The sequence below is a fragment of the Lissotriton vulgaris genome, chromosome 1_1, assembly GCF_964263255.1.
Source record: "Lissotriton vulgaris chromosome 1_1, aLisVul1.2, whole genome shotgun sequence".
In the NCBI taxonomy this organism is placed as follows: Eukaryota; Metazoa; Chordata; class Amphibia; order Caudata; family Salamandridae; genus Lissotriton; species Lissotriton vulgaris.
The window spans coordinates 947,846,347-947,918,435 of NC_141685.1; positions in this window are offsets into that span (position 1 = coordinate 947,846,347).

Here is a 72,089-nt window from a genome sequence, read left to right on the forward strand (position 1 = left end):
GCATCCAACTTCTCAAGAGAGTTTATTGTCCAAACAGACGCTTCAGAGCATGGTGTGGGGCTGTTCTGTCACAGATGAATGAGGAGGGCCTAGATCAACCTGTAGCCTTCATCAGTAGAAGGTTACTTCCACGGGAACAGAGGTGGAGTACTATTGAGCATGAGGCATTTGCTGTGGTCTGGGCACTGAAGAAGCTAAGACCATACCTGTTTGGGACTCACTTCCGGGTTCTGACAGACCACAGGCCCCTGAGATGGTTGATGCAGATGAGGGGTAAGAATCCAAAGCTGTTGAGCTGGTCCATCTCCCTACAGGGTATGGACTTTACGGTGGAACACCGCCCTAGTACAGAACACACCAACGCTGATGGTCTGTCCAGATTTCTCCGCCGTAGTGAGGAGAACTCCCAGGAGTTAGGGTAGTTCTCCCCACTTTTCTGCTGGAGGGGACATGTGTTAGACCTGGCACCATTGGCATGGGTCTCCTTTCCATTTTTGCTGTTGCCTCATGTATTTTTGCTGGTGTTGTATGCTTTGGGCACTGTGCCACTGCTATCCAGTGCCACAGTGCAAGTGCTGCCTATTGTAAATTGATGTATTAATCAGTGGTTCCATGTTTGGCTATTTGGTTTACTTATCAGACCCTAGTTTAGTGCACTCAGTGGGCCCAGGGCGTGTTATCCAAATGCTGCTGGTGGGCCTGCAGCATTGGTTGTGCCACCTGTAGGAGAGTAGGGTCTGCTTCCTATGGTCACCCTCACTTTTTGCTTTGCTTTACTGGTTTTCGACTTAGGTATGGCTGTGGGCCTGCTAATCAGACCCACAGCACAGATGCAATCTCTCTAAATTCACACCATGTACTCTAGGTACATCCACAATTGGGCATTGGTTCACCTTGTCAGCCCCTGTAGAAGTGTACTATGGGTACTCAGGGCATAGGTGTAACCAAGGCCTACCAGGGGTTGCAGCATGTATTATGCCACCCCTGGCTGGCCACTCAAATATACACAACTGGCTGATCACTCAGCTGGGGTAAGGTCGTTTAACCACCCCTTGCTTAGGTGTAGTATTCCTATACCTACTTACATATAGACACATAGTAATCTATAAGTCACTCCTATGGCAGGACTTAACAATCCTGGAGGCAGAGTGCTTGGTTATGTGTGAGATGGTGCTCTAGCATGAGCTAAGCCTGTCTGCAGCTTTCGGAACCATGTCCTTATAGCTGTTCTAATATATTGCCATACCATATATATTTTTAAGTGCATTATAATCCTCGCGGTTGAATGCTAACTTTGGTTTGGCTTTATCCAAACATGTTGTGTAAGGTGTCATAAGCTTTGGAATACTACCACCTCGCCAATTCTGGCGACGGGGGTAGCATTCCACCCTTCTAGAGGGAGAAGACCTGTTGAAACTACTGTACCTGGTTAAAGTTAACCAGAGCCCCAGCATCACGAAATGGATACTGCTGCTACAGACACAAGTCTGGCCTCCTGCTGCTGGGAGTCCTTCCAGTCATGGAGGTTTGGACAACAGGTTTCCTGCTTGGGGAGGTGCGAGCACCACCCCAGACAGAAGGATGTGTATTGGGACAGGGAGGGATGAAACAGAAACAGACACAGACACGGCCTGGAGCACACTAGGTGCTCCATGCATACTCCAGTTCAAACTGGTTGCTGGGGCACTCCAGCCCCAGCTCTGGCATGAAACTAGACAAAGGAAAGGGGGTGTAACCACCCCCTTCCTGGTCCCACCCATAAGACGTACCTAGTGAGTAAACCAGCCCCCTTGTTGTATAAAGGTAGGAGCTGACCTTGGAGACTTTAGATTAATCCTGGAATCGACTTGAGACGAAACTCTGGACCCTTCGACATTCACCTGAGCTGAAGACTGAAGAATCTCCCTTGTGGCCAAGGAGTAGCCACCCTGGGCAACCAGGCACCATCCAGCAACTCATCGGCTTGCTTTGTCCCCGTTCCCGCCGGAACCTGAGCACAGAGCCTGACAAGACCTCGACTCCCGGACCTCTCTGACCCCACTGCATGACTACAGCACAGCTGAGCCCCGTGGAAGGCGTCAGAACCCGTGGAACCAGGCAACTTGGATAGTCTTCAACTTGCTAACAGCGCAGCTCCTGAGGAATCCTCGAAGCTGTGCACTGGGGACTGAGACACCCTGACACGGAGCTCCACCTGCACCGAAGACCAGCCCTCCACACTCCACGAGATCTGCGTGGGGCCCTTCTGCTTGTGTTCTGCTAGACGCGTTGTCCGGTTGCTGGCCCGTTGGCTAGTAGCCCTGTGGCGACGATCCTCTTGAAAATCCATCGCTGGTCTGGTTGCTCCAGACTGGCCCTTGCTTGCCTGCAAAGGTGAAGTACCTCAGACCCTCCTGGTCTGCACCAGAAGCCTTTTGTGTATCCTGCGTGGGTTGCCTTTGCTTAGGCTTGTTGGCTCCGATCTTGAAGCCGACCCCTCTATCTGCGAGAACCTTCGTGGGACAGCTTCTCTCCAGCACCTGGTTGTCCTCGACGCCTCCTGGTCCACGTGGCTGTAACGACAAGCTTCATGACAGTTCCTGATTGCTCCTCGACGACGTTTGGTTACTTCCTGGTTCCACCCGGTCACTGGCTAGTGACCTAGACTCTGTCCCCTCTGCTTTCAGGTCTTCTTCAACTCCGATCCACCCTTGGATCCACCCGGACATCTACCTCCTGGTCGCCTGCAGCATCTTCTTCCAAGGCTCCATAGGAATCAACGAGAAAACCTGACACACTTTGGCACCTATGCACCCGCAGCCCATGGGTGAGGTAACGCGAGTACTTTGGTGCTCCTGTAGGGATTGACTATCCTAGTGTCCAGTTTTGTTAGTTGTATCTTCCTAGTTAGACCGGAAGTGTCCTAAATCTCTATTTACTTACCTTTTAAATACCCATTGACTTTCTATTGACTCTCGCGTGAGTGTACTGACACTGCACGCGCCGCCTGTGGGCCTCCTACTCCTACCCTAAGGGTCAGGCAGTGTAGCCCCAGCGATTCCCTAGGCCTTCTCCTTTCCCAAGTCGTGGTTCTTATACCACTAACTTAGTATATGGTTTTATGCGCCCCTAGGGCCTAACTGTAAATTGTGCTATTTAAAGTATTTCTAAGTGTAACTTGTTATGTGCTTTTGCCTCTGACCTCATAAAGAGTTCAGAGGAGTGTGTTAGTAAATAAATACATATATATTTTATATATATCCTGTGTGGTGTCCTTTCATTTGGTATTCAAGGGGTTACAAATGGTAAAACAGCTGGCTTTACACGCCCTCAAGAGTCTTTTAGCCTAAGACTGTTCTGTCCACGCTACCTCTAGGATAGCTGGTCTATAAGGTTGACTTTACAACCATCACCATAAGGGTTGTTTGGTCTGGTGCAAGGTGTTCACTAGAATAGTGAACTAGAATAGTGAACATCATATACCAGGCCAAATTCTCACATTGGTGTGCAGCGGTTGGGATTAGAGCTTGCTGTTGTTTTACCACTTGTAATCTTGAGATATGATTTGAAATATCACATAGGTACCTGTAGGTACATATAAAAACAAGTCTTAGTATACTTAAGTTCTACTGAACTTAGCTGTTGTAGAGCCTGGGCCTAGCACACCCTGACTACAACTCCTAGACAGGTTCTGTAGGAAAACACATAGTGTAGGTAGGTGCAACACCCCACCTCACTAGAAAACATGTCTCAGACAGTGAACCCCAGTGGTTCTCTGCCTGCAGAAGTAGATCCCCCGAGGACTGCTTCGAGATATGAAGCCTTAGCCTTCCAAGAATTTAGACAATTGTGTACTTCTAGAATGCTAAAACAGGGTTCAAACCCTACCCTCAGGTTCCTGGTTGAGCTATTAGAACAGTATGATGCTCAACAGCCACCTAGGACAGGTGACACAGGCAGTGCAGATGAAGTCCTTCCCTCCTCAGATGACAATGCTGATACTCCAGTACCAGAAGAGGAAGAAGAAGAGGGCAAAGAAGGAGATGATTCTGATCTTGAGGCAAACAGTCAGATCCTAGTCAGAAGACTTAGTCAGGCTAACTTAAGCATGCATGGGAATCAGTATGGGCAGCCCTCATACAGACCCCCAAGTGGGCTTAACCAGAGGCAGAGAAGAGGAAGATCCCACTCCAGGGAATCTCTCATCTCTCATGCTTCAAGCAGCTCGCATGGCCTTGCTCAGAGAGGGATGACTTCCCCTCAGAGAATGGAACATGAGGCAAAGATGAGAGAAGCTGCTCTTAGGATTGAAAGACAGGAACTTGAGGTTGCCCTGGCCATAGAGAAGCTTGCTCGTGCTAGAGAGCATAGAGAGAGTGGGTTAGAACCCACAGGTGGCAGCAATATCCCTAAGGATAAAGATAGGTCCGATGAGAATAGAAACCTAAGCAAGATTGTGCCCCCCTACAAAGAAGAGGATGGCATCCACAAGTGGATAACTGCTTTGGAGAGGGCCTGCAAAGTACAGCAGGTACCCCAAAGTCAGTGGGCAGCAATCTTATGGCTCATCTTATCAGAAAAAGGTAGAGACAAGCTCCTCACAGTTAGTGATGGGGATGCTAACAACTACTCTGTCCTGAAGAGTGATCTGATTGATAGGTTTGGCCTAACCACTGAACAATATAGGTTGTTTTTCAGAGATACCCAGAAGACACAGACTCAGGACTGGACTGATTTTGTTGATTGTGCCACTAAGGCTCTGGAAGGTTGGTTATTGGAAAGTGAAGTTAAGGACTATACAGGATTGTATAATTTGATCATGAGAGAGCAAATACTTAACAATTGTCATAACCAGGTATTGCATCAGTACCTGATTGACTCTGATCTGACCTCTCCCCAAGAATTGGGAAAGAAGGCAGACAAATGGGTCAGAACCAGGATTAAGCAGAAAAAACAGAACCAGGGGGGTGATCAGAAAAAGGCAGACCAGAAGGGTAATGAGCAGAAACCAAAAGACCAGAAGTCTTCACCAGGCCCCCAAAAGGCACAGGGGTAGGGTGGCTCCAAAAAGAACAAACAGAAACGAGAAGGCAAAAGAAGCATGGTGTGGTTACTGTAAATCAGTCTCTCACTGGTTTAGTGAGTGCACCAAAAAGGGCACAGCATCAACCACCATTGCCCCTAAGGCAACTGTTCCCCCTAGTCCAGCTGTTAGTGGTGGTTCCCAGCGAAAGGGTGTAGTAGGGTTGACCCTGGGAACTGAGATGGACTCTGGCCTAGTCAGAGTACCAACACAGGCTGTTCTTGTCTGTGATGGGGACATAGCAATGTACTCTACTGTAAGTCCCAGTAATCTGAGCAAGTACAGGCAGACACCTTTTATTAATGAAAAGATGGCTCAGGCCTACAGGGACACATGTGCCAGTGTCACCATGGTGACACCTAACTTTGTGGACCCTGACCAGATCATACTAGGTGAGAAGTACCTAGTGACCAATGCTAGCAATGCCACTACTTCCTATAGTGTGGCAGTTGTGAACTTCTCCTGGGGAGGGGTAACTGGCCTCAAGAAAGTTGTTGTGAGTTCAGACCTTCCAGTAGAGTGTCTGAAGGGAAATGATCTTGAAACCTCAGTTTGGTCTAAGGTGGAATATAGGACCCATGCAGAAATGCTGGGAATATCAGCACATGTCTTGCTGTGACCAGGTCACAGGCATAAAAGTGCTTACCTGAACAGGTGCTGGATCTTGGAACAACAGACCAGACACCAACCAAGAGAAAGAGCAAGAGGGTTAAGGCTGTGCCTTCCCCCCTGCCTCAGGTTGAGGATCAGCCCTCTCAGGAGGATGATTCTGAGATCCAAGAAGGAACTGTCTTAGAAGAGCTTGAACCTGATCAGGTTGAGTTTCTTGGTACAGGGGGACCTTCCAGGGCAGATCTGAGGCAGGCACAATTAGATTGTTCCTCTCCTGAACCCCTCAGACAGCAAGCTGCTGCTGAGGCTGCTGGGAATGCTCAAGGTACCCATAAAGTGTATTGGGATGATGGGCTCCTTTATTCAGAGGCTAGAGACCCCAAGCCTGGTGCTTCCAGGAGGCTGGTAATACCTCTGCAATGTAGGGGCTTCCTTCTTACCTTGGCCCATGTTATTCCCTTAGCAGGACACCTGGGCCAGAACAAGACTTGGGACAGGCTTGTCCCTCACTTTCACTGTCCCCACATGTCAGAAGATACCAATGAGTTTTGTCGCTCCTGTGTTACCTGCCAAGCCAGTGGCAAATCAGATGGCACAACAAAGGCCCCCCTCATACCACTACCTGTGGGGGGGGGTACCCTTTGAAAGAGTGGGGATAGACATTGTAGGGCCAATGGACCCCCAAACAGCATCTGGGCACAGATTTATACTGGTGGTAGTGGATCATGCCACCAGGTATCCAGAGGCTATTCCCCTGAGGACCACAACAGCTCCTGTTGTGGCAAGGGCCCTATTTGGAGTTTTCTCCAGAGTGGGGTTTCCAAAGGAGGTTGTTTCAGACAGAGGTGCAAAGTTCATGTCAGGATATTTGACTGCAATGTGGAAGGAGTGTGGTGTCAACTATAAGTTCACCACCCCCTATCACCCACAGTGCAATGGGCTTGTGGAGAGATTCAACAAGACCCTCAAAGGGATGATAAAAAGATTACCAGAAAAGCTGAGGCGAAGATGGGACATCCTTTTACCCTGCCTTCTGTTTGCTTACAGAGAGGTCCCACAAAAGGGGGTTGGCTACAGCCCTTTTGAGCTTTTGTTTGGGCATCCTGTAAGGGGGGCCCAATGTGTCTTGTGAAGGAAGGATGGGAGTTACCTCTCAAAAAGCCTAAGCATGACATAGTGGACGATGTACTTGGTCTCCGCTCCAGGATGGCTGAATACATGGAGAAGGCTTCCAAAAACCTTGAGGCCAGCCAGGAACTCCAGAAAGCTTGGCATGACCAAAAGGCTGTGCTGACTGTGTCCAGCCAGGACAGAAAGTGTGGGTGTTGGAGCCAGTGGCCCCAGCAGCACTCCAGGACAAATGGTCTGGACCCCACACAATAGTTGAACAAAAGGGAAAAGTCACCTACTTGGTGGACCTTGGGACTCCCAGAAGCCCCCACAGGGTGCTTCATGTCAACAGACGTAAAGCATTTGTCGACAGGGCAGACATGGGCTTGCTCATGGCTACAGATGAGGGGCAGGAGGAAGAGAGTGACCCTCTCCCAGACCTGCTTACTCAAAACCCTGATGATGGCTCAGTGGATGGTGTGGTCTTTTCAGACAGCCTCTCTGACCATCAGCAACAGGATTGTAGACAAGTTCTGCAGTCCTTCAGACATTTGTTTTCTCTGACCCCAAGTCAGACAAGCTGGTGCACCCATGAGGTGAACACTGGTGACAGTCTGCCTGTCAAGAGCAAGATCTACAGGCAACCTGACCATGTCAGGGACTGCATAAGGACAGAGGTCCAAAAGATGTTGGAGCTGGGAGTCATTGAGCCCTCAGAGAGCTCTTGGGCTAGTCCTGTGGTCTTGGTACCAAAACCTCACACCCAAGATGGTAAGAGAGAAATTAGGAACAACAGTTCCTGATCGCCGAGGAACAACAGTTCCTGATTGCTCCTCGGCGACGTCTGGTTCCTTCCTGGTTCCACCCGGTCACTGGCTAGTGACCTAGACTCTGTCCCCTCTGCTTTCAGGTCTTCTTCAACTCCGATCCACCCTTGTATCCACCCGAACATCTTCCTCCTGGTCGCCTGCAGCATCTTCTTCCAAGGCTCCATAGGAATCAACGAGAAAACTCGACACACTTTGACACCTATGCACCCGCAGCCCATGGGTGAGGTAACGCGAGTACTTCGGTGCTCCTGTAGGGATTGACTATCCTAGTGTCCAGTTTTGTTAGTTGTATCTTCCTAGTTAGACCGGAAGGGTCTTAAATCTCCATTTATTTACCTTTTAAATACCCATTGACTTTCCATTGACTCTCGTGTGAGTGTACTGACACTGCACGCGCCGCCTGTGGGCCTCCTACTCCTACCCTAAGGGTTAGATAGTGTAGCCCCAGCGATGCCCTAGGCCTTCTCCTTTCCCAAGTCGTGGTTCTTATACCACCACTTACTTAGTATATGGTTTTACGCGCCCCTAGGGCCTAACTGTAAATTGTGCTATTTAAAGTATTTCTAAGTGTAACTTGTTATGTGCTTTTGCCTCTGACCTCATAAAGAGTTCAGAGGAGTGTGTTAGCAAATAAACACATAAATATTTTATATATATCCTGTGTGGTGTCCTTTCATTTGGTATTCAAGGGGTTACATATGGTAAAACAGCTGGCTTTACACGCACTCAAGAGTCTTTTAGCCTAAGACTGTTCTGTCCACGCTACCTCTAGGATAGCTGGTCTATAAGGTTGACTTTACAACCATCACCATAAGGGTTGTTTGGACTGGTGCAAAGTGTTCACTAGAATAGTGAACATCATATACCAGGCCAACTTCTCACCCCACCCACTGAAGCAGCCTTGTAAAATGTGTTTAAGGTCTGCCATTGCAGAACCTGCATGAAGTCTGGTACTGTCATGCTGACTGGGCAAGTGCACCCACTTTCTAGTCCCTAAACCTTCCCCTTTCTTCATATCAGTCACCCCTATGGTAGGCCCAAGGGCAGGGTGCATCGTAAGTATAAGGTAGGACAAGCTCTGATGTGTGTGGCATGCCCTAATAGTGAATTACAGCCATTTTCGTTTTTCACTATTGCAAGGCTACCTGTTCTCCATAGGCCAGAATGGGCTGTTAGAGTTATTACATTTTATAATCCTAACTGTCTCAGAGAACATGGTAGAAATTCTAGTTTAGTATGCCTAAACTCAGAATAATAAAATACACCTTTTAGTAAAGTCTATTTTAATATTCTGTGTTTGTAAATACCATTTTAAGAAAGTAGGTATTGGCTTGTCTAACCATTCAAACCTGCCTCTGCTAATGTGTATTCCTATGTCTGGTTTTGCGAGTGACAGGCCTGGGGAAATTCCAGTGGACAGGCTGAGTCACCCAGTGGTGAATAGAGAGATCTGCATCTAGATGGGAGGGAGGAGTTGCACCTGAACCTTGAATAGGGCTGTGCCTGCCTTCCACAATGCTGGCTCCACCCCCTGGGGAGCGGCTGATGTCTCTGCCCTGCACACTGAAAGAAGAGAAGGAGTCCTGTAAACAAAGTGCTCCAGGACTGTACTTGCCCTCCACAATGCTGGCTCCACCTCCTGTGGGGCGTCTGATGGGCCTGCCCTGCACTGTGAAAGGAAAGGAGAAGTCTGGTAAACAGAGTGCTTCAGAACTGGTTGGGACTGGGCAAAGGCCCCTCTCCCCTCAGAACAAAGGAGTTTGGGGTATAAATATTGGGACCCTGATCCCATGAAATTAGATCACTTTGGACTACAAGAAGAAACCTTTACTGAGGAGAGGAACCTGAAGAAACTGAGGAGAGACTATTCCCAAGCTGAAGTGCTGCTTGTTTTTTTTTTCCTGCAGTGGTTGCCTTACTGCCAAAGGAAGGAGAAAAGAACTTTGTGTACATTGCTCTCAACTTGTGAAGGAACTCCAAGGGCTTGGAAAAGAGCTTGCCTCCTGCTGAAGACTTGGGGACAACAGACTTCACCCCCAGCTCCCCAGATATCTTTGGAAGTGCCTGCTGCTGTTTTGGGCCTTCTGAGGAACTGCGTGTCGCAAGGAGCTGAAGCGCGACTCAACAAGAAGAAGCGTATCGCTGTCGTTATGCCTGCCGTCGCATCTCCGAAGGTGGGTGTGTAAACTGTCGCACTGCACTACATCTGAGTGAAGCGTGCTGCAACGAAGAGGAAGCGTGTCGCCGTCGCTGCTGCTGCCATCGCAACTCCGAAGGAGAGTGTTGCGCTGTAGTTGTCGCACTGCACCGCATCAGGAGAAGAATCTTGCAACGAGGTCGGAGCGTGTCGCCGCCGCTGTGCCTGCCGTCGCAACTCCGAAGGAGGGTGTCGCGGCTGGAACTGTCGCATTTCACCGCATCGACCAAGAGCACCTTGCATCCCCGAGAAGCGCGCCGCCGTCGGAGCTGCTGCCGTCACATCTTGGATGTCGCCGCTGTAGTTTACGCATCCGGTTCCGGTTTGCTGGACCGGCTGCCGGGAGGAAAGAGAGGCAGAGTAGCCGCCCCGCGCTAAGAGAAACGATTCCAAATAACAAGACTTCCACAGAAAGTCCCTTGATTTGCTGGGACGCTGGATTCTTTCTAAAGGGCTATCACCCACGTGAATAATTGTAGGAAAGCTCTGAGATATTTGTAGAATACGGACTATTGCATTAGCCCAAGTCCTGATGAGGCCCATAATAAGAGGGCTGAAACGCGTCGACACCTTTGTTTGAGAGAAGACCCCAGCCTAAAACATTGGAAACTATACATGAAACAATTGGTTTCACAAGGAGTAAAAAGGACACTGAACAGATCCAAAAATTAAAAAACGATCAGGTATACTCTTTGTAAATAGGTCTGGAGGAGCTTACTACCTAAGGAATGCTGAGGCTGTACTAGGAGCTAGCATCCTGTGTAAAAAATTGGGCTATCAGAATATACCGCAATACCAGTTTATCAGTGTTTTGTATTGTATATATATATATATATGTAAAAAGTGATGTGTATATATATGTTTGTTTGTCTAAATGTGGCAAAAATTGACTCAAATGAATAAGAAGTCTAACTCTAGGTTATGTTATAATTAAATTCAAAACCAAACACATAAAAAAAGCGTTTTTGCTGTTCTCTATATAGGGTTGGGTCACCAGAGGAAATGTAATGTAAGAATTTGATTCACCCATATACAACACATTGGGTATAGGATGAGATAATTAAGTGGTCCCATTCTTGAATTAATATTGTGCTAATTGAGTCCAAGGCATCATTTTGCTTTATAATAGTTTACGCATCGAGCGCAATCTTCACGCATCGTGGGAGAAGAGCGTCACCGCTGGAGCTGTTGCCGTCGCATCGTAAGGGTGTCGCCGCTGCATACCACGCATTGAACCGAGGACTTCTCGCATCCCCGAGAAGCGTGCCGCATCTGGAAGATCTTTATGTCTTTATTTCTTTGTATCTGAACTTTGCCGCATTTCCCATCGATGCGACATTGCTTGTCATGGAAGCGCAACGCAACTTAAGGTACATTGACGCAGAGTGTCGCATCTAAGAACTGCACTGAACTAAGCTTAAATCTACCATCTTAAAGTAATCATAGTGTGTATTTTTGTCGTTTATGGTCTTGTGGTAACTCTATATAGAGTCTACTTATTTTTTATATAAAACCTGTGGTGTCCATTTGTATTGTTGTCACTGGGTTACTGTATGTGGTCACAACTTTTTAACTTACAACGCCTCTGAAATAAGCCTTCACTGCTCGCGCCACGCAGCTTTGAGGGTGTGCAGGGGTTATTTTAGAAGTGTAATCCCCTTGTCCTGACTAGAGGAGAGGGTCCCTATTTGTCACAAGTACCTACCTGTGCCAACTAGAGACCCCCAAATCTAACACCATGCCTTCTCTTTGCTTACTGTGAGGTGCCACAGAAGTCCTTAGGGTTCAGTCCCTTTGAACCTGGTTGAGAGATTCAACCGGGCCCTCAAAGGCATAAATATAGGTCTTTAGGAACCTATGAGGCGTAAGTGGGACGACCTCTTGCCAGGCCTTCACTTTGCTTATCGTGAGGTGCCACAGAAGTCTTTAGGGTTCAGTCCCTTTGAACTGCTGTATGGACACCTGGTGAGAGGAACTCAGAGTCTGGTTAAGGAAGGCTGGGAGAGGAGTCCCAGTAAACCTCCCCAGGATGTATATAGCTACATGCTGTCCTTAAGGAGCCAGGTTAGGCGATTTAGACCATTCACTCAGGCGAATCTGGAAGCCAGCCAGGAAGAGATGAAGCGGTGGTACGATCATAATGCCACTCTGATTGACCTTCAACCGGGTTATGCCCTCTGAGATGAAGAATGTCCCTGCCACCTTTCAGAGGTTGGTCTTCCAGTTATTGGCTGGACTGCAAGATTTCAGTGACGCCTACCTGGATGACATTGCAATGTTCAGCGCCAGTTCGGAAGAACATCTGCACCACCGCTGGGAAGTGTTGATTGAGCTGCGAAGAGCAGGCCTCATGATCAAGGTGCCATACCGGGCAGGGTTCTGTGGTGTACTTTGGGCACCAGGTAAGAAGCTGCCAGGTAGCGTTGCTACAACCCAAGATTGATACCTTCCTGGCAGGTGATTCCCCCAAAACCCAGACATAGGTGAGAGCCTTATATGAAAGAAACACGTTAGTGATAAATTCCTTACCTTAGAATATCCTAAGGCGTCGGACTGGATCTGGAAAGTTTTCGTCAGCAGTACCCCTGCAGGTCGGTAGGTGGCGTTGTGCAGCTCCGCGTCAGTTATCGGCATCGGGGTCGCTGGGATGACGTTGCAGGCGCTACTTAGATGCCGCCCACGCACGCTTATGTCGGCAAGCGCAGATCCGGGAAGAGCAGGTACCCTTAGTCATTTTTTGACTAACTTTTTGAGTATTTTTGTCTCAATTTTTTCTTTGAGTCTTCGACTCTTGGTGCAGGTTGGCTGCCCGGTTTTAAGTCCTGTGAGGACTATCACCATATGATGTCGGTGACGGACCCGCCAAGTGTGTCTTTTCTACCTGGGGTGCGACCATGACCCCAAGTCGTGCCCCGACTGCCAGGCGATGGCGCCAAATTCTTTGCCCGAAAGCTGCTTGAGTTCTGGCAGTCGGCTCCGCGCCGATCGAGGTTCAGGTCACGTGGGAGGTCAAGGGACCATGCACAGATTCATCATCATCGGTCCTCCGGCTCCAAGTCTTCACACTCAGGGTCAGGTAAGGCGAAGCACAGGAAGTCGAAGAAGCGTCATTGCTCTCCAACTTCCCCTCACCGGTCGCACGGGTGGTGTCTCTTCCGCGGCTCCGGCGGAGCCTGTGGTGTCGCCGCTGGCCTACCTGCCTTTTCCGGGTCCGTCTGCGACTCCGGGCCAGATACAAGAGTTCCTGATGGCCATAGTTCGACTCTTTGGGCTGTCGGCTCCCGCTGGTGTGCCTTCAGGCCCCTCGGACGCAACTGGGGGTCCTTGCGTTCCTTCGCTATTGGGTCCGTGCCCAGCGCCACCATCAACCCTGGCTCCGCAGGGCCCCATGGATCCAGGCCTGGTTCCCGGTCGACGCTGGTTGACCTTATCACATCTCCATCAATGTCAACCCCACCGGCAGCACCTCCGACGTTGCCCGCTCCTCGGGACAACGTCGGCCCGGGTTTCAGCCCCGCAGGGGATGCGACGTTGGGCCGGCGTCAGTCGATGCCGTTCTCACCGCCGCTCTGGGACTTCTATCCCCATGTCCTTACTTTTTATTTTCGGCCTGTGGAACAACCTGAGGAAGAAGGGGAGGACTGGGAGGGGTCTGAGGACCCTCTCACAGCCGCCTGCGAGTATGATGTGGACTGGGCAGAGGAGTTGGGGGTGGCCAGTGGTCTGGATACTTCCCCTGACCTTGGCATGCTGTCTCCTCCTACCGTGGCTTCGGATGAAGGCACTGGTTACGCAGTGGTCTTATATAGGGCGGCCAAGGCCAACCACCTCAACCTCCCCACGGTGGCCGTCCGGACTAACCTCCTGACAGAAGTGCTTCAGCCGGCGGCTACTACTGCGGAGCTGCTGCACCCCTTCAACGAAGCACAGTCCGACGTTCTTTTGGGCACCTGGTCCAGGCCCACCACAGGGGCTCCTGTGGATAGGAACATGGCCCACCGCCATTGCCCAGCTCCGAGGGTCCCCATTTTCCTCTCCCAACACTCCACCCCCGAGAGCTTGGTTGTCCAAGCCTCTACTTCTCTCACCGCCTTCCCTATCACACATCCGGATAGGGAATCCAAAAGACTGGATCAGTTTGCGAAGAAGATTTTTTCTTCATCCAGTTCTGCGCTGTGGTCCGTGAACACCTCTTTGGCCGTTATTCCCACTGTGTGTGGGATACGGTGGTGGACGTGCTGCCCCAATGTCCCGAGGAGGCCCGGAAAACTCTCCAAGGCTGTTGCAGAGGGGAGAGAAGCAGCAAAGTTCATAATTCGTTGTGGCCTAGACACCACCGACTAACTGGGCAGATCGAGTGCATCAACGGTGGCGATCAGACGCAATGCTTGGTTGAGGACCCCTGGATTTTCAGGGGATGTCCATTCAACCCTCATGGACATGCCCTTTGATGACCGACGACTCTTCGGTGACAAAGCTGACCATGCGTTGGAGTGGTTCAAGTACTCGCGGGCTACAGCCAAGTCCTTCGGACTCTCCCCAGTACGCCCTCCTCCGCTGTCTGCTTTTTGCCCCTTTCGTGACACAGGAAGAAGCGCCCGCAGCGTTCGCAACAGAGCCACAAGCCTGCGCAACAACAATCCCAGCGTGGTCGCGGGTTACACCGTGGCGGACCGATGGGCCAGTGGGCGGGTCAGTCCACCTCCACTCTGGCCACTTCTGCCTCCAAACCTTCCTAGTCCGAGTTTTCAGGCCCATCAGACACCAGTGGGCGGAAGGATTCGCCATCATCTTCCCCACTGGTGCACCATCACATCGGACAGGTGGGTTTTAGAGATAGTCTGGAGGAGCTACTCCCTCCCCTTCAAAGTTCAAAGTTCAAAGAATCTTTATTCGGATTTAAAAACCATCCATAAAAGTACAAGTACATCACAACAATTCATCCAAATAAAATCAATGAAAAAATCATAAAAAAGCTAATAAAAAGTGGCACAGTTAATTACATAGAATAGAATTCAAATGACATTATTTACAGTGCAACATATAATGCTTGCGCTAAAATAGAGGCAATACACAGATTGATTGACCACAGTATGTGCAAAATTAATCACTAGTGCAAATGTACAAAAGTGTAAACTATGCAGATATAGTGCAAATTTTTCAGACCATATTCATTGTTGCTCGAGAACGAACAGCCGATTGAAAAAAGCAGCTAACTTTAAAAATTACAACATCAGTGCCTAACATCAATAAGTCTCTAAATGCTAAATTAAAATCTATCAGGGCATTCTCTCTAAAATATGGAATTAAGTAATGTTTAGTATATTTTACATAAAAGCCACAGAAGAACATAAAGTGTAAAAGGCTTTGTTTACCACCTAAATTGCAGGGACAGCTTAGATTTTCCAAATTCTTGTTGTAGCCTAATGGGAAGCAAAGTAGATTTGTAATGCTCCCATCTCTGAAGCGAAACAACAAGCTCCTGTTCCATCTGCCCAATTTTTTCAGCAAGTAGCCCTGTGGCATGTTATTAGACCTGTCAGATGTTCCAAGAAGTTGAGCATACTTTATGATAGTAGGCTTTACAAGCTCAGTCCTTTCCCTCTCCTTTGTATACTGTTCATACAAAGCCCTTTTTACTAAGTTCTTATGGGTGCAATCAATAGTTAGGGGTGATAAGAATAGGTCCCCCTTCTCCACGCTTACTAAACTTTTCTCTACTGCTCTTAGCCAGGGTATATGATTGCCCTGCTCGCATTTTAAATAATCTATTATAATTTCGCGGGTTAAAGAGGCAGCAGGATTCAGCCATATTTTCAACCAAAACAAGGCGGGCCTTGATCGTATGAAATCCTCCACATATGGGAGATTCAATTCCCTATGACAAACAAAAGTTGGGGCAGAAATCACCCCCCCCCCCAGAACCTTCCTACAAAATCTATTCTCTTCGATCTGTATGTTGTTACAATTCGAGTAGCCCCACACCTCTGCACCATAGGTTCCTGTTGGTAAACATTGGGTTTTATAAATTTGTAACAGTGGTACTATTACCTCGGCATGTTTAGGTTGCCGGAGGCTAATAATGGAATTAATGGCTTTACCCATTTTATTCCTCCCACTGGCAACATGCGGCTGCCAAGAGCCAGAATCTGAAAACAACAGGCCTAGGTAAGGGAAAGTGCTTGTGCTTTTTAAAACATTATTACCTGAAACAATTTGACAGATTTTATGCTTTTTTGGGCCGCAGGACATTATAAAAGATTTGCTGAAATTAGTGCATAGTCCAAGATCGGCCATATATGAAACAAAACCTGTTATTAAAGTGCGTAATGCATTGGGTGTGCGGCCCATAAGGACCGCGTCATCCGCGTAAAGAAGTACGGGAAGTGGCTCGTCTAACCCATAATTTAGCAAAACAGACCATATTCGGGAACGATTAACAAAATCAAAAGCTGAACTTAAATCCATAAACCCTAAATACAAGGGGGATTTTTTGGCAATGGTGTATTTAGCCAATACTAAATTTAGATTTAAGCATTGCTCCACCGTCCCTACATTGCTTCTGAAGCCTAACTGACATGGATGTAAAATCATGTTTTCCTCTGCCCAAATCCTAATCTTGTTAAAAATAACCCTTCCTAAAATCTTCAAGGTATTATCTATTAAGGATATGGGGCGATAACAGCCAGGGTCTAATCTATCGCCTTTCTTGAAAATTGGCACGATGATGCTGTTTGACCAGGTCACCGGGACTTGGTTGTTAGATAAGTTATTAAAAATATTGCACAGTAAGGGTGACCAAAAATCAGGTTCTGATTTAATTTGGCCGATGGAAAATCCATCGGGACCAGGTGCTTTGTTACTTGTGCTTTGTAAAATAGCATCTTCCACCTCCGTTATTGAGATGTTCAGTGCCGTAGAGGGGTTATGTATTACCATTGGTGGGTGTGGTGCAGCGTAAATACTTGAAAAATGGTCCACCCACCTATCCCCTGGTATATTGCAATTTATGGGGGTAATGTTTGATCCAAATGATCTTAAATTTTTAACCTCACCCCAGAATCCGGCGGTATCTCTCAGTACCGCTGTACATACAAGGGATTCCCAGTGATCTTTTAATAGCTCTTCTGTTCGTTTTTTTACGATGCGCTTATAACTTGACCTAAGTCTCCTCACCAAGGACTGATCCCGCGGATCAGCCATAAGAGCAACCCGTAAATCGCGATTTGCCTTAGAACATGAGGTGTCAAACCACCTGGCCTTTTTATTACTATTATTGTTTACTGGGGTGGGTTTAGAAATCTCCTCTTTTATAGCCCTGCACAACCCTGTAAAAGCCTTGATAATGTCCTGTCCAGAGTTGTCACAAGATAGACAGACGGACACTAGCGAAGAATGCTTTTTAATTATACATGCTAGAACCCCCTTGTTATCTATCCCCTTCCAGACTACCCTAAGATTGTCCGTTGACGCCACCAGATTTTTTGCCCCCGGTTCTTTGCGTTTACACAGTTTTTTAAAAATGTAAAAAGTGGACAGAATAGGTTTATGGTCGCTATGTATGGTATTGACAACCTCAGCCTCCAATAGACAGTCCCCAAGAAGGGAAGATATAAAAACATAATCTATTGTGGTTGAACTCCTGCACCCAACATAGGTAGGCGCCGGTCCTATATTCACATTAGTGTTTACCTTCTCTAAAACATTGACCAAATCTCGTGTGGCTAGATGACTCAACAGTTCTTCCCCTCTTTTGCAGGGAGGGGTTCGAGGGTAAATGTGAGCATTAAAATCACCTCCGACACAGATACCATCAAGTTTACCATACTTTTGCCCATTCATAATTCCATCAATAAAATCAAACAACCTTATAAAATTTGCGTTTGGATGTGTCGTGAAATCATTATTGTAAAAATTGATTAAACATACCTTTATCCTATTAATATAAATTAAGGCCTGAAAGTTCATGTCATTGGTCTTCAAGGGTTCAATTTTAACTTCTGATGTTATCTTAACCCAGATAGATAGGCCCCCACTCGGTCGGCCCATGGCCGGAACGACAGCAGTTTGATTATAGCAGCTATAGCCCTCAAGGAGCAGAGAAGTAGTACACCACGTTTCTTGGAACAATAAAATATCGTAATTAGTAACCCAATCTAACCAGTCCCTAGATTTCATTTTTGTATTTAGGCCAGCAATATTCCAGCTCAGAAGTGTTAGACTATTAGACAATATAGGGGTAGCAATGGCATAAGTAATTATTTCCAGGTCAGATGGTGGTACGGATGGCTCAAGGTTTGCAGATGGCACACTGTATGGAGCAGTTCCCTTCTCTAAGCTCAGTGGATAAAGTCAGTCGACTCCCTCCATACCCGCTAAAGCCGCATAGCGGTTATAAACAGGAATGAGAGAGTCAGCCTGATATCCAAAGAGAGGCCTATGATTAATTACCGGTGCCATTAAGTATCTGGGATAAAAATAGGTTAATTCACATGCTGTGATACCATTACTGCAATTCTCTGGGGCCCAACTTAGGATATATCTGACTGCTCCAGGGTCTCTGAAGTTAATTACAATAATATCCCCATTTAGATCTTTTACTCTATGACCCAGCCAGGATAGACGCCTAACATGTAACACTTCTCCATTTATATGTGGTGGGAGAGGTCGATTTTGTCTTAGCCAAAATATGATCTTGGGGCATATTACCAACAACTAGTGATAATTTTTGTCTCTAACTTGTTTAGAGACAAAAATTATCGCCGCACATCGGCGATTTTTATCGCAGATAAACCTTGCTATTAACAAGGTTTATCGCAAATGCGATAAAAAACGGCCGAAATGCATGAATATCGCTGAAAAGTCAGCAATATTCATGCATTATCGAGCAAATGCTCTTAGCCATGTTATCCACCTCCCATTGGATAACATGGCTAAGAACTGCTCAGGGCAGGTGTTAGCTTTTGGAGATATTCCCGCTTAGCGCGAATATCTCCAAAAGTTGGTAATAGGAGATTGCGATGTTAGCGACTGTTTTCAGTCTCTAACATCTTGGCACGCCCACTTTGCATCTCATTAGTGATAAATATCACTGACATGCAAAGTGGGGCCCAAGATGGTGCTATCTCCTACTAGCTGCCGCTAACTGGTGTTAGCGACAGCTTGGTAATAGGGAGATAATTTTATCTCCGCTTTCTTGGCTTTTAAAGCCAAAAAAGCGGAGATAAACCCCCTTGATAATATGCCCCCTTGTTTTTTAGCTGGTGATGGTCTTCTCTCTTGCCTTCTTCTAATACTGGAACTCCAGTAAGGACAACAGCTAACGGGACTGCCTCAGGTGGTAATTCTACATTATGCCTCTTGGGTTGTATTACCCTGATGGGCTTTTCATTGCCTTTCAGGTTTTGAGTATTTCTTGGGGCAGTAGGTTTCCCTCCTGGTTGGGCCTCTTTATCCCCGATATCAACATTCTGGGTTGGTTTTTTAGGAGGAAGTGGCTTAGGGACTTTTTGGTTAGTTTTCTTGTTACTTTCTGGTTCCTTTTGAACGACGGCTTTTAAGGATGGTACTACAGTTGGGGGTACTAATGTTGGGGGTGCCGGTGGGGGCTTTTGCAGGTCCTTTAGTAACCCTTTATTTGCCTCAATTGCTTGTTCCAAGCTCTCCAAATGGAATGATATTTTCTTCAGTCTCTCTGTTAATGGTAATATAAGAGATCTGAGTAGATGTTCAATATTTCCCATTAAGTTATCACTGGATGTTTTACTATAGGATGATACGGTGGAGTAACTATAGCAGGGAGTGAAGGTACATCCAATTGAGGACTTTTGAGGGAACCAAAATTGATCTTGGTAGGCTTACTTCTATGTGGTCCACTCCTCCTCTTTCTCCTTTTTTTGAGGGGGGTTATATGTTCGGGAACATTAGTTTTTTTAAATATTTTTTCCCTGAACAGTTTCCACTGTTGTTAAAGATGTGTCTACTAAAACTTCCACTTCTTGTGTAGAGTTAGAGAAAGAAGCGGAAACATTTAAATGTAAATCACTGTTTGTGGTGAGTGGGGAGGCTATGTCTTGAAAAAGTAACGGGATACCATCATTGCTAGATACGTCAAATCCCTCACGTTGAGTCTGGTTCGTAGCATTTGGTGAATTTGCTAACTGAAGCAGGCCTATGGATGAGCGTTTATTTTTTATGAGCTCAATGGATCTACGTCGCTCAGCACGTCGCTCAGCAAGAGCAATTTCCCAATCCACACCAGAAGTAACCCTATTGACGTAGTCATCCAGAGGTCCTCTATGTACCCCTCCTGCTATTGAGGATTTTCCCTTTGAAGACATACAGCCAGATTCATGAAGCTAAATTGCGACCGCAATAGCTGCGAAAAAGCTATTGCGATCGCAGATGTCCAAAACGGTATTCAATACAAAATTAGCGAATTCGCTAAGACAGAATTGCGAAATCGCTATAGAATTCGCAGAATCCTGGTAGTAGCCCAATAGCGATTCGGACATTGCGAGAAACCACGGATTCTGCAAATGAATAGCGATTGCGATTGTATTGCGAATTCGCAATTTTAAGAAAAATCGCAAATAGCGAAAAACCTGAAAATCGCTTTTTGCGAGGCGCAATTTAAGGACAACCCAAAGCGGGTGGTAACCATCAAAGTAAAAAAAAAAAATATTTGAAAAACCGTTTCCCAATCAGTAACAGGTGCTGGCCTGACCAAACACACTTAAGGAGATGCAGCTGCAGCAGTAGGAGTCTCACAATGCCAGGACTATACATGGTGGTCAGGCGGCGAAGGCTACAGCGAGCTGCACGGAACAGACGTAGGATCCAGGAGAGGATATTCCACCAGCGGGTCACCCTGCTGGGCCAAACCAGAGAGCAAATATACACTAAGTACCTGCTGAATGGGCCAATGATCATCAAGCTAATTCAGGACCTTGACCCCCTGATGCAGCACCCAACAAGGCGGACCAATGCCGTGCCCACACATGTCCAGGTATTGTGCAGCCTGCACCTTCTGGCCTCCGGAAGCTTCCAGGGGATAGTTGCCGCTGCTGGGGAGATATCCCAGCCCACCATGTCCCGCTGCCTAAGGAGTTTCCTAGATGCAATGCTGACCCAGCTACACCACCACATAAAATTTCCCACCAGCCAACAGGACTTGGATGAGACCAAGCATCAATTCTACAATGTCGCCCAATTTCCACATGTGATAGGATGCATTGACTGTGCACACATCCACATCTGCCCACCAGCAGAAACGGAATACATGTACCGCAACCGCAAGTCCTACCACTCCCTCAACATCCAGATGGTGTGCAACGCAAAGAATTACATCATGGACATAGTGGCACAGTACCCGGGGAGCACACATGACTCCTTCATATTCCGGCACTGCGGCCTCCACACACGACTGGCCAGGGGAGACTTTGGTGAAGGACACCTACTTGGTAAGTACACTCTCCCCACAATGTTACACTGTGATGAAGTAGCTGCGCTGCACAGGCACTCACCCTCTGCTCCTCTCATTCAGGTGACAGTGGCTACGCTCTCCGTGAATACCTCCTCACCCCATACCTCAACCCTGCTACACCACAGCAACGGCGTTACAATGTAGCACACATACGTTATATGTTATGTTATAACGTTTTATTGAGCGCGAACAGCTGCCCCAGCAACGAGGCGTCCCGGCGCTAAACTATAACAAAACCAAAAAGGGGGAGATGGAACGGAGAGGGCAATAAGAGATTAGGATGGGGAGAAAAGGAATGTTTTGATCGCTTTGCGGAAGGCGAGTAGATTAGTTATGGCGCGAATATGAAATGGAAGGGAGTTCCAGAGCCTTGCCCCCAGGACTCTGAAAGAGCGACCGCCCATTCTGCTTAGCCTTATACGTGGGGTAACAACCAAGTTTTGATACAAGGAGCGTAGGGTCCGCTGAGGGGTGTAGGGCTCTAGGAGTGGACGCAAGAGACCAGGACAGTCAGTCTTAAGAATTTTGAAGACCGTAGTGAGGGCTTTAAACTGGACTCGGGCTTCCATGCGTAGCCAGTGTAGTTTCTGGATGGTGTTTCTTGCGGAACACCTTCGAGGGAGGCCTACAACTGCCCTGGCAGCAGAGTTTTGAATACGTTGAAGCCGCGCCATCTCAGCTTTATTAAGGCCGAGGAAAAGGACATTGGCGTAGTCCAGTCGAGCCAGGATGGTGGATTGGACTATCAGTTGACGCGTATGGCGATCAAAAAAGCCAAGAATAGGATGAAGGTTCCTCAACAGGCCCACACAGGTGGCAGCCAGTTTCTTAGTGTGGGTCTGGAAGGTAAGGGATGCATCCACCCAGACACCAAGGTTTTTTACCACGGTATTGGGGGGGGGGGGGGGGGGGGGGTCGGGCCCAGTGCGGACGGCCACCAGTGATCAGTCCAGTATTCAGGGTTTTTGCCCAAAAGCAACACCTCTGTTTTCCCAGCGTTCAGCTGGAGTCAGTTGTGTGACATCCAGCGAGCAACTGCCTCTAACACGTTCTTAAATCTCGCCGCTGAGATCGAGGGGCCCACAGTCAGGGAGATGACGAGCTGGGTGTCGTCGGCGCACGACACTAGTGTCAGGTCCCATTCTTTTGCTATTTCGGCGAGAGGCTGGACATAAAGATTGAATAGGGACGGGCTGAGCGTCGATCCCTGGGGGACGCCTTGCTCTATGGGGTGAGGCTCTGATGTAAACGGGGGGGCAGAGACCCGGAAAGATCTGTCTGTTAGGAATGATCGGAACCACTCTAGTGCAAGGTCTTTAATACCTATGTCTTCGAGACGTTTTAATAAGATGGAGTGGGAGACCGTATCAAAGGCTGCGCTGAGATCGAGTAAAATCAGCGCAGCACTTTGACCGGCATCCAGAATGTTCCGTAAGTTTTCAATGGTGGTCAGCAAGGCGGATTCGGTGCTGAATCCTGGCCTGAAGCCATTTTGTGATGGGTCTAGAATGTGGTGTTGCGTCATGTAATTGGCTAGAACCTTGTTCACATGGGCTTCTGCCAGTTTGGAGACCCATGGAAGCAATGAAATTGGTCTGAAGTTTCCTGGTTGTGATGGGTCCAGGTTAGGTTTTTTTATGATTGGAGAGACCCATGCCTGCTTCCAACACGTGGGGACCACTGCTGAGGAGAATGATAGGTTAAGTAGGGTAGTCAAAGAAGGGAGGAAGAACTCGAGAGATTCTAGGAATTTGGCGGGTCTCATGGCGTCTGTGGGCGAGCCGGATTTAACTTTGGTGCACAGTTTGGCGAGTTCGTCAGATGTTAAACTGGGGATGAGAGACAGACTGGGACTGTCTGACGAGGGCTCACGTGGTTTGAAGGTATCCGGGAGGATCTGAGGGAAGGAGGTGTAGATTTTCTTTACCTTTTCCGTGAAGAAGGTGGCAAGTTCCTCGCATTGTTGTGCGGAGGTTATGCCCGAGGTAGGACTAGGATTATCTTTAAGTTTTTGAACAAGTTCAAAAATAGTTTTTGAAGGATTCTTACTGGAGCTAATTGCTTCCGCATAGAAGGAAGCACGGGTGGTGCGCACCGCCTTGTGGTATAACCTCAATTTTAGCAGGTAGGCAGCTTTATCGATGTCCTTGTAGTCTCTCCTCCACTGGCGTTCAGCCCTTTTGCAGTCTTTCCGCATGGTTAAAAGATTTTCGTTATACGCACAAGGAATTGCATTGAGAGGACATTTGGGCTACTGAAGAGCAGATTCCGCATACTGCACAAGACTGGTGGGGCCATGTACTACAGTCCTGATGTCTGCTGCCGCATTGTGGCTGTGTGTGCAATACTACACAACATTGCTACCAAGCGCCGAATTCCTGTAGAGATCTCTGGCAGTGAGTCGGAAGGGGACGACCTGCCACCTGCACATGCGCGTCATGCTCGCGGGGAACATCCTGCTGAAGGACACAGATGGCGCAACCACATCACAATGAACTGTTTCTAGTGCACCCACTCCACTCCCCTCACCCAACTATTCCCAAATGCATGACAATGGAAATAATGACAGGAGGCAGATGTTCAATGTTTAAATAAATATTATTGTTGAATGCACAATAATAAGGAAAAAATGTAATGATTCACATATGAGTAGTATTGCGCCATACTGCTCAATGTTATTAACACGACATGCTTCTGTCATCAGCATGTCCCTGGACATGGGTTGAGAAGTCATGTGCGCCTCCGGCGCGCGGCACCCAGTCGCCTCTCAGGCTCCTCCTCAGGCAGGGCACGTGAACCAGCACTGGGCCTGGTGCTGCGGCGTAGGACTCCGACCTGTGTGGCAGACAGGCTGCTGACATTCGAGGTCCCCTCGCTGGTGTCATCCCCACCACCATTTGCTGGGACAGTTGGTTGTAGTGCTAGTACAGCACTGGTCACCTGCTCAAGGACACGCGCCACGTCCTTGCAGCATTGCACCATCTGCAGCTGCATAGCCATAGACCGACGTGACAGCCGGGAGGTGGCATTCCCTATCAGGTAGTTGGAACGCGTGTAGGCAGAGAGGCGCGTGAGTAGCTGGCGGTGGCGGCGGCGGGCGATGTTGCGCTGGCTGATGATGACCGCCGTGTTCGCCTCCATGGCAGTTGTCATCCGGTGAATTAGATCGGACACATTGGCTACATTTCTGCCGATGTTGTGCAGCTGAAGTTGAATTGCACCTTGGCGTCGTGCCTGCAACTGGTGCACGCGCAGCATGCGTCGCTCAATACTGAGCCCTGGCACACGCACTGCCGTTGCCCTCCTGCCGGTGCGTGCTGTGCTGTGCTGCGGCTCCCTGACATGCCTGCTGTGCTGGCTGGCCACAGTGGGTGTGCGCTGTGTCGCAGGTCTAGCAGCACCGGATGTTGATGGTGCCGCTGGTGGTGGTCTTGCAGCTGGCAATGGTGCACCCCCTGATGGAGCTGGCGCTGCTGCTGGTGGTCTAGCAGCGGGCAATGGTGCACTGCCTAATGGAGCTGGCGCTGCTGCTGGTGGTCTAGCAGCGGGCAATGGTGCACTGCCTGATGGAGCTGGCGCTGCTGCTGGTGGTCTAGCAGCGGGCAATGGTGCACTGCCTGATGGAGCTGGTTGTGTGGTAGTTAGCTCCTCCTCACCCTCAGGCTCCTCTGATGCTTCATCTATCAGCAGCCTCTCGCTGTCGCTGCTGTTGTTGTCTGCCCCACCTGTGATGGAAAGTGGACATACATTAATTGCATGTATCTATCACATGTGCAGTTGCTACATGCATGCTGGCTAACATTCCCTGACTGCCTGTTGCATTGCGTACATTGGGACATGTCTGGCTGCATTGGAGTTTTTGTACATTGTGGGCAGACTACATGTCCCACAATGCAATTGGGCATGTCCTGATGTGCATGGGTTGCATGACTGGGGTTGATTGTGGGAGGCTATAGGGTCATGGCCATTGTTAGGGGACAGGGACGCAGTCGCATGCCACTTACCTTGGCTGTCTTGGGTGGGTCGGGATGAGTCCAGAGGGATGACCCCAACACATGCCTCACGCTGCAGTGTGTCCTCCACACGATCCTCCAGGGGGGTGTTGCAAGGGACTGTTGGATCTCCACCTCCAGTTGCTAGGCTCTCACCCAGCCTCTCTTCCACCCTCTCCTTGTCACGACCTCGGAGGTCGTACCACCTCTTCTTGAGGTCGTCTTTGGACCTCTGTGTCACTCCCACTGCGTTGACTCTGGCGCGGATCCGCAGCCACAGTCCCCGTTTCTCGGCCTCAGGCACCCTCCTGGAGTCCTTGCCGAAAAGTTTGGTGTGGTCTTGGCAGACTCCTTCTATTAGTTGCTCCAGCTCCTGCTCTGAGAATTTTAGCTTGCGCTTGCGCCCGGTGTCACTGGGCCCTGCTGCTGCATCCTCTGCCATTGCTGTAGTTTCCAATTTCCAAAAGTTTGCAAGTCTGGAGGTGTTCTGAGAGGAGCTCTGACTGGTGCTGCTTCGATCTCTGCCTCAGTGTTCTCAATGGAGGAGGGAACTGCCTGCTTCCTGGTTGTGATGTCATCACTGTGCTCGAAATGCGACTTCCCGTTTTTGCGATCTCGCAATTAGCGAGATCGCTATTCCTACACGGAATTGTACGGATTTAGCGATTTTTCTGCGATTTTGGAGAATCGCTATCGCCTTTTGCGGCCGGTTGCGAATCGCTTTATTTTATCGCAGTTTTTGATGAATCCCATTCTGCGAATTCTAAATTGCGTTTCGGTATTAATCGCAATTTAGAATTCGCAGATTTCGGTTTTCATGAATCTGGCTGATAGTGCTTACTAGACCAATTAAAACATAGACTGGATTTCCCAGAAGCTACTCGATAAATACCAAATGAAATAACAGCTTACTATAATGTGGGCCAAATTGGGCAACTGGTTCTAGCCAAATAAATGAAAGTCAAAGGGGGTGGCCCAGTCCAGTCTCCTCAGGCCTCTGACGGCCACAGAGGGCCCGCCCTTTGCCTGGGCTTAGCCCGGCGCGTCCCTCGCGCGTCCTCGCGGGACGAGGAATCAAACGCTGCTTTATGCACCTCCTAGCGCTGGCTGATGACGAGGGTGGCGTCCCAGGTTCGAGGCTGCTGGGAGGTGAAGTCCTGACCGGCGGAGCCAAGCCCAGCCAGTCAGGAAGTAGTTCGTTCGCAAGGTTCGGCGGAGCAAAGCCCGGCCGCCACCCACAAACAAGAGGTCGCTGGAACGCCTCAGCGGAGCAAGGTAAGCTCGGCCGGCATCAATTTCCTTATGGAGCTGCCACAGGGTCCTTGGATTCATATGCTGCTTTATGTGCCTCCTAGCGCTGGCTGATGACGGGGGGGCTGCGCCCCAGGTTCGAGGCTGCTGGGAGGTGAACTCCTGACCGGCGGAGCCAAGCCCGGCCAGTCAGGAAGTAGTTAGTTCGCAACGCTCGGCGGAGCAAAGCCCGGCCGCCAACCACAAACAAGAGGTCCCTGGAATGCCTCAGCGGAGCAAGGTAAGCTCGGCCGGCGTCAATTTCCTTTTGGAGCTGCCACAGGGTCCTCGGATTCAAATGCTGCTTTATGCGCCTCCTAGCGCTGGCTGATGACTGGGGGGCGGCGTCCCAGGTTCGAGGCTGCTGGGAGGTGAAGTCCTGACCGGCGGAGCCAAGCCCGGCCAGTCAGGAAGTAGTTAGTTCGCAACGCTCGGCGGAGCAAAGCCCGGCCGCCACCCACAAACAAGAGGTCGCTGGAACGCCTCAGCGGAGCAAGGTAAGCTCGGCCGGCGTCAATTTTCTTTTGGAGCTGCCACTTCGAGACTACTCCACCAGCCATGCCACCTCAGTACCACCGCATGCCTGGGGATCACTTGGTGCTTCTTCAGCAGGAAGTTGCGGCAGCCCTCTTGGCCAAGGGGGCCATCGAGTGCATTTAGACACCAGAAGTAGGGTGTGGTTGTTAATCCCACTACTTCCTGGTGCAAAAGAAGGAGAAAAGGCCTGCTTCCTATCTTGGACCTCCGGAACGTCAATTGCTTCCTCCGCAAAGAGAAGTTCAAGATGCTCACTTTGGCTAAGGTCTGGTCTGCTCTTGATCCACAAGACTGGATGGTAGTGCTGGACTTGCAGGATGCGCATTTCCACATCCCAGTCCTGCGGGCCCACAGGCGTTACCTGCAGTTCACGGTAGGGCACAAGCACTTTCAGTTCACTGTGCTCCCTTTTGGCCTTACCAGCGCCCCTCGGGTGTTGATGAAAGTGATGGCAGTGTTTGCAGCTCATCTGCGCCTAGATCAGGGGTTTCAGTCTTCCCCTATGTCGCCAACTGGTTGTTGAAGGCGGGCTCACCCCGGGCAGTTGTTTCCCACCTCCCAGACTACGGCCAACCCCCTGTATTCGCAGGGGTTCTCCATCAATGTGACGAGGTCGCACCTGATTCCCTCTCAGAAGCTCCTTTTCATCGAAGCAGTTCTGGACATGGAGCAGTTTCGGGTCTATCCTCCCGAACAGCGAGTCCGGAATATTTGGGCTCAGATTCAGATCTCTCAGCCCTTGTCCTGGGTTTCGGTCAGGGTGACCCTGAGGCTGCTGGGCCTCATGGCCTCCTGCATCCTGCTGATCAATCATGCCCGATGGCATAAGCGGGCTCTGCAGTGAGACCTGAAGTTCCAGTGAGCCAGGCATTATTGGAACCTGTCCGATCACGTCCAGATCTCGGGGCACTGCAAGACAGTTGCAGTGGTGGCTCACGGACCAGCATTGGGTTGACGTCAGATCCCTCTCCCTTCCCAAACCGGAGTTCACAGTGGTGACAGACGCATCCCTCCTGGGGTGAGGCGGCCACATGGGAGAGGCGGAAATCAGAGGCCTCTGGTCGCCGGCGGAGTCCAAGCTCCATAACAACCTTCTGGAGCTTCAGGCGATCCAACTTGCACTGAAGGCATTCCTTCCCTCTGTCAAGGGGAGTGTAGTGGAGGTGTTAACAGACAACACCACCACTATGTGGTACTGCAACAAGCAAGGCGGGGTGGGGTCGTGGACCCTATGTCCAGAGGCTCTGCGCCTCTGGACGTGGCTGGAACATCAGGGCATTTTCCTGGTGGTTCAACACCTGGCAGGTTCACTGACCGCCATGGCGAACGAACTCAGCCACAGGTGCATGATGGAATGATGGATCACGAATGGCATCTTCACTCGGAGGTGGCGCAAGGTCTCTTTCAGCAATGGGGAGCACCTTGGTTAGATCTATTCGCCACCGAAGAGAACGCGCAATGTCATCAGTTCTGCGCGTTGGAATTTTCAAGGAAGCACTCGCTCAGCAACCCTTTTCGTCGTCAGTGGAGTTGCGATCTGTTGTACGCCTTTCCGCCTATACCACTTCTGCCCAGAGTGCTGAAGAAGATCAGGTGCAACCTGAGTCATTCTTGTGACCCCAGACTGGGCTCGAAGACGTTGGTATACTGAGCTACTCAGTAGGAGCATAGAGCCCCCGATCATAATGCCTCTTTGGGTGGATCTTCTGTCGCAGCAGCAGGGGACGGTCCTCCACCCGAACCTGTCCAGCTTCCACCTCTTTGCCTGGAGATTGAGCGGTGGCAGTTGATTCCTATTGAATTGCCTCCTGAAGTTTGTGATGTAATTCTGGTAGCCAGGCGTCCTTCCTCTAAAGTGGTATACGCCTGTAGGTTGAACACATTTGGGGCATGGTGCACAGCAAAGGCTGTGGATCTCCTATCTGTGGTTCTTTTGTTCCTCCTTTCTTTGGCCCAGCTTGGCACTATTAAATGTTATCTTTCTGCTATTTCGGCCTTTCTCAGGCTCCCCGCCCAGCCCTCTCTTTTCAAGTCCCCGGTTGTAAATAGATTTCTCAAAGGCATTACACACATTTTTCCTCCTATTCCTTTTGTGATGCCTCAGTGGGACTTAAATCTGGTTCTTACATACTTAATGTGCGCTTCCTTTGAGCCTCTCCACAACTGTCCTCTTCATCTCTTGACCTTGAAGACTGCCTTCCTGGTGGCCATCACCTCTGCTAGGTGAGTGAGTGAGCTCCAGGCTCTTTCTTGTAAGCTCCCCTTTCTATCAGTTCATACGGACAAGGTTGTGCCAGTGCTCAGGCCCAGTCCTTCCTTTCTACCAAAAGTTGTTACGGCCTTTCACCCTGGGCAGTCCATTACCTTGCACATCTTTCCGCCTCCTTCCAGAGAGACTCCAACGTCTTGTCCCAAAACGTGCGCTTTCATTTTATCTCAAACGCAGAAAACCATTCCGGGTGGATGACCAACTCTTTGTTGGCTACGTTGGCACCAAGAAAGGTCGGGCAGAGCACAAGAGGACTATCTCCCACTGGGTTGTCTTGTGCATCAAAGCCTGCTACTCTTTGGCTAAAATGGAGCCTCCGTGGGGCTGCGTGCTCATTCCACTAGAGCAACTACAGCCACTACTGCATTGGGACGTGCTGTCCCCCTACAAGACATTTGTCAGGCAGCCACATGGGCTTCGTTGCACACGTTTACGAAACATTACTGCCTTGACCGCCAAGTCTGGAGAGACTGCTTTTTTGGCAGTTCTGTTCTCTGAGACTTTCTGGTGTGATCTTGGTTCGCAGACCCACTACCGGGATTGGTATTGCTGGGATATCTATTCTAACGTAAGGAATCTATCACTACAGGTTTCTTTCAGATGCACAAGTAAGTTACCTTCCGTAATTATATATCTATAAGAAACATTAGTTAGTGATAGATTGCTTACCGCCCCACCCATCCTTCCAGTTCTGCGAACTGATTTCTAGGGTTGAGGTCATCCCTTTCAGGGCTCTAGTTTCAATGCAGCAGTGGTCAGTATCTTGCATGGCTCTGCGTTCCTAGCGCAGAAAGTCGTGTACAGAACTGACGTCAACGTGCGTGGGCAGCGTCTAAGTAGCGCCCGCGACGTCATCCCAGCGACCACGATGCCAACGACGGACGTGGAGCCGCAAGACGCCACCTAGCGAAGCGCAGGGGTGCTAATGATGAAAACTTTCCGCATCCAGTATGACGCCTGGGGTATTCTAAGGCAAGGAATTGGATTATTTGGTTTACTTGTTGGACCCTAATATAGTGCACCATGTGTGCCCAGGGCCTGTAGATCAAATGCTGCTAGTGGGCCTGCAGCACTGATTGTGCCACCCACAGAAGCAGCTTGTAAATTGTCTCAGGCCTGCCATTGCAGAGCCTGTGTGCAGTCTAGTACTGCCATAGGACTTGGTAAGTGCACCCACTTACCAGTCGCTAAACCTTACCTTTTCTACATGTTAGCCACCCCTAAGGTAGGCTCTAGGGCCGGGTGCATTGTGTGAAAGGTAGGACATGCCCTGATGTGTGTAGCATGTCCTGATAGTGGATTACAGCCAATTTAGTTTTTCACTATTGCAAGGCTACTTGTCCCCATAGGCCAGAATGGGCAGTTTTATTATAACAACTTATAATCCTAACTGACCCAGGGAACCTGGTAGAAAAACTAATTTAGTATACCTGAACTCAGAACGATAAAAGACATATTTTAGTAAAGTTGGTTTTAACATTCTGTGTTTGAAAATACCACTTTTAGAAAGTAGATATTTTTTTGCCTAAACCATCCAGCATGCCTCTGCTAGGTTGTGTATTGCATATCTGGTTTTTGAGTGACAGGGGCTGAGGGGGCTCCAGGAGGCAGGGTGAGTCAGCACTAGGCTGAATAGACCCATCTGCATTGGGGGTGGTGGGAGTAGCAGCACCTGGGCCTGAATAGGGTGTTGCCTGCCTTCCACAATGCTGGCTCCACCTCCTGTTTTGCGTCGGATGACCCTGGCCCACACTGACAATGGAAGAAGTTGTGCTGTGGCAGAATGCACCCAGAACTGGTATGGACTAGGTACAGACACTCTCTGCCTTCAGAGACAAAGGATGTGTGTGTATAAAAAGGGGGAACCAGACCCAAGAACTTTAGATCACTTCTGGACATCAAGACGGACCTTTTGCCAAGGAGAAGAACCAGAGAATCTGCAGGACTTTTTGACTTCCCCTGTGCCAGTGTGTTGCTTTCTGGGGTTGGCCTGCAGTGGTATCTTTATTGCCAAGGAAAGGAGAAAGACGTTTATTTGCAACTTTCATCATCTTGAAGAAGAATCTCCAAGGGCTTGAACTGTACTTGCCTCCTGCTGAAGTCTCAGGGATATAAGACTTCACCACCAGCTGCTCCCTGAATTTCCTTGCTGGGAATTCTGTCTGCAGAAGCTTGCATGTTGTTGGGAGCTGGAAGCGCGACTCAACGAGACGTGTGTCGCATCCGCAGCTGTTGCCGTTGCATCATCGTAGAAGCGTGTCGCCGCCGTATCACCGGAGAAGCGAGTCTTAATCGCAGCTGGTTCTCGTCGCATCCCCGGAGAAGCGAGTTGCCACTGCAAGGGTCACCGTCGCAGCACCGGAGAAGGGTGTCGCAATTCCAAAGTTACAGAGTTCGCTGCACAGCAATCAGGCGTGCACGCATCATCTTCACATCGTCGCAACAAGGGCGCCATCTTCTCGCATCGGATCATCCCATCAAGGTGCCATCTTGTCGCATCGCAACCGGGCCACACCACGAGATAGTCGCATCACCTCCTCTGCCATAAGCAACAGACGCATCGTCTACTTTGCGCAAGAACTGAGGAACAGACTTATCCCCCCGTCGAAGCAAGGAACCAACTCATCTTTCTCCCTGCAAATATTTTGTTTATCTTGCGTGACGCATCCAAAGGTACTTTATGAGAAACGTCTTTTACCATCTAAAGTTAACTAAGCTATTTCTACCATCTTAAAGTCATTTTCTTAACACTGTATTGAGGATTTTTTGTCGTTTGAGTCTTGTGTTAAGTCTATATAAAGAATACTTATTTTTATAAAACCTGGCTTGTGTCCATCTGTAGTGTTTTCACTGTATTACCGTATGCGTTCACAAATGCTTTACACACTGCCTCTGAGATAAAACCTTCTTGCTCGTGCCAAGCTACCACAGGGTTGAGCAGGGGTATTCAGGAATGTAGCCCCCTTACTCTGACTAGAAGCAAGGGTCCCTATTTGGACAAAAGTGCAAACCAATGCCAAGTAGAGGCCCCTAGTTCTAACATTGGTGGTCAGTGGTGAGGATTTGGACTTGCATTTGTGACTCATATACAGCGATTGGTGTACACTACTGGTGAGCGCAGACCAAATGCAACCACATACATTTTTTTTGGTAGAATTTCATTGGAACTGTTATTTTTGCTAAAGACTGTCAGTTCTGGGGCGTGGCCAAGATGGCGGGGTGAGCGGACGCTTCTTCCCGCAGCTCCTCCGGCCCGGCTAGGCTCGAGCCCTTTTTCTTCAGCTTCTCTCCCCCCGCTGATGCTCAGCGGCTGAGAGGAGTGTGGCGGAGAACCTGGTGCACGCAATGATGCTACTTTGGCCCTGATCACTCCGGTGGAAGCACCTCAAAAGACCGATTGTGGATCTCGAGACGACGGAGCGCTCAGGATGCGGAGCAGACCGGAGTGCTGTCCATACGCCTCGGCTGGGCCTAGTGCTGAAAGTTGGCGACCTGGTGTGGAGACTGTCCCGGCGCTCGACGGAGGTCGAAAGGAAGCTATCGGCTGGGTGGCCCACTACACGGGGGCCCCCGAGTGCCCCCGAGTGCGTGCCGTGGTGCTTGGACTTGAAGCGGTGGCCTCCCCCCATGGCGGGGACTCCGGTCCCGGGGTTGGAGGACGATCGACTTGAGATCGGGGCCTGATTTACCAACTCTTCTAAATAACCGGGTGGCCCCGGTGGTAGAACTTTCCCGATTGCCTGGCTTCTGGAGTGGCCTCGGTGGCATCGCCGGGCTCGGGTGATCTGCTTGGCCCCACCGACCGCCATTTTGTCTCCGAGGGGACGGTGTCGTGGGCCTCCTCCGGAGTCTCTTGGAGGCAGTTTCCTGCACCCTCCACCTCTGTACAGCTACCCCCCTTCGACGGAGCGCACTGGCCGGGGTCCCCTCAGTACGGGTCCCGGCTGATATCTCGATTGGGTGCCCACGGCTTGATGTGACTGGACTGACCCGCCATTTTGTCGTCTGTGACGCAGGTCCCCGGTTTCGACGGGAGCTCCTCATAGCGGGTCCTTGCTAGTTGTTGGACGTTCCCCGGAGGGGTCGAGCCCGTGCCCATTCTTCGGTTGAGAGCGCCCAGGATGTCTGGAAGAGGTGGTTCGAGGAAGGGGGACCGCACCCTGCCGGATATGCTTGGCAGGGCCCAGCAGCAGCGGGACAGAGCACAGCCATCGCCGGGGTCCTCTCGCGCCTCGGCGGATGCGCCCGGGGGAGAACGCCCTGTCACGAGATCTTTCATGGAAGAACTGTTCAGCTCACTTAAGGAGGACTTCCAGACGCTGAAGCGGGAGGTGGCCAGTGAAGTCCGTGAGGTCCGCAGAGAGGTGGAGGGCCTCGGTGAACGGGTTGAGACGGTGGAGACGACGGCCCAACGTCGGGACGACGAGATTGTCCATTTACAACAGGACGTTCTCCATCTCTGGGAGCAATGCGTTGAACTCCAGGCCCACTCCGAGGACCTGGAGAACAGGTCAAGGAGGAATAACATTCGAGTATGGGGTGTACCGTCTGCGGACGAAGGGGCTGACCTGGTGGGCTATTTGCAGGACTTGTTCCGGGAGATCCTGGGGGAGGCCGCAGACTTTCCTATCCGCATTGACCGAGCCCACAGGGTTGGCCGACAGCGCCAGTCATCGGCGCCCCCGCCGGACATTTTAGCTTTCCTGCCTGACTTCCCACTGAAGGAGCGCATCATGTCTGAAGCCCGTAGGAAACAACCACTGACTTTCCGAGAGAGGCCTGTGGCACTCTACCAGGATTTGTCCGCCATCACGCTGCAGAAGCGCAGGTCCTTCAGGATTGCTACCGACTTCCTGCGCGAACATGAGACACCGTACTCCTGGGGGCACCCCTTCCGCTTGATTTTTCGCTGGAACGGAGTGCTTCATCAGCTACGCTCCTTGCAAGACATCTGCGGTGTCCTGGGGCTCACGGCTACAGAGGAGGATGGAGCGACGCCGACCTGGAGGCGCTCGGAGAGAGGGGGCCGACGGAGATCGGCGAGAAGACGATCGGCGGCGAGCGCTGGGCATCCTGATTCACCTACCATCAGGGCGGACATGGCTAGTGCCCTGAGAGAAGCGGCCAGGGACTCAGCCGACTCCAACGGCGTGGCCTTGACGGCCTAGATTCACTCCGGGGGGAGATGGACATAGCTTCTTCGATGCCAGGTTTGGGGCTGGGGGGGGTCGGGGGGAGCGGGAGGGAGTGAGTGGCCGGACGTCCACTTTCACTACTTACTACAGACTTGTCCGTTTTGGGGCTTGACTGAGACAATGGGTTGTTCGAGTTGGCATTTGCCTGGTTATCACTGGTTTGTTTGGGGTGGGGTTGGGGGTTGTTCTAGAGTTGGGAAAGTCCCGTCCGATGTTGTCCGTGCCCACGCTTGGCCTATTCTGGCCTGTCCCGCGCTGCTGCCCCGCGCCCCCCCCCCTCTGGTCCCCTACCCGCAGCATAGCGTTCCTGGTCCCTGGGAGACATGTCGTCCCTGAAGGTGGCGACCCTTAATGTTAAGGGCCTGAATAATCCTGTCAAGCGCAGGGCGATTTTGTCTCTGCTTGAGGGGACGCAGGCTGACATCTGCCTCCTGCAGGAGACCCACTTATTGTCCCGTGACTGCCATAGATTGCGCTCTGCTAAGTTCCCCACCCAGTTTTTCTCCTCTGCGGCGACCAAAACCGCGGGAGTGGCCATTCTCATAGCGAGCTCCTTCAGGGGGGAGGTGCTGTATAAATATGCTGAACAGAAGGGGAGGCTTCTGGCATACCGCCTCCGCCTGGGGGGCATATCGTTTACAGTTGGTTCTGTCTATAGCCCGAATGACCACCAGGAACGCTTCTTGGACTCAGTACTGGTGGATGTCACTGCCTCTCCAGATCGATATGTTATTCTAGGGGGTGACCTTAATATCGTCTTTGATTCAACATTGGATAGGTCGGCACAGCGGTTTCCGCAGACTGGAGAACTTTCCCAGGCTGCAAAGGCCCGGATTGCGGACATGGATTTACACGACTTTTGGAGCTCAATGCACCCTACAGATAGGGACTACTCCTATTTTTTGCATGCGCACCGAACCTACGCGCGGTTGGACTATCTTTTGGTTAGTGGGCCGATGCGCGCCGCTGCTACGGCGGCGGACGTTGGGGTCCTGACTTTGTCTGATCATGCGCCGGTTATTGGTGCGTTTGCGTGGCCGGCGGCCTCCCCCTCTCGGAGGGTGTGGCGCCTTAGGGACACCCTTCTGCACAAGAAAACTGTGGTGAAACATATTGAGGAGGTCATACAGGACTACCAGACACATAATAGTAATTCGGACACTTCACTAGCGACACAGTGGGCTGCATTGAAGGCGGTTCTTAGGGGGGAGTTCATCTCCATCTCCTCGGCGGAAAATAGGGAGCGGCAACGGAAGAGGGATGAGCTGACTACTCAGGTTCGGGAGCTCGAGCAGGTCCACCGCCGTCCGGGCGCCCCGAGGGTTTGGAGGCAGCTGAAGGCGGCAAGGAAGCTCCTGTCGGCGCTGGACCTGGACAGGGCGGAATACGCTGCGTTACGTTTGAAGCATGCCTTTTATACAGGGGGGGACAGATGCGGCAAGCTCCTGGCGCATAGGCTCCGAGTTGCGCAGCAGCGTAACGTCATGAAGGAACTTTTGGGTACAGACGGGGTGGCCGTTTCCGGCGATGCGGAGGTGGCAGAAACCTTCTGGCAGTTTCTATGAGGCGCTGTACGCTGGGGAGCCCTCCTCACCGCGGGAAACCGCGGAATATCTAGAGTCGGTGGCCCTTCCGGCGCTGGACCCCGCTCAGGCGGAATATCTTGAGCGTGATATTCAAGTTGAGGAGGTGATTTCCGCTATAGCTAGGCTTAAGCATGGGAAGGCCCCGGGTCCGGACGGTTACACGTCCTTGCTTTATAAAACCTTTTGCCCGGTTGTGGCCCCTGTCCTAGCTCGGCTATTTAACTCCTTCTCCGACCCGGGAGCCATCCCGCCGGATCTCCTAAGGGCGACGGTTTCGGTGATTCCGAAACCCGGGAAGGACCGGGCCTTATGTGGCTCGTATAGGCCCATTTCGCTCCTAAATGTCGACCTCAAGCTGTACACGGGGATTCTAGCGTCCAGGCTGGCCCTGCACCTCCCCGGTCTGGTTGAGGCGGACCAGGCTGGTTTTGTACCCGGCAGGCAAACTGTTGACAACACCAAGCGGGTGACGCACATTTTGGAGAAGGCCTTGCGGATTCCGGGTGAGCGGATGTTGCTTGCGGTGGACGCTGAGAAGGCCTTCGATAGGGTTCATTGGCCGTACCTCGAGCTGGTTCTCAGGAAACTTGGAATCGGTGATAAATTTCGCTCGATGGTTTTCAACTGCTATAAGTATCCTTCAGCGTCGGTACGAGTCAATGGGTGCAGCTCCCGCAGTTTTGCAATCGAGCGCGGCACGAGGCAGGGGTGCCCCCTCTCTCCACTCCTCTTTGCTCTCTACATGGAGCCGTTCGCCCAAAGGATCCGCCACAATCCGGATGCTATCGGGATCAAGATGGGACAGTATGTCCATACGGATGTATGACGTTACAACGCATACCATTACAACTACCTACCATTACAACGCGACCATTACAACGCATACCATTACAACGCATAGCGCTTAGAGGTGCTGGATAGTGGTAAGTAAATTTTCTATTCCAACTCCAGTCCCCGTGGACACTAGGGAAGGTGTTGGATAGTAAATTAAACGTATTCCCTATCCTAGAGCGCCCCCCAGCGCAATGCGTTGTAATGGTATGCGTTGTAAAAGTTGCGTTGTAATGGTAGGTAGTTGTAAAAGTTGCGTTGTAACAGGTGTATACCGTCCATACGGTCAGCTTCTATGCGGACGATGTCCTTCTGACCCTGGATGACCCCAGGAGGTCCCTACCCGCCTGCATCCGCGAGTTGGATGCCTTTTCGCGCGTGGCCGGCTTCAAAATGAACATGAGCAAGTCGGTGGCTTTAGATGTGTCCTTGGCTACGGACACTAGGCGGGACCTTCAGCGACTCTTCCCCATGCAGTGGTCATCGTCCCTAGTACCATACTTAGGGATTCTGCTGGCGCCCACGTTGCCAGCGATGGTGAAGGCCAATTACGCTTCTCTCAGTAAAAAGATCAAGGAGGAGCTCAGCCGCTGGAGTAAGGGCCTGCTATCCTGGCTAGGCAGGATCGCGGCGGTCAAAATGACGGTACTGCCCCAGATACTATATCTTTTCCGAGCTTTACCTCTCCAGCCTCCAGTGGGCTGGATCAGACAAACGCAGGCTGACATCTCTCGCTTTGTCTGGCAGGGTCGCAAACCCCGAATGAGGAGGGTTCTCTCTACACTTGCCCCGGAAGCGGGGGGCCTGGGCATTCCGGACCTTCGTAAATACTTTCAAGCGGCACAGCTACGATACCTTGTGGAGTGGAGCAGGTGGGAGTCCGATAAGCACTGGCTCTTTCAGGATCAAGCGGTTGCGGGCCGCACCCTCCAGGAGGTTCCATTCTTACGCCGTGCTCACCGCCCCCCCAACCTTTACGCTTCCTTCGTTATGAGGGTTCCCTTGAGGGTGTGGGACGCGGTCTGCGAGGTCCGGGACCTCACCTCGTTCCCTTCACCATTTACGCCCATTGTGGATAATCCTGATTTCTCCCCGGGAATGGAGCCGGGCGCTTTCTCCCATTGGAGGACTTCGGGCTGCCAAGCGCTCTTTCAGATCTATGGGGCGGAGGGAGTGGTTCCCTTTCAGCAGCTTCAGCAGGAGTTCGGCCTGACGGAGTTGGACAGACTACGTTACATGCAGGTCCGACACTGGGCCCTCCAGCCTCAGGTGCGAGACGCCGCTGACCGTCAAATAACACCGTATGAGCGGTGGCTGGTGACCCGTACGTCTGATGCTAAATTGATTACTGACCTTTATAAGCACTTACAGCCTCCTCCGTTTCACTATTATAACCCGGGGAGGGAACGATGGCACAGGGAACTGGGCAGGACACTTCGCCACAAAGAGTGGGACCAGATTGCACACCGGGCACGACACTCTGCGTACCATACTGGCCTCACCGAGACATTTACCAAGGTGTCCACGTACTGGTACTACACCCCAGAGAGACTGCATGAGATGAATAGGCACATTGATAAGGGGTGCTGGAGAGGTTGCGGGCAGGTGGGGACCCTCTCACATATTCTCTGGGATTGTCCCTTGCTGGCTGCCTATTGGAAGGAAGTTCTCGATGAGGTGGATGAGCACTTTGAAATTGAGCTGCCGCGCTTTCCGGCGTATGTATTGCTGGGCCTCCCTAATGGCCTAATGTACCCACTGAAGTCCCGCAGGGGCAGGCAAATTGCGATCGCGCTGGGGTCTGCGGTTCAGAATATCCTCATCCGCTGGCGCACCACCACAATCCCCTCCATCATGAGTTGGCTACACAGACTCTGGCACGTGTTGGGAATGGAAAAACTGTCGCTAACGGTGGCGGGGGAGATAGATCAATTTGATGAGCTGTGGCAACCCTTCCGTGCGCTGTTAACTACCGAATTTAGGGAGCTCACCTCCCCGAGATACCTCAGGCTTCTGAGGCTGACACCGCCGGTGTTTCCGGCAGACTAGGAAGAGTGGGGGGCTGGTTTCTGGAGGGGGGGGATGCGGCTGGGGGGCAGGTAATATTGATAGTGGCCCATTGGACGGGGGTGTTGGGGGGAGTTGGGGTGTTGTTTTTTTTGGGGGGGGAGGGGGTGCTAGGGGGGGGGTGGGCTGGGCTCTTTTGTGTCGATTTCATTGTCTTCTTTGATCAGACTTGGGGTGTTGGACATACGCAGAGTGGAGATTTGGCTTGTATTTAATTTTTCGCTTGCTGCTGCTTCTCCTCTTGCTTAGAGAACTGTTCCACGATCGCACTCCTGATATTATGACTCTTTCTTTTTTGTACTGTATGTGACCCTAACCTCCTACCCCCTTTCCCCGTGTTCTTTTGTCTTAATAAAAATGCTTTAAACCTAAAGACTGTCAGTTCTTATTGCCATGAGTAAAGCAACATCTATGGATCTAGATTTTGAGGAAGAAAGGTTGGAGGCCTACAATGTGAAACAGCTGAAATCCTTATGTAGAAAATTCAAAGTTGCTACTCCAGGCCTCACCAAGAAGAATGATTTCCAAAAGGCACTGAGGGTCTGAATGGAAGCAAGAAATGCCTCTGAACATGTGGAAGAGCCTGCAGAAGAGCTGGGAATGTAGAAGGGCAGCTAGATGGGCCATTGGGTCCAGCCAGAAGTAGAGTGCCTTCCCCCATAGGCAGCAGTGTTGGTTCTAGGGGCCTGTCACCAGGAGAGCTGGAGGACAGGAAGAGAATAGATTGCATAGAATGGAGACGACCAAGCTCAAGATGGAGGATCAAAAGGACCTGTAGAGTAAGAAACTGGAGCTTGAGAAGAACAGGATAGCCTTTGAAATGGAAAAAGAGAAATTAGCACAGGAGAGATTTTTGAGGGCATTGGAGCTTAAGGCTAAAAGTTTAGAAATGAGTCCCTCTGGTGGCAGCCCACCATCTGGCCTGCGGAGGCAGGATATATTTCCCCAAGGATATCAAAGATCTCCATAAGCATGACGGTATTGGGCAGTGGTTTGCAGCCTATGAAATGGCAATGTTGGCTCACCGGGTCCCTGAGAAGGATTGGGGAGCGGGGTTGTGGGCGGCTTTGTTAGTGATGGGAGGGATACATTGTTAGACCTGCCCAGTGAAAGTAGGAGGCATTATGCCCACATGAAGAAAGCCATGATGATCAGGTATGGATAAACCCCAGAACTCTATAGACAGAGGTTCAGGAATTGTAAAAAAGCTGGAGGCAACCACCTGGGTAGAATATGTGTGTTTCCTTTGCAGAGCTTTGGATAGTTGGGTAAAGGGTAGCAAAGTGAGTACTTTTGAGGAGCTCTATGATTTATTTGCATGAGAGCACTTGTCTGGTAATTGTTTTCCAGAGCTACGCCGGCACCTTATTGATAGCAAGCTAACTAACCCTAGGAAGCTTGCGGAGGAGGCGGACCGCTGGGTAGGTACCCGGGTCCACAGGGTCATGTGGGAGACTCCGCCAATGGTGGGCAGGGTCCCCAGCAGAAGAGTGTGGGGGGGCAAGGGTAAAGAGAGGGAGTTCCAGAAAGGTCCCCAAAGTAATTCCCAAGGGAACCAAGGTAAGGGTTCCCAGCCTCCCCCTGGAAGGAAATCAGAGCCCTGACAGGTAAACCTTGTCACGGGGGGGGCCCGCTTCATGCTTTCAGTGTAAGCAAGTGGCCTACCGCTGGCATGATTCCCAGAAGGATTGCAATGCCCCTCGTCTCTTTAGGAGATTGTGAGATGGTCCCTAGGACCCAGCTGCCTGATAACACTAAAAAATACAGGCAGTGGGTGACCATCGATAGGGGGGGGGGGGGGTGTAAACAGAAGTGCCCTTCTCTTGTGGGTTTGAGGCAACAGGCCACAAACCAGGCAGTGGGTGATCAGTCTGGATCACATTGGATCTACTGGGAGAATTGCCTCCTGTATAGCGAGCCTAAGGCTTCTGGACCTGGGTCAGCCCATGTGCTGGTGGTATCCCAGCACTTCTGAGCATTCCTACTCGGTTTCGCTCACGATTTAGCTGGACATCTGGGGCAAAACAAGACCATTGAAAGGCATGTCACCCACTTATTGCCCCCTGCCCAAGAGGCGATGCGGGAAGACCAGAGAGGCAGCCCGCCGTCCATCAGCAGGAGAAACGAGGGCAAAGCGAAAGGAGGCCAGAGCGCCCATTCAAGGTGTCAAGGACCTCCCCCAGAATTCCCAAAGAAGGAAGTGGAGAACCTAGGAAGAACAACCTAGAGACTCCAAGGAGAAGAGGTAGAGCAAATGCAATCCTCCACACTGGGAACACGCCCAGTGAAGAGGGCAGCCGAGCCTAACACACCCAGAAGGCAACAGGCCAGACAGAACAGCACCCTCAACAGTAGGGCAGGCGGAAACAGGCAGGGTAACCCAAGGTCACCCAGGAAGAACCGCCCAACATCCCGCATGACACACTGCGCCCCAAGAGGGACAAGGAACTCAATAACCAGCCCAACCCCTAGGGAGGGCAGGCCTGAAGGCAGGGCCTACTGGAAGAAGCGGGCAAGGCAAGGAGGACTGTCTCGCCAAAATGCCAGAAGGCACAATGGTGCATAAAAACAGTAGGACGGCACCGGCAGGCATGGCCAGACACTGACAACACCACAGAACGGTGCACACAGGGCAAGCCAGACACCATCCGAAGGCAGAGACCAGGAAGGCCAAGAAGAGCCCGGACGCGTCCCCAAGGGATGAGTCCACACACACAGCCCAAAAAGAAGTCGAACTAGGCAGAGCCAGGCCGCAGACATCAGACCAGGCCAACAACGCAGTGACCCTGGAGAAGACAGCCCGGGGCGCAACTCAAGCCAATCCAGAGCTACCAGCAAGTGGATCACACCTGCAACATACCGTAACGCCAAGGAGAGCAGAGGCCCAAAAAGCAACCACACCTCCCCAGCATGACAGAGCTATATGATAGCTACCATCAGCCCACATAGGGCGTGTCACGTCCCAAAACATGGGAACCCCCTTAGGAAAAAACATTCCGCAGCAGGGGACAACAGAAAGACCTGCGGAGAATCCTCAGACGGCTTGTCAATCAGCCAGTAAGGATAACAGAAGGCCCTGTCTCATGCCCAACACGGCATAGCAATAGCCAAACAAAACTGTCAAAGAAGGTCCTGCCAGCAGCCAACAACACCATAGTCCAAAGGAGAAGGACTAGAATGCACAGTAATGACAGATAGCACAACTGGGACGACCATCCCCAACGGAAGAACACCTCCGAAAACCAGATCTACCCACAGGTCACTGAAAGTGAGAAGGAGGAGGAGGCTGAAGCCCCGCCAAGAACCTCTGAATGACCAAGTCCGCAGGGGCGTGGAACAGAAGAGCGACATCGAAAGGGAGATCGACCAGCCATTCTGGAACATTCTCTGGGAACACACTGTCCCGGAGCCAGGCATGTCTACGAAGTGCGAAGAAGCCATGGCACAACCAAGCACCTCCGAGATGTCCAGAGCGGAGCGAAGAATATATGCCGCCAGTTCTCCCGCCCATCCAACACATGGTGCCGCAGATCCACACAGGCGCCCTCCTGAGAAGCGGCAGACATATGGGACTCTGCCGAGTCCCACAAGCAAGAAGTGGCCCTAGCTAAATCACACAAAGTGTTAAAAGCAAGCAGAGCCGCACTGGTGGAGGCGAACACATTACGCCCCCCAGGAGTCAAGCCAGCGGGCCTCCCGCGACAGGGGAGACAACAGAAGGTGGCAGGGAGGGGAAGACATTCTGCAAAAGAGGGCCCCTGTTAGAAGGGTGGAGGGAAAGACACCTGATCAGGCGGCGCAGGATGGTGGCAGTGCTGAAGGTGTTGGGGCACCGGGTCCTACGTGGCGGGGCAGCCCCAAGCCCCAGAAGAGAAGAATGGAGCGAACCCTTGAAGGGAAGCAGCAGCTTCCGACCACCAGAACCCTGATGGAGGACCTCCAGAAGATGATCCGAGGGGAAATGGGCAGCTGGATCACCCATGTGCAAGATTCCCAGAGCCGTGGAAACAGCGCAAGCAAAAGCAGCACCAGCGTCAGTAGGGCCCTGCGGTGGAGAAAGCGGTGGAGAAAGCAGCTCCTCAGTAGGGGACGACTGCAAACTAAGGCGGCCATCCCTCAAGCCAACCGGAGGAAGGAAGGGCCAGGTCCAGAAAGGAGGAAGAGGGACCGAGGAGTGGGGGCCTCCGGCGAAGACTGTGGCCGCGGTGACAACGCAGGGGAAAAAGCCACGACGCGATGGCCTGTCTCTGGCAACGATGGAACCAACAAGCGCCGAACCTCTGGAGAAGAGGAGGTGCCCGAAGAAGAGTGTATGACCTGACATCGGCCTGGCTCCGTAGAGTCCGAAATCTAAGGCAGGTAATCATCGTCCAGAGGAGACGTCGGAACGAACTCTGCCACAGCACACGGTGCAGGAGACCGGGGCTTGGCCGGAGCGGCAAAGGAACGGCTTTGACCCGACCTCCGACGAGGCAGCCGCCTGCAAGGAGGAGCGCGAGGGACCCCCACCAGCCTCGGCCCGTGATGGGACTCCGCCAGCCCCAGTCGCCCCACCAGGGCCAGCAACCGCCAGCACCTAAGCGGCATCACCTCGGCCAAGGCCACCGCTAGTGCCGAGGGGGGCTTGAGGATGTGACCCCAGCCCAGGCGACCTCCTGCGACACCACAGGGATTCCAGAAGGAGTTTGCACAGCGAAGCAGAGGTGCCGTGGTCTGAAGGAGGGACCCCCAAAGGGTCGCACCCCAATGGCACCATATTCTCGGAACCTGGATCAGAGCCAGTCGGCACCAGGGTAGAGCCACCGGCGAAGCCGCGGAGGGCCCTGTACATAGCAAGGGATCCGCAGACGTCCCAGGAGGGGAGGGAGAAGGAGGAGAAGCCAGCGAGGCCTGCACGCATATGTCTCCATCTGGGCTCTAGACGCCCTCACACCGGGAAACGGTGGATAGGAGAGGACACGCGGGGCCGCATCACCAGCGGAGAGCCCACACCCCCAAAAGGCTGGGAACCAGCCCTCTGGGACAAACTGCAACACTTACCGACAGGTGAGGACGCTCTTGCAGCCTGGGAGAAGGGCGATGTCGAAGACTGAAGCAGCTGTTACTGAAACCCTTTGCAGGGGCCAGGCGTGGAGACAACGCAAACCTGGACATGTGGGCTGACAGAAGTTTCTTCCGGCGCTCCCGCCGGGACTTCGGTTTCATCTGCTGACAATCAGTGGTGTTGTGGTGTTCTCCCAAACACCACATGCAGATGGTGTGAGGATCAGTCGCCAACATCTGGCGCGCACAAGACCAGCAGGTCTTAAAGCCCGAAGGCATTCTCAGACTGTTCCCACAAACAACAAGCAAAAGGCCCGAAATAGCCCAGGAGCACGATCCGGATCTGCATTGCACGCGGAAAAGGAAAAAACTGATGAAGCCGTGCCAGGGTGGGACTTATGTGACCTCGCTGACGTCACATATGCGGACAACGCCAGGGGGTCACCCCAGTGTACAGGGATGCTGTGGCAAAAAAAATTCCGGATCCAGTCTCACGCCTGGGGATGATACTATGTTAAGGAATTTGCAGCTAGCAGTCTACCAGATAAACTTGCCAGGCAAGTGGGGAGAGTGGGAGGAAGCACAAGACTCCTCTCCAACCCTTCCAGGTGGTCAGCACCACCTTTGAAAGGTTGGGCATTAACATTGTGAGGCCTCTGGACCCCAAGACAGCCATGGGCAACAGGTTTTTCCTGGTCTTGGTGGACCATGCTACCCGGTACCCGGAAGCCATCCCACTCAGGACAGTGACAGCCCCCGTTGTAGGACATGCACTGATGGTGATTTTCTCCTGTTTGGGGTTCCCCAGAGAGGTGGTGTCAGACCGTGGTACAAACTTAATTTCTAAGTATATGCAGTCTCTGTGGCAGGAGTGTGGAGTAACGTACAAATTCACTTCTGTAGAACTCTTTCTGAAAGGCTTTTAGGCTAGGAACATGGTTTTTCACTCTAGGATGTTGATGTGCTGTAGAGCATCCTGCTGTGTCCACAATCCCCTTACTTTGAGGTTGTTCATGTGTGCTCCCCATCCCATCTGAGGCATCTGTCGTTATGGTCACTATCTAGGTTTGTTGTGTGAAAAGTATCCCTTGTGATTTGTTGTTTTGTCCCACCAAGCTATTTCCTACTGTATTTTGTGTGACAAACACTAGATCTTCCCAACTCCCTGTTGCCTTTGACCATTGTGCTAGAAGCCATTCTTGGAATGGTCTTATGTGTAGGCGAATGTTGGTAATTAAGGGAATGCATGAAGCCATCATTCCTAGCAGCTTCCTCACTGTCAGAGCTTGCCCTTTCCGGTATAGCGGAGTTTCCTACAGTAGGGTTATTGTTTGTTTTTCGCTTGGGAACATATTCCCCAATATTGCATCTATCCTTGCTCCCAAGAACACCTTTTTTTGTTCTGACTGTAGGGAAGAGTTCTCCCAGTGTATTGAAAAGCAGAGCTGGACTAGTTTCTCTATTACTTGCTGTATATGTAATTTGCATAGTCTGTACGAGCTTGCTCTTACTAACCAGTCGTCTAAGTATGGGTATACATGGATTGCCTTCTTAGATGAGCAGCAACTGCTGCTAGGCACTTTGTGAACACTCTTGGTGCAGACTTTAGACCGAATGCCAGCACTTTGAATTGGTAGTGTCTCGTTGACCACAAATATGAATAGCCTTGTGCTTGTTGTTCATGGGGATGTGCAAATAAGCATATTTCAAGTCTATGGTTAGCATGTAGTCTCTTTTTAGCAATTGAGGTATCACCTCTTGCAGGGTTGTCATTTTGAACCTTTGAGTCTTCATGAATTTGTTTAGAAATCTGAGATCTAATATAGGACCAGGGTTCCATCTATCTTTAGAATTAAGTACGTGGATTCAGGGAGGAGCTTCGCGGGCGACCAAGATGGCCGCGTAAGCTCGGAGCTCCGCGGACCCTCCGACCCTCCGCAAATATCCTGCTGAAAATCCTGATCCACGTTAGTGGATTCTGCTTGGTGAGAGGTCGCAGACGCGGGAACTGCTTTCCGCTTTTAAATCTGTAGCTCCTAGACGAAGTTACGTCGAGCTGAACTTTGTGCCAGTGAAGCGCCATTGTTTCATGGGTGGCTGCTGCTTGTACCGACGCTCCGCATGATTGGAATGCGAAGTGGACATTTTTGGTCCCTGCTGGCAGAGGGCGTGTAGCTGCGGAGTCGCCTGCTACCGGCTTGGCGTGTTTGCTGACTTCGCCTCTGTCCTACACATCTGCTTCTTTGTCCGGGCGGCGTAGCCCTTTGTTCTCCTTGGGTCCATCATGGCCGGCAGAGGGGACCCCGACAAGACGTCGAACAGAGGTGTCCGTAGGACGACTCACACGCAGCTGAATAAGATTGATCGCTATGCTCAGCAGCGGACCTCGCCCACGGTGGTGGCCTCCTCTAAAGACCTGCAACGTGCAGGCTCTCCCGAAGGTTCCGAGCCTATTCTGACTGACATTATGGGGGCCATTGTGGGCATTCGGTCTGAAATGCAGAAACAACACGAGGTCCTGGCTCACAAGGTGGACACTCTGGCGTGGATCTCAACCTGATCAGGGCCGACCTGGGGAAGACCAATGATCGGGTGAAATCCCTGGATCTCAAGACCTCCAGCCTAACTACTGACGTTTCGGACCTGCAGGCGGAGGTCCGGACCTTAAGATCAGTCAACGATCAATTTTCCAGAAGGTTGGAGGATTTTGAAGGGCGTGCAAGGCGGCAGAACGTCCGCATTATTGGTATTCCGGAGGGAGCGGAGGAGGCGGCAGTGGACCTTTTTGTGGAGGACTTGGTACAGACGCATCTCGCACCTTCTGGCCTGAGCAACTTCTTCTCTGTGGAGCGTGCCCATCGGATACCTGGCAGCCCTCCGAAGTCGGGGGTTGCGCCTAGACCCATCATTGCCCGGCTCTTCAACTTTAGAGACCGGGATGTGATCCTTCAAGCCTCCAGGAGACATGGGCCGCTCAAATTTCAGAACTCTGAGGTGCACTTTTACCCGGACTTCACCAGGGCCATTCAGAGGCAACGTCAGAGTTTTGCAGGGGTGAAACGACGCCTGAGAGACATGGGTTTTAAATACTCTATGCTGTTCCCTGCTAAACTGCGGATTGAGTACGAGGGCCGAGCTATGTTCTTCGATGTGCCGGAGAATGCGAGCGATTGGCTGGACACTTTGCCACAACGCCCGGAGGAACACGACGAACATTCTGGTGGAGCAACTGCTGGTTCTGATCTCTAGGACTGGGTTCTGCTGTGCTGATTATGGCGGTTGGTGTCCCTGATGTCTGTGACTGCCAAAACCAATGCTATTCCGATTTTGATAGTTTTCCTGTTTGTACATGGAGGGTGGCGGGAGGGGTTTGCAGAGATTCCTTACTCCTCTAGGGACTTTTTGTAGATTAGTTTATGGGGCGACAGGCACACTACTGGTTGGGGGGGCTGCTTAGTCTGCTGCAGGGGTGCAGGGTGGTGGGGAAGTTTGTTTGTTTATTCTCTTTTCTCTCTTTCTCTTTCGTAGGCAATGGGATGTATATACTGTACAGTTTCATTTGTTGTTGAGGCTTGTTGGGGTTGGGTGGGGCCGGAGGCACGATGATGGGGGGTAGGAAACTACGAGTCCTCAGTTGGAATGTTAATGGGTTGGGTGACCGTGTCAAGAGAGGGGTTGTGATTCAACTGATTAAACGTCATATGCCTGATGTCGTCCTCCTTCAGGAGACGCATCTGGTTGGAAACAGGTGCAAAGCACTCAACCGTAAAGGGTACAAAATGGTGGCTCACTCTGGGTTCTCCTCGGGATCTCGGGGGGCGGGAGTTCTTGTTCGTACGTCCCTTCCGCTTGAGATCAACGTCACTGTGATTGATGATAGGGGGCGGTACGCCGCTGTGGCGGGTCGATGGGAGGGGCGCGCCCTGACAATACTTTCAGTTTACGTTCCCCCGGGTTTACAATCTAGCACTTTCCAGGACCTTGGTGGCGCCATTTTGAATTTGCCTGCTGGATTGCTGATAGTGGGGGGTGATTTCAATTCAGTTTGCTCCGGCTCCTTGGACCGCCATCCGCCTAGAGACCTCCGTAGCTCCCAATTGTGGTTGCCCTCTTTCCTCGAGACCATGGGGCTGATAGATAGCTGGCGGCTTTTACATCCCACGCTCTGTCATTATTCCTTCCACTCAGACGCCCATGGTAGTCTTTCTAGGATCGACTATGTTCTTACATTGGCTGCACACGCGCCTGCTGTTTCTGAGGCCCGTTTTTTGGCACGGGTATTTCTGATCACTCCCCGCTGTGGGTCTCCTTTGACTTTGACGTTGCCATGTCGGACCGACCGGCGGTTGTTAACCCGTGGTACTTCCGCAATCCCAAGACTCGCAATCTCCTAGCCAAGGCCATCGACCTCTATTTTACTGAAAATGAGGGTTCGGTTGCGTCGGCCGCGACTCTATGGGAGGCGTTTAAGACAGTTTTGAGGGGTGAGGCTTTCGCTCTTATAGCGGAGGCCCGTAGAGTCAAAGATGCTGATTTAGTACGCATCGAGGAGGAGATCATGGAGCTTGACTCCCAGTTGGGGGCAGGGCCTGATCCCGCTCTTCTGCACGACCTCTCCCTCAAACAGTCGGAATACCGCGACCTTGCTACAAACGGTGCCCTTGTTTTAGCTAAAGAACAGCAGGGTCGGATATACGACGTCGGCGACAAGGCCGGGAAGTTGCTGGCCTGGCTGGACAGAAGAGAGATGGCTAACCGTGTTGTACCCGAGATAATGGGGGAGGACGGAGTTGTCGTCACTGATCCAAGTGCCATTGCCGAGTCCTTCGCTGATTACTTCCGAGGCGTCTATACCTCTGTTTCGGACCGGTCTGAGACCGATTCAACAGTGTTTCTTTCGGCTGTCGAACTCCCGTGCCTTTCGGACGAGGAGCGCGACGACCTGGATAGGGACATTTCTGTGGATGAGGTCGCCCTTGCGATCCGCTCACTGCGATCAGGCAAGGCGCCTGGTCCCAATGGTATCCCGGTTGAACTATATAAGATCAGGCCGGATGTGGTTTCTCCCCACCTGCGTAACATGTTTCTAGAAGCGCGGGACACTGGCCTACTTCCCCTGGACCAGAGGTTGGCCACCATTGTGGTCATCCACAAGGAAGGGAAGCCGAGAGACTTGTGTCGGTCCTACCGTCCCATTTCTCTCCTGAATGCTGAGCCTAAGATTCTCGCCAAGATAATCGCTAATCGACTGATTGGTGTTATCGGCGACTTAGTGCATCCGGACCAGTCGGGCTTTATTCCACACCGCAACACTGCCCTTAACTTGCGTAGACTCCACAGTGCCCTGGCCAGGGCCCACACCCTTGAGGAGCCGGCAGTCCTTGCGTCCTTGGACGCCACGATGGCTTTTGACTCTCTCGAGTGGAGTTACCTTTGGGCGGTGTTGGCGAAGCTCGGTTTTGGCCCGGTGTTTGTGGGATGGGTGAAGCTTTTGTATGCTGACCCACTGGCTAACGTTGCCGTCAATGGCCGCATCTCGGCGACTTTTGCCCTTCATAGAGGCACCAGGCAGGGTTGCCCCTTGTCGCCACTTTTGTTTGCGCTCGCTCTTGAGCCGCTTGCGGCCCTGTTACGTACGCACCCGGATCTGCATGGCATAAGCTGGGCCCCTGGCTTTGAGGACAGAGTCTCTCTTTATGCAGATGACATTCTGCTTTACCTCACTTCCCCCTGCAAGTCACTTATTGTGGCATGTGATGTACTTAGACTTTTTGGCCGGTATTCTGGCCTTGTTATCAACTGGGCCAAGTCTTCCCTATATGTACTGAAAGGGGACACACCGCGCCTCCCCAGAGGCTGCAACATCTAGGTGGCCAGCCAGGGCTTTAAATACTTGGGGATTTATATCTCTGGTAATGTGAAGGCGCGCTATGAGCACAATTTGCTTCCCCCTCTTCTGCGCCTCCGGCGTGATGTGGAGGGTTGGCGCAAACTTCCGCTTTCTTTACTCGGGCACGAGGCATTATTTAAGATGATGTCTTTGCCCAGGTTTCTGTACGCCCTGCAGAACACCCAAGATCCGGTCCCCGCCCGATACTTCCGAGAGATTGAAGGCCTTCAACGTGCCCTACTCTGGGACGGCCGACCCCACGTCGCTATCACAAAGCTTACGCTTCCGTGGTACGACGGGGGTATAGCACTGCCAGATGTACGCAGATATTACTGGGCCTCCCAATTGGCGGCTATCAATCATGGTTTCTATGGTCCGGAGAACAACCCTGGATATGCGATGGATAAGTGGCTCTTGAGTGGCAGCAATTACTACAGGGCGCTGTATTCGAGGTCTCTGGACAGGCGGATGTCGGGTCCAACGAAAACTGCGGTCCATATTTGGAGGACAATCACCAAGGCACAGGGTTGGCAAGGCAGGTTGACTAGGTTCACCCCATTGTACGATTCAGATATTTTGGGCAAGTTATGGCACACCAAGGGATTTGACAAATGGGACCTCATAGGTATTTCCAGGGTGGATGATATGATATCGAAGGGTGAGATCAAGACCTTCTCCCAGCTGCAGGCTGAGTATCAGCTGGGTAACTCAGAGTCTTTCCGATATGCCCAGTTGCGACAGGCACTGCTCTCTGCTAAACCAGCTGAGGGGGCGATTCCAGAAAGCTCCCCATTGGAGGACAGGGTGCTGGATGGCCATATGCCTGACAGTGCCATCTCACTGTCTTATAAGAAACTTATTAATGTTCGCACTGACCTCCTCCTGGGTGTGCGGGATCAGTGGGTGCGTGACGGATTGGAAATCGATGATGAGGATTGGCAGAGTGCAGTTTCTTCCCCTAAGGAAGTCGCCATTTCCTCTCGTCTCCGGCTGGTGCAGCTCAAAATCCTCCACAGGGTGTATGTGGCTGGCCCCCGGCTTGTGCATATGGGCTACTCGATCGATGGGCTTTGTCGCCACGGCTGCGGCGCCCTCGCCACTTTTATGCACATTCTTTGGGAATGCCCCGCCATAGCCTCCTACTGGAGACGTGTGCATCGAATTATGGATGAGGTGACTGGGGTGGTAGTGACTGCGGAAGCTAGGAGATGTCTCCTCAACATTTGGGGTCCGACGGATCACAATGTGGCTCAGACGCAGTGGGTGACCCTCGGCAACATGGTGGCCAAACGCGATATCGCACAGAAGTGGGGGGCTTCGGCAGCTCCCCTGGTGGTGCAATGGAAAGCCAACATGGATTGGTGTATGTTCAGGGAAAAGACGGTCTATGTTGCCAGGGGCAAGCCCAAAAAGTGGTTGAAGGTGTGGGGGGCCTGGAATGCTTACAGGGGAGATATTTGTGTGCCCCCGGAACCTGTCTCTTTGGAGGAACATCTGTTGCCATAACCTGTGACACGCTGTACTGTTGTATCCTGTTTCCTCTTCTCCCCTCCTTCTATCCTGATCTATTCTCCTGTATCCGTGCTTGTGTTCCCTGCTGCTCCCCCTGCCCCACTGCCAATGCTTCACTGGTTTCTTCTACCCCATTGCCACTCTTTATGCGCCTTTCCGGCGTCTTCCTCTTTTTCTTTTTCTATGTTCCTTATGAAACAAAATAATAAAATCAACCTTCATTGTATTGTGACATTTATTCTTGCGCTATTGCTCTCCTGCTTTTATGGGCTGCCTTGCCTCCGGGATGTTAGGCTGAATAGCTGTGTGCACTTTTCTAAATAAAGGTTTTAAAATGTAAAAAAAAAAATAAAGTACGTGGATTCATTTCCTTTGTTTCTTTCCTTGTGCGATACATGTTATAGAGTTTTTTTCACTTGTAGTTCTTGTATCTCTTGGAGTAGCTTCTCTTTTTGAATGTACCTTCCTCTTTGGGCTTTTGTTTGGAGGTGGTTTTATTAGCTCTATGCAGTAACCACTTTGTATTATGTATAAGATCCATTTGTCTCAGGTGATCTTTCTCCATTTGTGGAGGAAGTACTTTAATCTGCCTCTTACTGGTGTATAATGTTGGAGGAACAGTTTGTTTGATGTCCTTCTCCCATTGCGGGCACACTCCGTGATTCTGGAGTGTGTGTGTGTGTAGTGGCGGGAATACAGTCACTTTGTTGATGTGGGTGCTCCCCCTCTCTGCGGAAGGCCTCTTCCACGTGGGTGTCATCGAAAGAATTTGCTTACCTGCTGGTATTGCCAATTTTGTTGCCCAGGTTGTTCTTGGCTTACCCCTTGGTAGCCTTGTTGATATGACTGATGCGATGTTATGGGGCGATGGTTACCTCTTCCCGCTGGCCTCCTTGAGGGAATGCCGCTACGCATGCAACCTCTGAATTGCAGGGCCCCCATAGATCTTGCTGTCTCATTGTGTTTTTTTATTTGGTTCAGTGTGTCGTTCACTATACTTCCAAAGAGCTGTTCCCCATTGAATGGTGCATTCAGTATATTGTTCTGCACCTCTGGTTTGAATCCGGAGATACACAGCCATGCAGGTCTTCTTTCTGTCTGCTTGATGTTTCTGCAGCATCTAGGACAGATTTTAAGCCTGTATTTGCTATATTCTTCACGTCCTCTACCAAGTCGCTTCGTCTTTTTTGGTAGTGTTCTGGTAGGTGCTTTAGTAGCCCCTCTAGGTCCTCCCAGTGTTGATATGCATGTCTGTTCAGCAATGCATTTGAATTTGCGATGCACCATTGATTTGCAGCACTTCTCTTGACCTTTCTCCCCATAACGTTCATCCTTTAGCTTTTCTTGTCTGGTGGACCAGTAGTGGTTGGTACACTTGCCCTTTTCCTGGCTGTTATGATGGAATCAGCTGCCACCGATTCTGGATGTAAATATGATCCTTGGAGGAGTGTATTTTTTCTCTCTTCTAGGCGTGACTGACTTACATGTGACAGGCTCCTTAAATGCCTCTTTCCCCAGATCCAGCACTCTTGGCAGCATAGAAAGGAATTGGTTCCTTGATTGTGTAGGCATTAAAGTCTTGAGCAGAAAACATGTTTGGGGTTTTTCTTCCTCTCGCTGTACTCCATAGGTATCTTATGCCCTCTTGAGGACTTGGTTGTACATACGAATGTCGTCTGGCAGTGAAGGCCTCGAAGGATAGGTTAGCAACAGCTTCTTCTGGGGGAGTCTGCGTTGAGGTCTTGCCATTGAAGCTCTTGAACCTCGGAGGTTTCTGAGCCCACGCAAGTCTGTTCTTTCCCCGAAAAAGAAGTCTTCTTGCTCCTCGAGCTGTTTGGGGGTCGTCAGAGGTTATAACTCCGATGCTCTTTTCCATTTCTGTTGAAGATTTTGGCAGTATCGTCAATTGCTTCAAGCTTTCGTCGAACTCTTTCTTTGCAAAATACTAGACATTTCTGCTTCCAGCTTCCTCTTCTTGATCTCCAAAGCATGCGTTTTTTAGCTTTGAGACTATCTGCCTTTCTCTTCGCAGTTGACAGCACCTTTACCGCTGGCACATTCGGGGCATATTTTGACATCAATCCGTCCTTTCCTTGACTATCTCTTGATGTTGTGGATTTTTCGAGGGTCTTTGCGGTTATGGAGTCCTTGTGTAAGGATCCTACCGAGTGTTTCTCTCTCTGGATGCAACTGCGGACGTAGAGTGCTTCGACGCAGAGGCTCCCTTTGAGACCTGAGTCAGTCTTTCCAAACTAATCTAATTTTAGGTAGACCACTCTTACCTCTCTCGAAGTCTGCTTTTGGACCTAGACGACTTGGATGTCCATGTCTTCATCGACTTCTGGACCTTCAGCGATAATGTCCTCTTCCTCACAGGAGAGGCCCAGGTCTTGTAGCGATGGTTCTGTGCCCTGCCCCTGTGTGTTGTAGTTGGCTCTTCTCTTTTACCCTCAAAGTTTTTGGGGTGAAATCCGAACAATCTTCACTTCCGTGATTCAGTGGTAAGCAGAGGTTGCAGACTGGATGGTGGTCCTTCTGGGCATACTTGTGGTAACGATTTTGGCAAAACTTGAATGGTGTCTTGTCCATTACTGCGCATTGTCCAGTCATCGGCAATGTTTTTTTTTCTCCTCTCAGCACCTTGATTCGAAGTCCAGTACCTTGAATCATCGTACTGTTTGTTCTTGAAGATTTTACATTTTCGTCTATTCTTCTCTCCAAATTTCTGGAGCTTCATCCGTAACGATCCAGACCAAACGGCGGGGAAAAAAGAATCTGAAGATGGTGACCAAACATGGGAGCTCCCAGAGGAAGCACGACGATGTCACAAGGGGACACCAAATGGTGGTGGTATGTGAACACCCCCTAACAGGGAAAAAATAAAGGGGGGTGGGGATACAACCGTTCCGGATCCAACCACTTGATGACGGAATAATGCACAGCATGTGAATTCAGAAAATATTCACGCTGCAAAACCAGACCTATTAATTCTTCTATTCCGGTCTGTGGTCATTCGAAAACAAACCATCCGAATGGAACAACATGAAGACTATTAGTCAGAGCCTGGCTTTGCTTTATACAAAGCCGAATGGAGCCACACCATGGTGCGCACAAGGGGTACTGCTCACGCAAAGGTTTCTGGAGTTTCTGGATCTTCTGGATCCAGCCAGATGCCTGGGAATTTCTACGGTAAGGAATCCGTAGCTAGAAGTCTCCATCAGATAACCCTTGACTACATCTGTTCCCTCCTATGACACCATAATAAAACTAGCTTGGCACTAGCCGATTAACGTCATAACGTCTTAATTTAATGCTCTTTCAACTGCGTTGTCTAACACACCTTTATCTTTTCAGATACGCTGGAAACTACAAACACATCACATTCGAATCTGTTCCAAGCACAACAAGCATTGGAAATGCAATAGGTCTCGCAGTAGTAAAGTTTGAGCTATAGGTGTTATTTATTTTTTTGTTTTTTATTTATGTGTTGTTTTTTCTAAATAGCGAAATTAATAGCTTTCTTCTTTACAAAGCCAATAGTTATAATTTTTGTAAATGTGACACCTCTAGCATTTGTAAAGCAACATGTTTTGTATTAACGGGACTTATATGTGACTTATATGTATTGAAATAAAAAAAATCAATGGCTTTAAAAAAAAATTAATAATTAATACGTAAATAAAATGGATTTTATTTTATATTGCCAATAGCTTAAAGTTTATTAAATATATTTAGTTTAAGATGCTGTGGTTGCGCTGAGTGAGGGTGAGTGAGGGTGAGGGTGAGGGTGAGTGAGGGTGAGGGTGAGTGAGGGTGAGGGGTTGAGGGTGGGTGAGGGGTTGAGGGTGAGTGAGGGTGGGTGAGGGTGAGTGAGGGTGAGTAAGGGTGAGTGAGGGTGAGTGAGGGTGGGTGAGTGAGGGTGAGTGAGGGTGAGTGAGGGTGAGTGAGGGTGAGTGAGGGTGAGTGAAGGTGGGTGAGGGTGAGTGAGGGTGAGTGAGGGTGGGTGAGTGAGGGTGAGTGAGGGTGAGTGAGGGTGAGTGAGGGTGAGTGAGGGTGAGGGGTTGAGGGTGAGTGAGGGTGAGGGGTTGAGGGTGAGTGAGGATGAGTGAGAGTGAGGGGTTGAGGGTGAGGGGTTGAGGGTGAGTGAGGGTGAGGGGTTGAGGGTGAGTGAGGGTGAGTGAGGGTGAGGGTGAGTGAGGGTGAGGGATTGAGGGTGAGGGGTTGAGGGTGAGTGAGGGTGAGGGTGAGTGAGTGTGAGTGAGGGTGAGGGGTTGAGGGTGAGTGAGGGTGAGTGAGGATGAGGTGTTGAGGGTGGGTGAGGGTGGGTGAGTGAGGGTGAGGGGTTGAGGGTGAGTGAGGGTGAGGGTTTGAGGGTGAGTGAGGGTGAGGGGTTGAGGGTGAGGGGTTGAGGGTGAGTGAGGGTGAGGGGTTGAGGGTGAGTGAGGGTGAGGGGTTGAGGGTGAGTGAGGGTGAGGGGTTGAGGGTGAGTGAGGATGAGTGAGAGTGAGGGTGAGTGAGGGGGTGAGGGGTTGAGGGTGAGTGAGGGTGAGGTGTTGAGGGTGAGTGAGGGTGAGGGTGAGTGAGGGTGAGGGGTTGAGGGTGAGTGAGGGTGAGTGAGGGTGAGGGTGAGTGAGGGTGAGGGTGAGGGGTTGAGGGTGAGGGGTTGAGGGTGAGTGAGGGGTTGAGGGTGAGTGAGGGGTTGAGGGTGAGTGAGGGGTTGAGGGTGAGTGAGGGTGAGGGGTTGAGGGTGAGTGAGGGTGAGTGAGGGTGAGTGAGGGTGAGGGTGAGGTGTTGAGGGGGAGGGGTCGAGGGTGAGGGTGAGTGAGGGTGAGGGGTTGAGGGTGAGTGAGGGTGAGGGTGAGTGAGGGTGAGGGTGAGGGGTTGAGGGTGAGGGGTTGAGGGTGAGTGAGGGGTTGAGGGTGAGTGAGGGGTTGAGGGTGAGTGAGGGGTTGAGGGTGAGTGAGGGTGAGGGGTTGAGGGTGAGTGAGGGTGAGTGAGGGTGAGGGTGAGGTGTTGAGGGGGAGGGGTCGAGGGTGAGGGTGAGTGAGGGTGAGGGGTTGAGGGTGAATGAGGGTGAGGGGTTGAGGGTGAGTGAGGGTGAGGGGTTGAGGGTGAGTGAGGGTGAGGGTGAGTGAGGGTGAGGGGTGGCCAACATCGCTATCCTCGTTAAACCAGTTGGCTCATCAGTGTTTGTCAACAGTGCGCCTTGTTGAGTAAGCAGAAAGAGATCGACGCCGGTTCGATAATGCCACAGCTCTGTGCTAACAAAAATGCGGAAAAAATAAGCATTTAAATCATTGGCAAATTCAGTAAGCAGAAAGAGATCGACGCCGGTTCGATAATGCCACAGCTCTGTGCTAACAAAAATGCGGAAAAAAGTAAGCATTTAAATCATTGCCAAATTCTACGGAAATTGATTGCAAATGGGAGCAGCTCTGCTTGCAAATCCTCCCTCCGTCGCCCAGGCTGCTGGACTGGAATTGCAGCAGCTAGAAGTGAGGAAGAAAAAAACAAGCAGCAGAGCACGGCGTCAGTGTTGGCATTGATGGGGGGTAGGGGGAAAGTGGGGATTTTAAAAAAAATGCGACACGGCGGGCAGGGGAGGGGGCGGAGCGGGTAAAATAAACAAACAAGACGGAGGGAAGAGAGGGGAGGGGGGAGGAGAAATGCGACACGGCGGGAAGGGGAGGGGGCGGAGCGGGTAAAATAAACAAACAAGACGGAGGGAAGAGAGGGGAGGGGGGAGGAGAAATGCGACACGGCGGGAAGGGGAGGGGGCCGAGCGGGTAAAACAAGACGGACGTGCACGCGCTTTTAAGCTCAATGCGCATGCGCATTGAGCTTAAAAGTCACGGGCACTGCAAGGAATCGCCACGATTCCTTGCAGTGGATAAAGAGTGGATAAGCCCCCATAGTCTCGCTTGCTCGATGCGCATGCGCATCGACAGGCGAGACCTAAAAAGGAACAAAAAAATACTGACATTACTCCTGCCACCAATGTGCGACAAAAAAATGTACAACCAACAAGTCTAAGGCAAGGCATACATTATTGATGAATAATAATCAATATAGCACGTATGTTTACCTATATATAAACTAGTTTCGGTTTCTTTTGGGTCAACTGTACTTTTTGAAAAAGAACAAGATGTGGAATTTAAAGAATTGCCTACGAGTTGGAAGTGAGGCAGTTGTTTTGGATGATAGGGTTAAAGGCGTGGTTTTACCTCTTCTATAAAGCGCAGAAGATCTCACTAGAAAAACTACAAGTCATACCCAGGAACAATTCCTGTTTTGGGATTTGAGGCATTTTGTCATTTCTGACAACTTTCTAAATATCTTCAAAGATCGAAAGTTTGAAAGCCACATAGGCAAGAGCGGTCCATATAACGGAGCCTACATCCTTCACTCGCTCCAAGTGCCATTATGTGCAGTCACCATAGGTGGTGTCATACAAGGTGCCACGGGTTGTTATAATTGAACAGAGTCTCCTGCATAGTATAAAGCCACTGAAAAATACACTCACAGCCTGGCTTTTACTCAACCTATCTATACACCTAAAATTAGTGAGGGTGAGGGTGAGTGAGGGTGAGGGGTGGCCAACATCGCTATCCTCGTTAAACCAGTTGGCTCATCAGTGTTTGTCAACAGTGCGCCTTGTTGAGTAAGCAGAAAGAGATCGACGCCGGTTCGATAATGCCACAGCTCTGTGCTAACAAAAATGCGGAAAAAATAAGCATTTAAATCATTGGCAAATTCAGTAAGCAGAAAGAGATCGACGCCGGTTCGATAATGCCACAGCTCTGTGCTAACAAAAATGCGGAAAAAAGTAAGCATTTAAATCATTGCCAAATTCTACGGAAATTGATTGCAAATGGGAGCAGCTCTGCTTGCAAATCCTCCCTCCGTCGCCCAGGCTGCTGGACTGGAATTGCAGCAGCTAGAAGTGAGGAAGAAAAAAACAAGCAGCAGAGCACGGCGTCAGTGTTGGAATTGATGGGGGGTAGGGGGGAAGTGGGGATTTTAAAAAAAATGCGACACGGCGGGCAGGGGAGGGGGCGGAGCGGGTAAAATAAACAAACAAGACGGAGGGAAGAGAGGGGAGGGGGGAGGAGAAATGCGACACGGCGGGAAGGGGAGGGGGCGGAGCGGGTAAAATAAACAAACAAGACGGAGGGAAGAGAGGGGAGGGGGGAGGAGAAATGCGACACGGCGGGAAGGGGAGGGGGCGGAGCGGGTAAAACAAGACGGACGTGCACGCGCTTTTAAGCTCAATGCGCATGCGCATTGAGCTTAAAAGTCACGGGCACTGCAAGGAATCGCCACGATTCCTTGCAGTGGATAAAGAGTGGATAAGCCCCCATAGTCTCGCTTGCTCGATGCGCATGCGCATGCGCATCGACAGGCGAGACCTAAAAAGGAACAAAAAAATACTGACATTACTCCTGCCACCAATGTGCGACAAAAAAATGTACAACCAACAAGTCTAAGGCAAGGCATACATTATTGATGAATAATAATCAATATAGCACGTATGTTTACCTATATATAAACTAGTTTCGGTTTCTTTTGGGTCAACTGTACTTTTTGAAAAAGAACAAGATGTGGAATTTAAAGAATTGCCTACGAGTTGGAAGTGAGGCAGTTGTTTTGGATGATAGGGTTAAAGGCGTGGTTTTACCTCTTCTATAAAGCGCAGAAGATCTCACTAGAAAAACTACAAGTCATACCCAGGAACAATTCCTGTTTTGGGATTTGAGGCATTTTGTCATTTCTGACAACTTTCTAAATATCTTCAAAGATCGAAAGTTTGAAAGCCACATAGGCAAGAGCGGTCCATATAACGGAGCCTACATCCTTCACTCGCTCCAAGTGCCATTATGTGCAGTCACCATAGGTGGTGTCATACAAGGTGCCACGGGTTGTTATAATTGAACAGAGTCTCCTGCATAGTATAAAGCCACTGAAAAATACACTCACAGCCTGGCTTTTACTCAACCTATCTATACACCTAAAATTAAGCTAACACTCCCACTTAGGTCCAAGTCAGAAGGAGTAGTTTCTTACCTGTAACTCCAGTTCTGTAGTAGAGGTATCTCTGTTATGGTCATAATATGTGAATAGTTCCGTCCATGTGCGTGGACCCCGGAGCAATCAAAATAGTCTCTTAAGTCATCTTCTGCAGCCTGAAATTAACAAGGTTACTTTGGCCAGCACTTCATCCTGAAGTGAAAAATGATAGCCAAATATAGAAACTTGCACATTTTTCAGAGTTTCACCCATAGAGAAACTCCCTTTCACAAAAATCCTTTATCATGATAGAGAGGAAGGGTTGGACAGACAAATCCCATAGGCTGTCAATATGTTTCTGGAAAAGGGATGCCATGCCTTTAAGGAACCTTCCAGAGACCCTCGGTATCCCATGATGCACAGCCAAAGGCAAGTTACTTTCAGATCTTTTTGAAGGAAAAAATATGTTTCTTCCACCTGGGAGGAGGGTGAGTCGCTTATGACTATCACAGAGATACTCTTACTACAGAACTGGAGTTACAGGTAAGAAACTACTCCTGTAGTAGGGGATCTCAGGTTTTTCTTTGTTCGCCCTAAGTTGGCAGGGTATGCTCAGACGTGAGTCCCTTGTTCACTTTGCCACTGGAGTCAAGCAAGCCCGGCTGAAGACGGCTGTAATGCCAGAAACCGGTCCTGGGAAGCTTGATTCCGGTCCAGGGAAGACCTGGCTTGGCAGTTCGGGCTGGAATGTTCCCATGAGGCACAGGGTCAGACTGATTTGCATATGGCCATGTCTGAACTGGGGTGGCGGAGTGAGCTAAAGAACGGTGATGGATTAAACCCAGATCAGTTGACTGGGGGTGAGTGTTTTTATTGTCAACGCTCCGTCCATCATCACCTTTGGTTTTTCTTTGACCTCAGTGTGTAGTCATAATCTGTGAATAGAATGGCAAGCCCATCCCAACAACCAATTCCAGCGGTGAAAGAAAAACAAAAATCCTTACTGAGCAAATAAATTCCTCAGTGAAGCCCGCCCAACTTGCGCATGTCCTGGCATCAGAATCCAGGCAGTAATGCTTTGCAAAAGTGTGGACAGAATTCCACGTAGCCGCCCTACAGATGTCTGCAAAGGGAACGTTACGTAGCAAAGCTGCTGTAGCCGCTTTGTCCCTAGTCGAATGAGCCTTCGGCTTACCACCTAGTCTTGTTAGCCTTCTGGTAACATAGTTGTATACAGGACACAATCCATCTAGATATGGACTGTTTAGAGGTGGCAAGGCCAGACCTGACTGAACCGTAATTTACAAACAACTGATCTGACCTACGAATGTCCTTTGGTCTTATCTAAGTAGAATTTAAACACCCTCCTCACATCAAGTGAATGAAGGGATCCCTCCGCCAGAGAGGAATGATGTTGAAAAAATGTAGATAACGTGATCGTCTGGTTGACATGGAAATCAGATATCACTTTAAAGAGAAACTTAGGGTGAGTCCTCATTACCACCTTGGAAGCATGAAATACAGTGTAGGGTTCCTGTCCTGACAACACAGAGCCTGAATCTCACTCACCCTGCGAGCCGATATTATAGCCATATATTATTGCTACAGGACCACGGATTCCTGCTGCCGTTAAAGGACTTGTATTGACTTTTCAGACACCACTCCTCGAGGGCCCCCGCTATGCGGGTGCTGCTCGCCCCAGGGTCTGAGGGGGCGCACTGGGACAGCGCACTTGTTGGATTTGTCGACTCCAAGGCCATTGACGGGACTGCGAGGACCAGCTTGCAGTGCGGCCAGGTGACCTGCCGCAGCTGGTCCTCTTCCCGCCCCTGCCTCCCGCCCTCTGCGTGTTAAAAGATCGGCTGGGCCAGCGCAGACCTGGTGTTGTTTGCTACGGGACCACGGATTGCTGCTGCCGTTAAAGGACTTGTATTGACTTTTTAGACACCACTCCTCGCGGCCCCCGCTACGCGGGAACCGCTCGCCCCAGGGTCTGAGGGGGCTCACTGGGACAGCACACTTGTTGGATTTGTCGACTCCAAGGCCATTGACGGGACTGCACGGACCACCGTGCAGTGCGGCCAGGTGACCTGCCACAGCTGGTCCTCTTCCCGCCCCTACCTCCTATTCAGCTCCTCCCATACCCACGCACGCGGGACGAGCCGGGCTAAGCCCGGGCAAAGGGCGGGCCGTCCAAGGCTGGCCGAGGTTGGGCTGGGCCATCCCCCTTAGTCCTTATTTCGTCTGTGTATTGTAATATAGATCTCTAAGGGTTTTACTGTGGTTCGTGCTCTGTTTACCAAATTATCCCTTTCAATAGGTATCATGGCTGTCCAGTCGGTCAAGGGGGGAAAGGTTGGATTGAAATCCATTACCGGAAGTCTTATGGGAACACTGGATAATTACATTACGCGGGTCTCAGTGGCATTAGATCACCAGATAAGTGACGTTGAGAAAAGATTATCAACTGAAATATTCTCCAAACGGTCCTCTCTGGGGCCGATCCAGCATTGTACTACGCCTGAGAACCGTATTAGTCAACGGTTAAGTGATTTGGGTCTGCCTGAGTCAAGTATTGAACTTGACTCTCTTGCTAATATCCTTGAGGGAAATGATTCACCAGACGTGGAAATTCCCGCTAGTATGTCATCCGCCCAATATACCCCTGTCTGTCTTATAGACGAATCGTTGCCCTCAAGTAGCAGAGTGACAGGGAAAAGGAAAAGAAGAGGGGGCGGGTCAAAGTGTAAAAGAGCTAAGATTCCAAAGCTAATGAAAAAGGGGGCCAAGCCGGTGGGTGTGGGGTCTCATACTGAGACTGACAATTCAGCGCAGTCCAATTCCATGGCAAAACCTCCATCAGTTACGCAGGGTGATGGGTTTCTGGTGGGGCAGGTTGACCATTTGATTAGAACCCTAATACTCCCCATAATTGAGAGACTGAGAGTAGTCACTGCTAGCTTTGATAGATTGGAAATAGTCTCTAAGGACAACTCTAAAATGTTACACTCTTTAGCCAGTGAAAAGAGCAAGGGACCAGATCACATTGCCACTTCCAAACAGGTAGACATTGGGGGTGTACAACTACCCACTATTTGTAAATCTCCATCGCAGAATGTAAAAAAATGTGCGTTTCATAACGACGCAAGGCCGACTGATCTAGGGGGCAAAAATACATGCTATGAGACTAATGAGGGCTACAAAGGGGCTTCGCAATTACACCAGGAGGTCCCTGCAGAACCATCGAGATTGGCATCTGGGCTCCTGCTCCCTGTAAAATTGGACTTCGGCACAGGTAGCCAATCTATACTCTATCTTCCCCCCCAAAGTGCTCCTCTAGTGGTGGTTATGGCTAATGTTCTACCTCTTCGTGCTGGTCTAACAGAGGACTATTACCAACTAAAGAACAAGGTTACACACTGGCTCGCAAAGAATCTGGAAGGAGGCCACGAGATAGGACGCAATATACTCATGGCCCGTAGAGTAGCATGGGTGGGTCGCTCAAGGAAGACTAGAGAGGGTGACTGTGTAGTCATAAATTTGAATAACTAAAATTCAGTTGCTAGGATCCTTTGGGAGACAGAACAGAATCCACCAGTCAGGGGACAGGGCATCGAAATTTTGCCCCTCGGGTTTTTCTATAGACCTGGCACTCAGGGACCATCTACACTTAGAATCCCCACACTGAGGAATCCCAACTATCAAACTCGCCCTATAGCAGGACAGAGGAGTTGGCATACAACTTATATGACATCAACTGGACCCTGGTCTAGAGGAGACTCAAGGGACAGAGGTGAAGCTGACGTTACAAATAGATTCAATGTTATGTCAGGTCTCAATGATTGCGACTGACTCGGTTTTAACCAAGTTGGCTGTAAATTGGAGTACGACTCTAATCACTCCCCTGACCACTCTCTTAACCGGGTGTCTACAATGAAGGGTAATATCAACCCATTAGTTGTTGTTGGTACTGCTATTGATCCAGATACACCCCTTGTAGGCCCTCCTAGGGAACTAGCAAATAATGGCAGGGATGATGTGGGAAGACTGGTGTCTTGGAATATAGCTGGCATGCGCCATAAACAAGAGTCACAAGACTGGGTAGATTGTGTTAATAGTTTTGATGTGTGTATATTCCAAGAGACATGGTTGTGTGAACCTTCCTTTCTCCAGGGGTATTTGAAATATTCGGTTCCTGCAACTAAAGGTCGAAAGGGCCGCCCTATAAGAGGCTTGACTATCTGGGAGCGGCAACGTTTGCCTCTTACTGTCAAGGTGGTCGAATTAGGTAGCAGGGACATCCAACTTATCAAACTTGATATGGGCCTATTAGGGCGTCTTGACATATACAATGTATATGCTAAGAGTAACAAGGGAGGGAAGTCAGTAGTCTTAGCGGCTTTGGTTACCCTACTTAAAACCCATTCCCTGGATAATAATATTGTTATTGCCGGTGATTTAAATCGTACGTTTGAGCCCCTGGATATTTGTGATGATTTTGCTGGGGCAGAAGAGGATAGGCACTGGGGAGTTCCCAAAATAGATTTAGACCCTGTTATACGTTGGTCGGAGGACATTATTTGGCTAAATGCCATCTGCCTTGAAAGGGGCCTCAGGGCATTGAATGGGAAAACAAAGAGCGACAGGGGGGGCTTGTACCTTTGATAATGGACGAAATAGGATCAGGATAGATTATGTTCTGTGTAGCCTGAAACTATGGAAGCTAGTCTGTGACATGGAAGTCAAGTGGAGGATCGAACGTGACCACAACCCTCTGTGCGTAGAGCACAAATGGTGGATATCTTTAAAAGGTAACCCAACTGTGGAGTGGGATGGAGTCCCCTTGCCTGTCCCCACTAATGACATGCGACGGTTAAAATGGCCATGTGTTTTAGCTAAGCAACAGTCTATGGCTAGTATAAATAGTGAGGTGGACAGGGCGATAAAGGCCCTGGAGCAGGTTAATACAGTTACGCCAGGGTCAAATGAAGTAACAGCTATTCATGATAATCTCTTTTCCGCTATTAAGTCCCACTTCCAGAAACCAGCTAGGAAAACTAATAGGGTACCTATTAGGCCTGTGAAGTGGTATAATGTCCAGTGTAGGAACGCCAGGCTAGCTCTAGGTACTGCTACCAGGAGCAGGGAACAGGTGGCTATTTGTAGAGCCAGAAAGAACTACAAAGATAGTATTGCCACAGCAAAGAAAACGTGGGATGAGCTGCATTGGAGTGAGTTAAGGGAAGCATGTAGGACTAAAGATTCCAGGCTTTTCTGGAGCATTGTTAAATGGGATAGAGGTGGTGTACCTGACCGCCCCGATAATGTCCCGGAGGAGGATTAGGTCAATTATTTTAAGCCCCAATATGCCGAAACTTCATCGGGTAGTGAGATGGATGGGTTTACGGCCGTGTATCCCAAAGATAACTTTTTTAGTCATAAAGAGGTATTGTTGGCCCTAAGTGCAGTGTCTAGGGGCAGAGCACCTGGATTGGATGGGGTCCCGGCAGATCTTTTTATCAATGACAGGGAAAACTGGGGTAAATATATTTTTCTTTTTGTCAATGCTGTTGCCCAGGGAGCATTGGTACCATCATCTTGGAAGGGTGCAATTATCATACCCGTATACAAGAAAGGTGATCGGGGGTTGCCGGGTAATTACAGACCCATAAGCTTGATTGCTACCATTCAAAAGGTGGTGGGGAGGATGGTAGTGAACAAGCTTATGGACTGGGTTGATGAGCATAAGGCTCTATCCCCTTATCAAGCCGGGTTTCGGAAGTCCACTAGTACAGTGGATCAGGTGTTCCGCTTTACTTTACTGCAGTGGCGAACTGTGGTGTTAGGCGAGGGCAGCCTGTATGCAGCTTTTGTTGACCTGCGGGCTGCCTTCGACCTGGTCCCTAGGACAAAGCTGTGGTCGGTATTGTGGAGCCTGGGACTTCCGGAGGAACTACTGACCATGGTTATGAGGTTGAACAAGGTGAATTTCGCCAAGATCCAGTGGGGTAGGCAGAGTGAGGTCACCGCCGACTTACCGGTGGAGCGGGGAGTTCGGCAAGGGTGTGCGCTGGCCCCCTTGCTTTTTTCTTTATTTATCAACGGCGTAGTAGCTAGAATGCTGTCCGGTAATGTAGATGCACCCCCGTTGGCGGGCATTAAGGTACCAATTTTAATGTTCGCCGATGATACTCTGATTTTATCAAAGACCCCGAGTGACCTGCAACGTGCTCTTTTTATTTTTGATGAATTTTGTGGAGAGCATGGTCTAGAAGTCAACGTGGCCAAAACCAAGTTAATGATTTTTAATCCCCATCGTAGCTTTCGATCTAAGGTGTTCATGAACCATCGCCTGTTAGAGGTAGTTAAAGCTTTTACCTATCTTGGTATTTATGTAACCAATGATTTAAGATGGTCCCAGCATATCGATCTAGCGGTATTAAGGCATAGATAATTAGCTGGAGCTCTTGGGGCAGAGCACAGAAAATCAAAGTCTAAACCTATCAAGCCAGTACTTCAGGTATACGACGCAAAAGCCCTTGGCTCTGCATTATATGGGGCTGAGCTGTGGGGATTTGGGAAGCTTCATTCAATGCAGAAGTCCGAAAATAAGTTTTTTAGGGCAATCACTGGTCTTCCCAAAATTACCCCATTGCTCCCCCTTAGATATGATCTGGGTAGGAAGGCTGTAGGTGATTTGGCAAGGCTTCGCCCGATTCTGTATTGGAGGCGGCTATGGAATACTCCGGAGCTGAAACATTATGCCGAGGGGTTTCTAGCAATGATCAAAGCTGATGTGTTCCACAGGATAGGATGGCTAAAAGATCTTAGAACCATGTTATGTGTGCTTGGCCTCCAATTCCTTTGGGACAATCCGCCAGGAGTCCTTTTTCCTAGTAAAAAAACAATAAAGGAGCTATATTGGGATTATGTGGCCACGCAGGATTGGAGAAAAACCGATGTTGAATCTATGACTGGTCGTTTTTTGGAAGCTAAAATCTTCCCTAGCCTAGAACTTTACTGGGACAACATAACCAAGCCAGGGGATAGGAAGCTCCTTTTCCAAATCAGGACAGGTGCTCTCCCTCATAGGTCCCTAACAGGCAGGTGGAGGGGTTTATCTAACACTAACTGCCCCGTCTGTGGAAACTCAAAGGAAACCATTGGGCACTTTTTATTTTCTTGTAGGGCCTATGTCGATCCAAGGCGAATCTGGCTAACACCGATGTGTAAAAACTTAGGCACCTCTAGAAGCTCGGTAGCTCTGAGAATTATCTGCACTAGCACTTTTTTGCCCTTAGCTATAGCAACAGCTAAATATCTGGGTTGGGCACGGTCTATTAGGCAGAGAGCTATAGCCGAGAGACTACCTATATAGATATTGTTTTATTGTATCCATTTGAGTAATTATGAAAATTTTTACTACCTATAACTTTTTTAATCATATTTTTATCGCTTGTAATTAATTGTCATTTGAATGAGGTGTTTATTTTAATGATGTCTTAAATCTATGTATGTAACCTGCTTTTATGAGAATTACTCGAATAAAGCCTCTCTGACTGACTGACTTATAGCCACAAGGAAGGCCCCGTTCCAGGACAAATGCTGTAGAGAAGCCTTATGAATAGGCTCCAAAGGCTCCTTCATCAACCTTGACAGCACCACATTCAGCTCCCGCGAAGGTGAAGGACGCCTAACGGGGGGAAATACCTTCTTCAAACCCTCCAAAAAATCTTTAATGACCGGTATCTGGAAAAAGGATGTTTGAAGGGCATTTCCTATACGCAGTTAATGCTGCGAGGTGAACCCTAATAGAATGGAAATGAAGGCCAGATTTGGCTAAATGCAGGAGGTATGGAAGGATGACGTCTTCCTTGCAGGAGATAGGGTCAGCATTCTTAGACGTGCACCAAATGCAGAACCTTTCCACTTGTAGGCATAGGAGGTCCTGGTGGATGGCCTCTTAGCCTCCTTGAGAAATTTCCATGCAGTTGTCAGGCAAATTCAAGCGTCCATACTGTACTCTCTCAGGAGCCATGCCGCCAAGCTCAACGATGAGAGGTTGGCGTGCACCATCTGCCCCCGAACTTCGTTAGAAGGTCCGGCCGACATGGAAGCCGCAGATGTGGTTGGAGAGACCGGTGGAGCAGGTCTGTGAACCACCACTGTCGAGGCCACTCCGGAGTAAAGAGGATCATTTGCGCTCTGGATTGAGAAGCTTGATGAGCGCACTGCCGGAATCAGGGGAATGGGTGGAATAGCGTACAGAAAGCTGTTCGACCAGCTGATCCACAGTGCATTCCCCAGAGTCCCCGGTTGGTAAAACCTAGAGACGAAGTCTCAGCATTTGCTGTTTTCGGTGGTGGCGAACAGATCTATTTCTGGAGTGCCCCATCTTGCGAAGATGTTTCCTAGCACCTCATCGTTTAGGACCCACTCGTGGTTTTCCTGAACGAGCCTGCTGAGTGCGTCCGCCTGAGCATTCTGCACACCTGGAAGATGGGTCGCCATTATAGTCAGTGCCAGATCGCTTGCGCTTCTGGAGACAGTGTGCGCGATCTCGAGCCCCCCCTGCTTGTTGAGGTAATACATTGTGGTCGTTTTGTCCGTCTGTACAAGCAGGGAGTTGTTCCGAAAGGATGAAAGGCTTTCAGTGCCAAATGAACAGTCCTGAGTTCCAGAAAATTGATATGATACGAGGACTCCGCCTGTGACCACGTTCCTTGGGTCTGTAGATGGTCCGAGTGCGCTCCCCAGCCCTGGAGAGAAGCATCCGTCACAATGGTCTGTATCGGAATGTCCTTATGGAATGGAACCCCTTGAGGAGATTCCCTGCTGAACACCACCACTTGAGGGACTGCTGAGCATGCTGAGAGAGTGTGATCCTGTACTCCCAGCTCCCTCTCTTTTGCTCCCATTGATCCTCCAGACATTCCGGTGTTGTAAATCAACGGCAATTAGGTTAAGCATTAGCAGAAGACATGCTGAATTTGACCATTATCGTAGCAAATGAACTGACTCCATTTTGTATTCGTAGCGGCCATTTTGCCATACATTGCCATGTGCTCATCATGTGCTTTGTCCTACCTCCTTGTTAGCTGCGCCTGCCCGGAAACAGGCTATATTTAGCATCCCCCACTTCCAGCATGCCCAGTAGGGTCTGCGACTGTTACTAATTAGTTCCAGATAGGAATGTGTTTACTAGTTTCTGAAGACTGTTAACTCCGCCCATTCATCGATTGTGCTTTCCAATATGTCCTTATATGGTCAAAAAACTGCTCTTGTATTCTGTACCGCCTTCTTTTGAGCCCCCTCATTGTGTATAAAAGGGGCCATGTGCTTTAGTTCGGTGTGCTACTCTATACAATACTGAAGGGTGTTGTGTGGCCTGTAGTACCATCTTTAAAGGTTTAATAAACTTTGCTTTTGTATTTTCCAGTTTCTGTGCCAACTTCTTCCTATGGTCTGAGGACTCTGTGCAGAGAAGGGCGAACCCCTTGCACTGGTAGGCCTAGCTGAGGCTTGCTTACATCAATTGGCGCCCGACACGTGGGGCTCATCGGCGACTCGGATGCCCGAAGGAGTGGTCGTGACGAAGGATTGGAATCTCGCCGCGGACGTGATCACTGCCAGAAGAGACCCGAGTCTTGGCATCCAAGGCGTTGTTCCTTTCTTTCCGATCTGACCATCCAGATGGTGCCGGTCCTCAACTGAGATCTCTTCTGTTGACTTGCCGTACAGTGGCCATTTGGTCCAATTTAGAACTTGGCAGTTGGAATCTGGACGCCCTGTGATTGGCAAGAACCGTTGTACAGTACTTGCTGTGGGTTTTGGAAGCCTGGGATTAGCAAGGCAGTTTTAGGATACGCTTGCTGTGGCAATTTTGGTTTGGTATGACTAGTCATGATGTGTATGTGTAATATATGCGTTGCAACATATGTAGGCAGGTAATGAGGTGATTTTTCTCTAAAACGCGATTTTGATTTGAACGGCACAACATGTTACAGATACTTTAAGTGCTCCTTTGATTATAATACTGCATATTTTGCACTATTTTTGGCATGCCTGCTTTTAGCGCACTTCGTAGGAAGTGCTGCTTTTGTGGAAATAACCGGTTAAGACTGGAGGAATCGCAGCCGGCTCCCCCAGAGGGGACGCCTATCAGAGAGGTGAATATAAAACATGGTCTTTCTTCTATAATGTACAGCACATTGTGGAGGAAATACACGCGAAAGGATCCTGAGTTACGTTGGTCAAAGTAGGGGTCATTTGATATGCGAAAGATTGAGTACGTGGAACAGTGTATGTTCGAGCGAAAATCTAGACAAGACATGTTTGAGTGTGTGCGAATGTGGGTGAAAGTACGTGAGCGTCAGAAACGTGAGCAAGCGCGGATTGAAAAAGAGCAACGGATGAATGTGTATGAAAAAGCGCAAGAATTAAGGAAGAAAGAGGTGAAAGAATTTGAAGAGACAGGAGAAGGAGCGCAGATTACAGATATCTGGCCTATATGCTGTTCGGCAACCTCTTTATCCTTTCCTTAATAAACCACAAGATGATTTTTCATTGCTAGATCGTCCCCCGCCTCCGTATGCCGTTCCGTCCGCTCCATCTGGTGAAGATGAGGATTCCGGTGCAGATCGAACGAAACCAGATACTCGCTCTATACTGTCAGCTGAACGTGCGGCAGAACTTAGAAAGATTGCTTTGATTGAATTGTTCTGTATTGTATCTTGCCTTTCATGATTTTAACAAAAATCGAATAAAGTGTATTTTGACTTGACTTGATTGCTCGTCAAGCACTTTGTGATTCCGTTACTGTTTCTAATATCTTAGACAGTTTACAGGGGTGGCAGGACAGAGAGCAATTATATTTTACCGAGCATTTTGCTGAAGAAGTTGTTGACATGTTTCGGAAAGTCTCTGGTGTTTTAGAACCCAATGATGTAGCAGCCGATTGTAAGCAAATACGTAATGGGCTTTTTACTCTCCCCCAGGTGGCTGATACGATAAGACGGTTGTTCAAACTACGAACTGAGGTGCTTCATATGCGAGAGGAGAAACGGAAAGCAGATGCTAATACACAGATGGGTTCGCCCGGCGGGAAACAATCATCTATTTTTGGAACAGATAAGACCGCATTAGTGCATGCAAAGCCTATGCGAGAGGCCGCGCCTTTATATGTTCCTCCTAAGGGAGCAGGTACAAGTGACGATAAGTTTTCTGTAGATGCTAAAGGTTATTTTATTTATAATTGGGTATATACTCCCTGGAATAGGGCAGATGTCATGGCACTTAAAGCTGCATTGCCTCATCCGCGGAAAAATCCAGCCGCTTTCTATGAGGAAGTTGAGGGAGCTATAAATTCCTGTACCATGACATTAGCTGATATAGATTTATTCTCCGGGCTAATATTACCGCCTGATATGTGGAGATCTGTGCGTAAAGCGGATGATCGCGCAGCGTATGGGGCATTATGGAAGGAGATAATGAGGGCAGATGAGGATAGGGAACCAGCGAAAAAGCCATGTCAGTTGATTTTAGATCTTCCTGGTGCAATATTAACTAAGTTAAAAACGATTATTCCCCCTAAAAAGATTGATTGGACTATTTTAGCATCTTGTAAGCAAAAGGCAGATGAAACAGTTTCAGATTTCTTTACGCGTTTTGAGGAAGCCTTTCATGATTTTAGTGGTCAGTCGCTAACAGACGATACTGGCCGACATTTGTTTGTAGATAAGTACGTTACAAATCTATTTCCAGGAGTGGCTAGCCGTTTAAAAGCTAGTGAAAACTCTTTGACTACCTCTTCTCTGGCCTCCCTCCGGACGATGGCTCAATATTAGGAGCGTCAGGAATTAGAAGCGAAGGGTAGTGAGGATAAAAAGTCTAAGGAATTGAAAACAAAGGTTATGTTAGCTCAGGTTTATGGTCCACCTCCTAGAGGTAACGATAGAGGCGGACGAGGATTTTATAGCTCCTCTTACACTCGTTTGAATTTGGCTGTTGATCAATGTGCGTATTGTAGGAAATTTGGTCATTGGGCAGATGAGTGTCCGTTGTGCGCTCACAACGTTATGTCCGTGGTCGAGGACCAATGAGAAATTGCGCGGGGTATTCAGGACCCAGAGGCAACACGAACGATCGCGCTAGGTTTGATTCTAATGTGCGGGTACAAAATGGGTTCAATACTTTTGATAGGCGCAACCAATACCAGATGTCTGATTATGTGCAGTCTGATTTACATGATTCTGCTTATGCATAGGACTGCGTAGGATGGGGTAAGGAATAAGTTGAAGTTCCAGTAGATCAGAGGGGTCCTTATGTTACAGCACATGTTTTGGGTTCTACTGATCAGTTTCTGGTTGATACAGGAGCTACTCGTAGCACTTTGTCTAAATAATTGGTTCTGAGGGCTCCCCTGTCTGGCTTAACGATTACATCAATAGGGTTCGATGGAACACCTTCCCTTAGCCCATCGTCACAACCACTTGTATTTCATGTTGATAAATTTGCTGCTCCATGCCCGTTTTTGCTCTCCCCAAATACACCAGACAATATTGTGGGTCTTGAT